Raw genomic sequence first — 70,970 nt, 5'->3', positions numbered from 1 at the left:
CCAAGCCATGTGGAGAGATCCTCACAGAGGGCTGTGTGCTTTGTGCCAGTTCAAGCAGCAATTTGCTAACTGACCATGGGGATGAGCCACCTTGGAGATGAGTCCTCCTGGCCAATCCAGCTTTGGATGCCTGTAATCCTGGCTGACATCTGACCTCGAGAAGTCTATAAATTGGTCAGTGAAGCTGCCCCAATCCCTGATCCATGCAGAACCGTGCAAGATAAAAGCACGTTATTATTGTTTTAATCAGAGTTTGGGGGTCCTTTGTCCCGTAGTATCAGATAACTGAAGAGAATGATGCAAGTAAATTCTTCAAGTCCTATTTGCACACCTGCCAAGCCGTCTGTGCCCCACCCTGGGATCAGGCTGGATAGTTAGAGCATTGATCCTAAAACCTTTGTTCCAGATGCTTTTCTGGTGTTACCACAGGGGGCAGGTGCTGAGGAAACTGTGCTAATAGATTACGAGACTGAGCCGGAGGTCACGCTGCTGGTGACTGGTGTCTCTGACGCTGCCCTGAGATGATCCACAGCACAGGAAGTGGGCAGGTGTTTCCCATGGCTTCACGCACTCTCCTCCCTTGCTGTCCAGCTGGCCTCAGGCTCTAGGTGAAGGACAGCCCTGCCACTGAGAAGGAGAGGGGATCTAGGAGCGTCTCTGGGGGAGTTACACTGACTTTCCAACCTCCCTGCTTCCTCCGTCTGCTGACTGACTGACCCTCAGGTCCGCCTGCAGGGACTGAGCCCCGCTTTGGTGTCTGTGTCTGGCTGACGGCTCAGCGGGCTCTGGGCAGCAGGGTCAGTCCTGCCGGAGGAGGCTGTGTTGTGGTGGGAATCCCCTCCCCCGAGTCTGTCAGAGAGCTTTGGGAGGGGAGCAGCTCGCATCTCGGCAGCCAAGAAGCAGAGAGAGAGGGAGGAGACCGGAAGGAGATCCACTCTGCCATGTCACACCCCCCAGTGACACCTCTGCTGGCCAGATCTCACTCCTAACAACAAGTCAGCCACAGTGCCCATGACTCAACCATCTCCCACACCCGAGGGCTTGGGGGCCTTTTTAGATCCAAACCCTGACAAGGCCTCTACCGAGGACCCTCCCCGAACACACGCAGGAACCCCAGTTTCCTCCCAGCACGGGTGCGCAGGGCCCCCGCCTTTCCTCCCTAGACTCAGGAGCTGGCACATGCCCTTCAAGCCGACCAGACTCAGCTCCTGGAGGTCCTTCTGGAAGTTTCTGGGCTGTGGATTCAACCTTTTCTTCCTGAGCAATCACCCACTTACAGCACTATTCTCACGTTTATTCATTTCCATGAAGATTGGGGGAGAGAACCCTTGACTTACAGGCTGGCCTTTCTCCTTTGCCCATTGAGCTGCCCCAGGATGGCAGAGGTCGAGTGGCCTGGCACTGAGAACGGAGTGGGGCAGCCTTGGGCCAGGCTGCAGACCTCACTGCACCTGTGCTCAGGGCAGGGGAACAGGGCGCAGTCTGCTTGGAGCAGACGGGCGGCCAGGCAAAGGGCTTGGTGTGGGTTCACAGCTGGAGACTCCCGGTGGCGCTGTGCTCTCACCGCAGTTAGAAAAGGCCCATTAATGAGTCAGGCCAAGTAAATGTTCTGAAGATGCAATCCACACACAGCAAAGGACTCTCAGCCAACAGCAGTGGCCGCCAACCAAGGACGAGATGGCCAGCCTGTGGGAATGTGAGTCACTTGGCCCCGGAGAGGGCTGCAGTCCCCATGGCTCCACTTGAGATCCTTCAGCCCGTTTTCCCCCCGTCTGAGTCTGCTGGGATCTGTGTGTCCCTAAGCCTAACCCACCCCCGATCCAGTGTTTATGGGGCAGCAAGGTGGTGTCCAGGTTTCCTGCTGAAACTGGATGACATTAGGAGAGCCACAGTGCAAATTCCCAGGCTGAGGTGGCCAGCCTCAGTCCATGCTTCCTGATCCCGATTGAGGCTGTGCCCCGACCCTGACGGCCATGCCCTACTGGCCTCATCTACTGCTTCTCCACCCGTGGTCTTCCAACCACACAAGTGGGAGCCGCTTACAAATCAGAGCTCTCCAAGCCCAGTGTCCATAAGGACAGGGCCACCACCAGAAGTGAGTGAAGTGGCCCTGAATGGGGGTCCTGGGTCTCTGGAGGGGCAGCAGAAACCAGCTGCTGCTGTCTCCACCACCAGGGAGGACGGGGCTGGGACCCCCAGAGGCTCAGTTTCCCAAGGGAAGTGGGGAACCTGGACCTGTGTATGAAATCTCCCACTTTCTAGGTGTTAATTCACTAATATGTTAAAACACCGTGAGGCCCAAATAAAACACATCTGCAGGCTGAACTTCTCCCACGGCCAAAACAAACGGTAACGTAACGTTGAGAATGAAATGTACCGAGGACTCATTGTTGGCCGAACATTATACTACCTGCCTTATGTGGCTAGCTCTTGTCAGTTTCATTATGATACTGAGTCCTAGGCAGACTACAGTCATCCTTGCAGATGTCAACCCTCCACAGTCTTGGGAGCCGATGACCTCAACACGACTGAAGAGTCTGCCCAAGGTCACACACCTAGATAGTGCCAGGGCTGGCCTGTGGCATGGGCAGCCCCATGCCCACTGCCCACTGCCCACTGCCCTGCCTTCACAAGTCCAGGAAGGGCTGGGAAGCGATGTCACTTAGAAAGTTAAAGTGTGTTCTCCAAAAGCTTTGACATAAAACACACAAAAATGCAAGCCAGCCACTGTAAACTGAGAGGATTGTAGTCAACGTCTTTCTTTGGTTTACACGTGTTCCTTTATGTTTTGAAAATAGATTTCCTAGGGCTGTGAGTAGAAGTCTATGTGAGCCCCAGTCTCTTTCTGTCCCCCCAAGATGAAGAGCAGCCCTCTCCTGGAGCAGATCCCCCAGGCCCTGGTGGTGCAGCCCAGTGGAGGATGAATTAGCCATGTGGTCCTTAGTCCCAGTGGCTGCGTGTGCATGTGTGTGTATGCGTGTGTGCTGTGCTTTGAGTACAGCCCTTCCCTTCCCTTCCAGATACCACGTTAGAATCTGACTGCCGTGTGGTGTTAAAGGCGGCCTTGGGAGCTGCCCGGGTGTAGAGAGGGATTAGCACCTTTCTGGTGGCAGTTGGTTCTCTCTGAGAAACGGGGCTGACGGCCTGGAGAGGAGACGTGAGGAGGCGAGGCACCCACGTGTTCACCACTTTGCCGTGTACCCACGTCGCCTTCTGTCCCGCTGGGAGCTGAAGCAGAGGCCCCGCCCACATGCAGCTGCCTGAACTTGCACTTTAGAACCGCGAGCCAAAACACAACCCTTTCCTTCCTAGTCACGCAGCCTTGGGTACGCTGCTGCAGTGGCAGAGGGTGGGCTGAGGCCGTGCGGGTCCCGTGGGCCCCTTAGTGGTTGGAGTGAGGGTGGGACGTGTCCATTCGCATCTTGGAGAGGTTTTTCAGGTAACTTTAGCTGCACCTCACCCTGGTTGAGAATCATTATTTAAATTTTTTTTTTCATTAAACCTAATCTTTCATGCCACGTAGGCCAAGACTACCAGCTGGGGCCATTCACTTATTCTTGCCAGATGTGGAAAACCTCATTTTCTGCACTGTTGTCAATGCAGTTTGGACTCCTTCGGGAAGATTTATAAGATTCAAAACATAGAATGAAAAGAACAATACACAAAGTACCATAACATAATTATTAGTCATGCTCTGATACATTCTTTGTCTTTCAAATATTCATAAATAAGAGTGTGTGTCTTATCCAAATGTACAACTAACTTACTACTCTACCTTCCTTTTCAAACTTTATATTGCACCATGAATATTTTCCATATTACCAGTGTCATTTATTGCAAAACTGTTTACTGGTTTTATAATGTTCTGCCAGTGCATTTGCCATAATTTTTTTCTACTTTTCCTATGATTGAGTATCTCAGGGTTTTTCTCCTCAATTTTATGATATAAAAATTAGCTGGGCATAGTGGGACACACCTGTAATCCCAAGACTCTGGGAAACTGAGGCAGGAGATTGCAAGTTTGAGCCCAGCCTGGACAACACAATGAGGCCCTGTCGCAAAAATTAAAAAGGGCTGGGATGTAGCTCAGTGAGAATACCCGGGGTTCAGTCCCCAGTACTGCAGAATAACAACAACAACAACAAAAATGAAATAATGAAAAATAAAAGTGTTGAAATAAATTTCTGCCTGTTTTTTTTTCATCCTTCCCATTCTGACTCGGTCCTCAGAATTCATTCCCCAAAAAGGAAAATAATGAAGAAAAGATTATGAACACTTTTAATCTTCATAAAATGTGTTGCAAAATTTATTTCAAAAATTTGAAATAATTTATTTTTCCTCCAATCGTATATAACATTGTCCATTGTCACACATCCTCTCTAGCTTTGGAGAATCTCACTTAAGCACAGGAAGAAAGAAAAAAGTGGAAAACCCATACTATTTGAAAACAACTTTACCCACACCAGCATGTTCACTGTGGTGGGAACATCCATTGTACATTTCAACAGGAAATCTCTTTCCCAGGCCAGAGTTTCATTCCCAGGTTGCATGTTCCTGATTGGAAAAGATCGGGCCCAGAAGTGTTTCTGATCTGGGAATGTTTTGGATTTGGGATTATTTGTATATGCATAGTGTGGTACCTCAGGGATGTTGCCAGCCTCACTGTGGACTTCAGTGGTGTTTCACACCCTCATGCACATGGCAGGGAGTAGTGCTGTTGGTGCAGCTGTGTTGTGATTGTGATGTTGTGATTGTCACACGAAGTCAGGAGTGCAATTGGCCCCTTGTGCACAAAGTCTGTGCTCATTTTCAGGTCTTAGAGCATTCTGAATTTTGGATTTTAGGATTAAAGATGTTTAGCTAGACTCTTCTTGATCAGTTAAACTGAATGAAATTTGAGAAAGAATAGAAAAAGCTACCCCTGAGCTAGTCCTTGTACCCTAAACTGATCGACAAGGTCAGCTTTCCCATGGCAGAACGAACCCCTACCTTCCTACGCAGTGTCTGAGAGATGTGTCCAGGGCAGGTGGCTGTCTTGGGACTCTTGGTCCCTGGTCACCTGCAGTACCAGCCCGACTCTAGCAGCAACTAGGGCTGAAGCCACTCAGACCCTTAGGAACTATGTCAGATTTGCTCACTACATCTCTCACCCTTGCCATGGAGCGACCTATGACACACAAAGGGGACAAGGAGGGATGGGAGGTGAGTGGAAACATTGAACTGGAACTTCCGGTGGGTGGAGGTAAAACAGCGCTCAGATGGAGGGGCTGGAGAAGGTGAGGAGAACCCAAAATGGAATGCAGCTGTGACAAATGAGAGGGCTGAGGCAGTGTCTGCCTGTAGCGAGGGACACACCTGGTCCCCAGATCTGGGATTTTAAGTAACAGTCTCCAATTAAGGGAACCAGGGCTCCTCAGGGAGCCACTGACTCAGGGCTGAGTCAGGGAACATCGAAGACCAGCCAGGAACATTTTATGGTGCCAGAAAGTCAGAAATGGATCCAAAAAGCGTGGGGCCATGCCAAAACAGGAGCCAGCTTGAGATCTCCTGATGCCTAAGTTAGGGCTGAGTTGAGCAACAAACTATATAATGATAGGAATGGATTGTAACTCCTGAAAATAACAAATACCCAGGAGTCCCAGCTAATACAAACTAAGTAGCAGAGAAAGGACAGCTTTTCCTACAGCGGAATTCTAGCTAAGACATATATAAAGAATGACAGAAAAAGAAAATTATTATTTAGCAAACACCATAGTAATAATTGTAGGCAAAACTCATTCAATAGATGCTAAAATGAAGGCATGAAAGAATGAATAAAAACAGAGCATTTATGTTATTCCTAAGCATCTCCCCACTAGATGCCTACCAGAAGGGAAAAAATAACTTTACAAGAGAGAAATCTGGTGCACGGAACAATCAAGTAAATTAAACCAAATAATCAGAATTACCACTGCTGGTAGTAAGACCTGTCAGCCTCCTGATACCAGGAGCAGTGGGCCCAGCACTGCTTCACGGTGTCCCCAGCAAGAAAAAAAATGCCTAAGCTTGATCTCATCATGAGAAAATACCAAATACAAACTGGATACAGAATAATGGCCAGAAATCTACATGGGTGTCAAGGCCATGAAAGAGACAGAGGAAGGTCCCAGATTGGAGGAGACCAGGGAGCAAGACCGCTAAATGTAGGGTTCGAGACTGGATCCCGGACCAGAAAAGATGTGGGCGGGACATCCGGTGCAAGGTGAGTCAGATCTGTGGGTAAGTCCATGATATCACAGGCACAGCACCTCCAGGGGTGGATGATTGTGTTACTGGTTGTGTCAGATGCTGACACTGGAAACACGAGCACAAGGGTAGACCTGAATTTCTGTTCTATTTTTGCAATTGTATTGTGATTCTGAAATTATTTCAGAATAAAAAACAGAAGGGAGAGGGAGAGGGGAGTAAAAGAAGGAGAGGAAGGAGAAGGAAAGGAGGGAGGGAGGGACAAAGGGAGGGGAGGACAGAGAGAGAAGGGGAGGGAGGGGGGAGGGAGGGAGATTTTTTGTGGCACTGGGATTTTTGAATCCAGGGCCTTCACACTTTGACATAGTTCAGTATTTGACAATACAGATAATCCGTCATTATTATTTATAAAATATCTCAGAGACTTTCATTAGGTCATGTGGAATGTTCTCTTCATTAAAAACTAACAACATAGAGATTGTTCAAAAGACTTGAGAATAGGGCCAGGGATTTAGCTCAGTGGCACTGCACCTGCCTGGCAAGCAGTTTGATCCCTGGTACAAATAAATACATAAATAAATAAAAAACTGACTTGATAATAAAGTTAGCTAGGAAAAGAACTATATTGCAGTAGTGAACAGTATTGCTAATAGTCATCCAAAATAAACAGTGTTGGCTGGAAAGAGGCCAGTTTCAACTAACTTCAGAAATCTTTGACATGCTCTTGTGATTTTAAAAGAAGTCAAGCTAGCATCTGTAGGAATGCTTTCCAAAGATTGGTCCAGAATCTCACAAATGTATGTATGCAATCCAGGCATTTTCAGAAATGTGTCTGAGTTCTTACAGCTGAACTAAAAATCAAGTCACTGGCTCTTCTTGTTGAGGGCTAGTTTCAATTTGACTGATAATTAAGCCAGGGCTGTTGAGTCACTGGAATTAAATGTACATCACTGACAATTTGAGAATGAGCTAATAAAGAGATCCTTCAACTGGCTGTGGCTTTTATCATAAAAACAACAGTGAAAAGTCTGGATATCAAGTTGTATTTCACTCACATAAACTCTGAATTTACACTTTGGCATGAACTGAAACTATGGTGATTTCCATCACAGAGCTTCCACTAAGGCTTCTCCTTCAAGATGTCACCCTAACCTTTTGTCATTTTTATATCTGTTCCTCCACAAATCCCCACTAAAATGACTTAACAGAATAATAAGAAAAATTCTCCATGATCACAGAGAACTGGAAAAAGGAAGCCTCCACATTCCTAAATCCTTGATGATTTGCTGGAAATCATGGTGCCAGAAAACAAATTGGATCCTGAGAGTAAGTGAAGCATCCCACTATCCTCATCTGCCAGGGCACCGCCAATTAAACTGGTTCTGTTAGTGAAGAATGCATTTCAGTGCTGCTGTCACTACAGCTGGGCCAACCCCAGCCTACCAGAGCTGTCCAGAGAGAGGTGGGCAAGGGGTTCTGGTAGAGTAAAATCTGTTGTGTGGCTCCTGCTGATGTTGTTACTCCCAAGTCAGTGGGCAGCAGGTGATGGGGCCCAGTGCCCCAGCAAATGGCAAAAGGGAGGCCGGTCCAGCGTGACACTTCCCAAGCTCATGCAGACTCAAGCTGTCTCTACTTCCCATCTTGCCCAGTAAATCTTCCCAGAGAGAGGGGTCAAGGATTGTTTTAATTTGAGATGGAACCTCTGTGAGGTTAAAAACAAGGGACTGAAAATTCATCAGTTTCTGAAGACTTAAAATGGCCCGTTTAGGAAAATGGAACCTGTATGAAGTAGAGGTATTTCAAGAAACAGAAGAAAACTGAAAAATTTTTAAAAAGATATCAAAGTTAAAAATTTGAAATACATATTCCAAATGAGATTTGGGGAGATATTATTCTTTTCTCATGACAGTTTCACTGATGCTATCTGGAAAAAAGAGAATTCTTAACCTATTAGATACCCAGCTAAACTAACAACAAAGGATGAAGGCAAACAAAGCCCTGCTAACACCGAGGAAAACAGAATTCTGTGTCCTATCATTTGTGGGAACAGAAAGACTGCTGAAAAATAAAAGTGAAATCTAAGGAAAAGGAGACATGAAATTCATCAATCAATGTGAATAAACCAAAAATGCCAGGAAAAGACTCTCTAGAATACTAGCATCAAGCTGAGTATCTCTAGAACACATGAAGTTCCTCTAAAAGTCAATAACAACAAAATAGTAAAACCAATCCGACAGTAAAATAGGCAGAAGATTTTACAAAAGAGAATATTCAATGGCCAATAAACATATGAAAAGATGCTCAATACCGCTAGTCATTGGAGCAGTGAAACTGAAATCACTCTGAATCATGGCACATGGTAGATCAGACTGACTAATGTCACAAAACAATTCAGACAATACCGAGTGTCATCAAGAATGGATAGCTTGGTAGTTCCGCTGCCTGTCTCACAAGCGCAAAGTCCTGAGTTCGATTCCCAGTACCAAAAAGAAAGACTGTGGACCAAGCATAACTTCCATACACAGTTAGTGCGAGTGTAAATTATTTCCACCATGTATTAGTTAGGGTTCTCTAGAGTAACAGAATTCATATAATTTTATATATCTAATTATATAAGGAGATTTACTAGGTAGGGTTACAGGATCAGAGGTGAAAGAGTCTGCAATGGCACTTTGGTGTGCTGGAGAACCAGAGGGTCCAGATGCTGCTCAGCCCAAGAAGAAGGAAGCCATAGAACAACAGCAGTTAAGAATGCAGCACCAGTAGAAGGTTGAAGGCCTAAAAGCTCGCTGTGGAGTTTCTGGTGTGAGTCTGCATTGAAAGCTGAAGAAACTGGAGACCTATATCTAAAGGTGTTAGTGAAGACTGGGACTCTTCCAGGGTGGGCACATTTCTTTCTTCTTTCCATCGAGGCTACCAGCCTGTTGGTTAGTGTCGCCCAGGTGATGGGTGGGTGGATCTTCCCCACTCTATTTGCTGACCGACTTGTCAGTCATCCACAGACACATCCAGAACTGTAGTTTCTAATCTGCTAGTAGCTCTTACTCAAGTTGACATCACAATAAATGGTCACCTTGGGAAACTGCCATAAGTAGATCAGCAAGCAATCCTTGAAGATTAAAGATTCAGAATCCTAGATCTGAGACCCTCCTGATTACCAGAAAGTCTTCCTGTGGCTCTGCATTGGGAACTGCTGTCTGTGAAAGGATTTGGCTCAGTGACTATTCAGGTCCCATCAGAACACACCTGTCACATGCAGACAACCCAGTGTCTCCAGACATTGTTGGAGATCGCTTGGCAGACAAAATGTCTCCTGTTGGGGAATGTTGACTTCAGGCGTCATCCTCAGCACCAGAGAGATCAAAAGATTTTGGACAAGGGCCGGGGATTTAGCTCAGTGGTTCCGGCGCCTGCCTCGCAAGCACAAGGTCCCGAGTTCGATCCCTGGTACCAAAAAAAAAAAAACCCCATATATATATATATATATATATATATATATATATATATATATATTTCGCACACTTTAAACCCTTCAAGGTCCTGAGTTCAATCCCCGGGACCAAAAAAACCAAAAAACAAAAAAACTATAGGACGTTAAAAGATTTTGGAGAAGCGTGCTTAATCTCTGCTTTGGCAACACTGTATCGGATTAGCTGTATGCTAAGGGCTGCTCCCAGGCCGTGAGGCAGTGCAGGCAGGCATGGCGAGTGCTGTGGGCCACAGTTTACACAATTGTGGGTTCCTCGTCCAAGGCCATGAAGAACCTGCAGGCCCCACCTCAGCAACAAAGACGGTTTCCTGCGCATTTATGAAAAAGACAGAGTTGCATTTTCTTAATCCCTTTAGCAATCTTTGAGACCTCTTGGTGTCAAGGAAAAAGTGTGCCCCAGAATCAGACAGCTGGGTTTGCAATCCTGGTTGTGAGGTCATGTTCCTGGCCGGTGGGGGACGACAGAGGCACCTCCCAGGTGTAAAGCCCACCTCCATGTGGGCCAGGTCAGTAATGCTGACGGCTAAGGCCCTTCCCCGGGGTTGGGGAAGCAGCTTTCCACTACCTTGCTCCTCGCTGTGCCGTGTCCCACCCTGCCATGGTGGAAATGTCAGTGGGATTTCCATGTGGCTACCTGTGCTCTTCTCTGTCCTCACGCACTGGGCAGAGTGGAGAGCTTCACCCAGCTGAAAACAGAACTGGAAACTTTCATAGATGTCTCCTGAAGTAACAGGAACAGCCCCAAGTAAACAGCTGGGCGTGGCTAGCATAAGGAGGCTTTGTGCTTCTTGGGCCCGTGTGGGCCGCTTGGTGGAGGAGGAGGATGAGGGTGGGCAGGTTGAGCTGGGCACTCAGCAGAAATGACGGGCCAGGTGCCCACAGGAGGAGCCCTGCTGCAGAGCCTCTCCCTGGGGAAAGGAGGGAATTGCAGGGAGTGTGTGTGCGCGTGCACACACCAGCACACGGCTCTCATGCACGTGCACGTGTACCTACACACAGACTCCCACACATCCGTTCACATTCACACACGTGCCAGGCCTCTCTCTCACACTCATGAGTAGGGATTCTCACACACATGTGTTCATGAACACACACTCGCACACATACTCTTCCTCAGTTTCCCCTCCCTGCAAAGCACCTGATCTTCTGCTTCTGTGATTCAGGCCCCAAGGGAGGGCAGCATCCCAGGTCTGGCTCGGGCTCTGCTGTCTTCTGCCACCTCCTCCTCCAGTGACTCACAGGCCCCCTTGTTTGTTTGCCCCTTTCTGAAGGCTACTCTGCCCCAGGTGCTGTCCTGGGCAGCACAGGATGTGGAGGGGAAGAGATGGAAGTGGGGGATCCTGGACGGGAAGCGTGGGGACAGGAGTGGGGCACCCCAGGGTAGTGGATGCTCTCCCGGACGTCCTGTGGACCCCAGGCAGCAGAGGTGGCTTGGTCAGAGTCCCCAGAGCCCAAAGTGGGGGCCTCATGTGTCCCAGAACTGGAGAAGAGGCCCAGCTGTCAACCCTGGAGTGTAGTGCTGCTGACACCTTCCTCTGGGATGAGTGTCCCCAAAGAAGGTGACACCCCAGGGACAGCCCAAGCAGGAGAGTGGGCAGTGTCACAGCAGCCTTGAGATGTGCCACACTTTGGCTGACAAGGCCTCACAACACCCTGGTGAAGGCTGTGGGACAGCTCTCCATTCCTGCACCCCCGGCGGCCTGAGGATGGTGTCTGATGCCTGCCGTGGACCCGGTTCTGGGCTGTCCCTGAGGAAGCTGGCCCGACCCCCTCACTTCCTCCTGGGCACAGGGAGGACGGCGGAGTCCTTCAGAACAGAGTGCTGCCCCACTCTGGCCTGTGTTGGGTGGGGGCAGCTGTCAGCAAGAGCCTGGAGACAAGAAGGTTCCTGTCACTGGAGGGAACAGTGCGCTGGGAGGCCCGGGACATGCGGCTCTGGAAGCCACTGCGTGTCCCTTGTCCTCGTGCAGAGGGTGTGACCAGGGGTCCCCGATATCTGTGCTTTGTCCAAATTCACATTACTTGTTTTCAGATCAAAGGAAGTGGAGAGAGAGAGGGAAAAACATCAGCGGGCCAGGGAGACTGAAAACAGAGCTGCAGGGAGAAGGGGAGGGGATCAGCGTGTGCGTGCATGTGTGTGTGCGTGCGTGGCTGTGTGTGACGAGTGGACAGATGTGTACAGGAAGAGTAGACTGTGTGTGTGTTGGAAGCCTGTGGAGAGCAGGGGAAGGACACAGTGTGGCCCTAGCCCTGGGCTCCTGTTTCAGGCCACCAAGGGCCTGCAGGTCAGGTTCAGGTGTGCTGGGGAAGAGGACAGTAGGAGATCCCAGGTCCTGGAGCACCTTGGTCTTTGTAAAGGCAAAGGAGGGGCACAGCCCAGGCTGAGGGTCACTTCTCCTGCCCAGCATGGAGCCAGGTGCCCCACACCTGTGTCCCCTCATTACTGAGCGCACTCCCACCCGGCCCCATGATGCTCAGGCCCTCTCAGCCCCTGCAGCCCACGAGTGCACCTGACTCAGAGCCCGGTCCACACGGGAGCCACCGTCAGCCGGAGAGCCAGGCTGAGGCTGGGCACTGACTGGGCTGCAGAGGGAGCAGAGGCCGAACGCCAGGACTCCGGGGTCCCCACACTGCACCCCAGCCTGCAGAGGGGCGTCCACCCTGAGAGGAGCAAGGAGACCCGCGTGGAGAGGACAAGTGAGAGAAATGGGTCTGGGTCCGTTAGTTCTGCTGTCTTCAGCAGGCCTTGTGCTCAAGTGTGGACGCGTGGACATAGGGCCCGACTCACTGATTCCCAGTGTGGACACGCTTCGAAGCTGGCGACATCAGAACGGCTGAAACTTTTTTCCAGCTTGAAATAAGAAACCTAGATTTTGTGGTAGAAAATTTAGCTGACCACGCAGAACATCAGTGCTGTCTTTTTCTTTTTCTTCTTTGGTGCTGGGGATGGAACTCAGGTCCTTGTGCTTTCGAGGCAGGCATGGTGCCACCGAGATACCTTTCTGGGCCAGTTCTGCCTTTTCCTTATAGTCTGGAGGAAACCCATTTCTAGACTTGGGCTTGTTTCTTGTTTGGTTATAGAGACCAGTGGGTCTCATCTTGGCAGATCCGCACATAGTGTCCCTGTGGCCACTCTCTCCCCATCGCTCCCTTCGCCCTGTCCTCCCGGTTCACAGGGGTGGGCAGCGGCAGTGCTCCTGTTTAATCCCCAGTTTTCCAGGTGTGTACACTCCTTCTCCGGTGCTGGAATTCGTGTGTGTGAGATTCTTCAGTCCTCTTGCCGTGTTAGGGAGCAGACAAAGCAGTGAGGGGCCCACCCCGTGCTTGTCTAGACCAGACCAGACCAGACACAAACAATGACAATAAAATAATCCTGAGTCCAAACCAAGGCTTCTGAACAACAGAAAAATCTCCTGTGGTGGGTGTTTTTAATTACAGAATGAGTTGTAAATACCAATGACCCTAAACATAGTTTGAAGTTAGTTCAGTGGTAATCTCTCTAATAAACCATTTGCTCCTCTGGCAGAGAGGAGGCACAGGGTGGGTGAGGGCTGTCGCCTTAGGGGTGACAAACACAGGGTTCCCCATTCTCCTGACCACCCAGAGCCCAATCCCGGATATGTGTGCGGCTGCCCGGCTGCAGAGGGAAACAGAGAGGCTGGCCTGGTTGGTTTTATTAATAGTATTTTAAATTCTAAAATATAGGTGGATTTTAGAATAAAAAAATTGGCTTCAATCTCTTTAAATTGGTAATGCACTAGCATCCCCTTCAGTTGTTTTTTTTTTTTTTTGGTACCGGGGATTGAACTCCAGTCCTTGCGCTTGTACAGCAGGCGGCGAAACCACTGAGCTTAATCCCCGGCCCCCCTTCAGTTTTATTCTTGTCCGGTATCTCTCTCTTCCTTCTGTTAATTTTCAAAGGCTTCCTCTAATTAATGTGACGTGTCTTGTGGAAGGTACATGTGGCTGAAAGTGTTCTATCACCCACAAGGGGAGTCAGTATTTTGGTTTGTTTATATCTATCATGAGTGCTCACAATGTTGGCCACTTCCTGCCTTACTTTGTTTTCCCTTTCCCGTTTCTCCTTCCCGCCCTTGCCCCTGTCCCCTTGAGGCTTCCAGGGCTGTGCACCCTCTGGCGCCCCGAGAGCGACTGTCCCCACACCTGGTGCCCCTTGTGCTGCAGGAGGGTGGACCTCCCGGCCTGTCGGGGTGATGAGACCCTGGGAGCAGGGGGTCCCCCTACAGAGGCATCACGCACTGGCACTGGCTCCCGTCTTCTCTCTGCTGAGCCCCTCAGGGAGGCCACTTGGTCACGGGCCCCGAGCGGAGCTGGCCTCTGTGGACGCACAGTGTCAGCGCGGCAGGCACATTTGCTGTGGTCATGAAACTCCAAGGGCCCTTGCCGGGGTGGCGATGGCAGAAGCTGTGGCACTTGACCACAGGCTCTAAGAAAGGCCCTGCGTGGTGTGCACAGGTCAGGTGCACTTGTACACCACAGGTGGGCTGTGATGTCTGCAGGCACTGTCCTCTCAGGGGACCGCCTTGCATGCGCGCCGCCTGTCTTGACAGAAACCTCTCCACAGGGCTCATGACTGTGGCCTCCACACGCAAGCAAGATAAGCCGAAGTCTTTATTCCAAGCTGTCTCAGATCGATAGTCCAGCAGCGTGGAGAGTCAGAGGCTGACGATGATCTTCCTTCCCTCAGTGCGAGCAGGCGCACTCCAGGCTCCGCCCGTCACCAAATCATGGTTTCCTGCTCCTTGTGACCGTGGGAGGAAAGTGTTTTGAAAGCTACTGAGTTTCCCATCCTTTATACTCTTCTCATCTTCTGGGTAATGCAGTAACGAATATTCTCTTCCCCAAATCTCTATCCACATCTCAGATTACTTCTTTAGAAAGAAACGACTCAGAAAAAAGACTGGGTCTCCTGGATGAGAGAATTTTCTTTAAAGACATTGTTTTATTCTGAACATTTGATGTGATGGATTTCAGTGCCTGCATTTTCTTTCTGAATCTTCCCGTCAAATGAGTCATCATTTTCCGTGCCCTCAGAGGAGAACTGGCAAGCTCTGCCTCTTCCCTCTGATCAGATAGGTGGCCTCCACCACGCAGCTGCTTGAGCTCGGGGGTGTGAAGGCCTCACCTCCATGCGCCATGGAACGGAGACCCAAAGCCACAGTCGTGGGTGCAGGAAATCACGTGCGTGGATAATGGCACCGCATGCTGCGCTTTATTTGAGAGCTAAGAACATGGGCAAAAGTCAACACCTGTTTTCAGGGCTGCAGTCCCCCCCTCTGATGAGAGACACGATGGCAGGTGTCCTGTGGCACACACCCCCCAGGATCACAGGGCACATTCACACCCAGTGGCGGGCATCACGGTGGACATGAAGCCCAAGTGCTGGGGGAGGACTTGGTGAGCGCCTCTTTGGACACTTGTCACAAATGTGTCTTTCATCCCTTGTGCACACAGTGCCATCGAAGAAGAAGACGGGATTGACTAATGGATTGATGAATGTATTTCTCTTCTTGTTCTGGAAGAAATGTGGAGTGCACTTACAGAAATACATTCAGGGTAAAGAGAATTAAGTAAAATGCAGATTGTGTGGGGATGAAGAGAAAGAAGAGGTAGCATGTTGAAGAACTCAAGGCTGCAAGCTTGGGAGCAGCTGCAGACTCTGGGTTTGGCTTTGAGCTCACGGCAGCATGGCAGAGAGAGATCCAGCCAGTTACAGGATGCCCGTATCCGGGAGTCACTGCCCAGGTACGGACAGGAAGTTCTCAGGGTGTGTGTGGGGGGGCATATTTCTCCTGTAAAAACATTTCCTGGTGGTATAGGACATGGCCTTTTCCATACGTGAATGGGAAATACAATCCTGGTTTCCTGAGACTCCTACTTTCTCCGCTGGGTCTCAGACACTGAAACAAGCCCACAGCATGGATCTTGAGGGCAGAGACTGCAAATCTTCTGACCCACCAACCCAGGCATCTGGGAACTTGAGAACCATCTGCAGGGAATTAAATAGAGATTTTGATTTCAAAGGTCTGGACAGGGGTCCCAGGTGATGCTGAACTGGGGGTCCAGGGAGCCCACCCTGAGAATCAGGACTACGGGGAACCTGCCGTGAAAATCATTTTTCCCAACTGAGCCTTTGGGCTTTGGTAAAATCTGGAGAGCAGAAGTGCTTGGAGTAAAGTTTCTGACCAGAGCTGGGTGCTCTCCTGTCCTGTGTTGCAATCGAAGGTGACCTCACACAGGATGTGCAGGGCCGAGGTGACCGTCCCTGCAGACGTCTGTGGCTGGACCAAGGCTGGAGCTGCAGCTGAGGCCACTGCACTGCGTCCTCCCTTGGTCCCCAGCTGGAGTCCCTTATGCAATGACAAATGTCCAGGATAATGAATTACAAGTGTATGGCAACCCTCCCTACCCTTACCCAAAGCCCAAGTCGGCTGGGTCTTTTAAATCCTTCTTCTCATTTATTAGGCACGCAGCTCCAGATTCACCATAGACTTCTTATCTTGACAAACTCTCATAAGCTCATCCATTCCACTCTGATGACTGAGGTCTCAAGGGCCGACCAAAAAATTAAAAACCAACAAAACAAAGCCTTTGTTCAAAAAGATCAACTCCATAGGATTTCTTCAGCTTCAGACTTATCTGCCCACAGGGCAGGGACAGTGCCTTAGCCAGATGGTGATCTGATATTCAAAGAATGGAGTGACCGGAATGACCCCTACCCCAAGTGAATCAGGCACATGTCACATACAAAAGCCAGGTGACAGTGAGGGGTAAGAATCAAACAGAGGTCCGGATCTGCTCGGCTGCCTGCTGTAGATGCTTCAACCGGGGAGCGTTTGCAAATACGGTGTCACCCTGTGGGCTGGTTTTCCTCGTCACAGCCCTTCTGTGACCGAGAGGTAGGGATGGTGGAAATGCAGAGAAGATGCCCAGTGCAGAACCCTGCATGGAGACCAGCAGCTCTGCTCACAGGAAAGGGGCCAGGCCCAGCAGTCAAGCATGCTGCCAGGACACTGTTGACAATGGACGACGCTGCTGCAAACTAAGGCCTCCATATTTCAGACGTTGGTCCCTGTTAAATTGCTTGGACAGCAGGAGTGTAGCAGAGGACACGCTTCCATGTATCTACTCACATCCTTTGTGAAACAGGGTGAAAATCCTGTGTGTGAGTCTGATGCGAATCAGGATCATAAGGGGAGGCATCCAGCAGGGTCAGGGCTGCCAGATGGACTGGGAATTTCTTGGACCACTCTTCTTCAACACCACTTAACACTCAGGCTCACAAACAACCCAGCCTGGTTTTTAAATCAAGTTGTGTAGCTGACAGGCGATACCCATGAATAGGTTCTCAGAACCCCGGCACTCTCAGAGATCAGGCACGGCCCCTCTGTCCTGAATTGCTCCCAGACTAGGCTCAGGCACATGACTGGAACATTATTAAATCAAGACTCTGTTTGGCAATTCTTCCCGTCATGTGACTCATGAGTGGAAAGTGGCCTGGTTCCTCTTTTATTCAGAATGAAGCCTTTTCTGAGAGCTCCACCCGGGAGAGAAATAGGACTCAAATTCAGGATGCGGATACTCGGTCAGGTGGATGCAGCATTGCCATTAAGATTTTCCTGTGTCTTAAAGAGATCCCCAGACTGCTGATTTCCCACTATCTCGACATCCAGGAGAACACAGTCAACCATTCACACTACGGGGATTTCCACTGCAGCTTCAGCTCATCTCTATATATTTAAATACAATTCTACGATTTTTCCCACTACGTTTTGAAAGCTTCCTTTACTTCGAGATGCTACAAATTCAGAGCAAATTATTCCTTTTCTCAATGACAAAATGTGATCAGGTTCCCCAGGGTTATCAAGCCCACTGAAAAGGCAAGTCCTTTGGTTCTCCACCCCCACATAGCAGTGTTACCCCCACAGTTCTCATGTGAGAGGAGATGGAGAAACCACATCTGCTAGCAAGGGGCTACTTACCCTAATTCGTGAGCAGCTCCAGCCAACAACCAATGGATTTATGTCTGCCTGCTTTCGATCCAGAGTTAATTGAAGCTCATTGTAAAAATCCTCAGAGGCACTGAAAGCTAGAGGACGCCTGTAAAATTGTTACTCTTTCCCAGCAGGTATGGTTTGGGGGGACTGGGGCTTGCTTTTAGGTGGAGGTCTGCTTTTCTTGCTTTTGCTACAGAAAGTAGAGATGAAGTTAGGGGAGAAGAGGGCAGGAAACTGGGTGACATAATCAGTCATGAGCTTTCTTCCAACATCTTGATCAGTGCTTCTTTAACTTGTCTTCAATGACTGATGGACAGGGTTCTCACTATATCCGAGTCAGTCTCAACTACTGGTGCTAATATGGCCTGTGAACACGGAGCTACTGAGCACTTGGAACGTGGCCAGTCCAAACGGCGCTGAGCAGCAAGTTTATAACACACAAGGGACTTCAAAGACTTCGTAGGAAGAAAAGAATGTAAGATATGTCAATATTTCTGTTATTGATGACATGTTGAACTGATTTGATTTTGGTCTGGGCTAAATAACCATATGTTGTTTAAAATTAATTTCATTTTTTTCTTTTTCATTCTATTATTGTGGCTCCCAGAAAACTTAAAATTGTACATGAGGCTGGCCTTCAATTTCACTGGATAGCACTGGTCGAGACATTTAAAAATCCCTTCTTGGAGTTGAGTCGAAACTGGCCCTTGGGAACTTTCTTGATTTTGCCCTCTGCAGAATAAACAAAATTCCTCCACATGACAGTCAGCCCAGAATTTGGAAACAATGCTCATCCCCACCCTGTCTTTCTGGTCATGCTAAATGGCCTCTGCTTCTCACATACATTGTTTATAACACGTGTTATTTATCCCAAACTTGGAGAATGTCAGAACGGGTGCTGCTATCTCACTGGGTGATTTACCTAATAAGCCCAGGCTTTCCCCGGGGTTTCAGGAGGGGGGGTGCGTCTGGCTTTACAGGGCTGTAAATCATCTGGGCCCGGTTGGTTGCAGGGAGTTACTTGGAGTCCGACTTGCAGACACCAGGAAACAAAGGACGTTGTTGTAATGTGAGCTGAAAGGTGACGACTCCACACACAGATCTTGGGGGTGACAGAGGCTCCTTGGGCTTGCTTGTCAGGCCCCACTCTGGCTGCTGGGGACACAGCTCTGGTTAGCCGTGGTCTCCTCCAGTGGATGGTCCTCCTCTTGGAGGGAAGCACCCCAGCCCACAGAGCTGCTGTCTCCACACCAGTGTCTTCTTCACAGGCCTGAATGAGCCACTCCACCATCCTGTTAGTCCAGCTCCTTCTGGTCAGTAGGGCTCAGAATCAGTGGACCCCATGGTCGTGCTCCCACTGCCCTTTGTTCATCAAATGGATAGCTTGAGCAGAAGTGATGTGCTGCCGGATTTGTTGACAATAAACCAGACATTTTATGTGGGGCTGCAGAAGGTACCGAGTGCAAGGGAGGCAGCCACAGGCCTGATGCTGCTGTTATTTCCAGCAAGGACACAGCTGTCCTGCCAGGGAGCCCGTGTGCTGCCGCATGCTCACCCTCGGTGCATGCAGTGTGCGGTCCACACCACTATCTGCAGAGGAAGCAGCAGGCCCAGCCTTGGCAAGGGGACCCCAGGTGGCTGGCGATCTGTGGGAGGAAAGCTAACCTGAAAACTGAGCGGTGGCCTTGCCTACTTCAGGTGGGCGCTCTGAGGTGGGCATCAGTGTGACACCGAGTCTCCTTGCTCGGCTCCCCTCCTAAGTCCCCATGCACCTCTTTCCCAGATGCAGGTGCCTCATTTTCTGACCATACCCCTTCCAGAGCCCTGGCCCACTAGCCTGGGCATCTGGGCCTGTCTGAAAGCCCAGGCCGCCTCTTTCTCTGCTCAAGGAAATTGTCCAGTGCTCCAGAACCTGCCCTCTGGAATATTTCCCCTTGTCACTACCCTTCACAGCCACCAAACAGGTCTGACATAGGGCAGCTGTGCAGTTTGGGGCTTGTGTTGATGAGACCCACCTGTGAGCCAGCCTGGCTTCTTGCTTCTTCCCTTAGCTAATCTGCAGGACCTCCTAAAAAACTAAGCATGGGAGCCGAGGGAGGGCTATTGCAGCAACAGAAGTAGGAGCTGTGAAATTCTGGGTCAAGCTGGGCAAGTATGGCACACCTGTAATCCCAGCACTCTGGGAAGCTGAGGCAGGAGGATCTCAAGTTTGAGGCCACCTCGGGCAACTTAGTGATTGTCAGACCCTGTCTCAAAATAAGTAAACAGACAAGCAAATAAATGAACGAATGAATAGGGCTTGGGGATGTAGGTCAGATGGTCCTGGCCTCAATGCCCATTACCACCAAAAAACCCCTGGGGTCATGTTTTTGCGTCATTTAACTGTACCCCTGGGCTCTGCTTGCTGGTTCATCAATTTCGCTGAGCAATGACCCGAAGCTACACCCACAGACCTTTAAATCTGACCATAGCCTACCCACTAAAAATTTACCGTTTACTATGGTTTCCTTTGAAGAAATGCTAGTTCCTAGCTAATTTTGCAGAGAAAAGGTCTATTTGGCTCACAGCTGGGGACTCAAGGTCCAGGACCGGCTGGCCTCTTGCTTTGGCCTCCGGTGAGGTGTTAGGTGATGGGACACCATGGCTGGAGGGCAGGAGGGAGCCGACTCTCACCTGGAGCAGCAGCAGGAGCCAGGGTGAGGCAGGGCTTGGACCTGTGACCAACCTTCTCAGAACTCCAGAGGCCTCTCCCAGGCTCCCTTCTGAGGCCACGCCCCTACTGAGGGCAGATCAGACCCTCAGCCACCTTTTGTGGGGAATGATGAGGAATAAAAGGAGACAGAGACAATTTTCAAGATATAAAGGGGAGACCAGGAGGAGACCTGGCTGTAGTGGACAGGGTCAAAAAAACTCCGTGGTTGGTCTGCTTTCATGAGCCAGTGAGAGGCACAGGGGAGAGGCAGCACGCGTTTCATGGACCAGCAGCTGTAGAGAACAGGTGGATAAGGATTAAGTTAATGAGCAACCAGATTTTCTCTACACCCAAATGCCTGAATATCGACAGCTGTCCTCACAGAAGCTGTCTTGCCTCAGGAGTGCGGGGTTATCCACACTCGGCACATAGCCGGGGGCATGCGGCCTTCCAAGCATTTCCCTGTTCCCGACACAAGGAAACTCAGACTCTGCGTTGTGCAGCCTGGTCTCCAGCATGCCCCAGTGACCTCTCAGCTTCGCAGGAGGCCCCACCTCCCAAGGGTTCCACCACCTCCCAACAGCACCACCCTGGGACCATGGGACACCCCACATCCAACTGCAGTACTTTCCAGATTCTGATACTCGAAGTCCATCATTCATTCGACATCCATTATTTGGAACTGTCTTTGTTCCCATTTTTTCCTTCACTTGTATCAGTATGGAGTCATGGATGCTTACTTAATGTCATAGGTTATAATTCTCGACTGTCATCATTTATTTGGATGGCCACACCGGCTCTGGTGTCCTTTGGCATGTGTCCTGTTCGTTGGTTTCCTCCTTAGTTTCTGGTACAAGATGCTCTAAGATGTTCTCTACTTCTAGAACTGGAATCAGCCATTTCTCCAAGGAGATCTGGTTTCTTTTTTAAAATTTTTTTTAATTTTTTATTTTTTGAGATCTGGTTTCTTTAATAGAAATAGCTTTTGGGACACTGCACCCGCCTTGTGAGTGCAAGGTCCTGAGTTCGATTCCTGTTACCAAAAAAAAAAGCTTTTGGTTTCACTAATTTTTAAATTATTTTAAATTATGTTTTCAGTTTCTATTTCATTCATTTCTATCTTTATTATTTTCTTTTTTCTATTTATCTGGGGCTTAATTTGATTTTCTTTTTCTAAGTTCTTAAGGTAGAAGCTTAAAGGCCTGATTTTAGATTCTTTGTAAATATTTAAAAATATAATTTCCTTCTGAAGAGTGCTTTAATTTCATAAATTTATTCCTGTTTTGCTTATCATTTACTTCTAAATATTTCCTGATTTATCTTCTAATTTTTTCTTTGAACCACATGTTATTTAGAAGAACTACATTTTAAAATTGCTGAATTCTGGGGTACTTTCCATATATCTTTGGTTATTGGTTTCTAAGATTCTAAAATTCCTATAATAGTCACAGAACATCATAATGTATGATTTCAAACCTTTTAAATATATTATATATTGAGACTTGCTCTGTGGCCCTCAGTGTGACTGTCTTCCTGAATATATATTTTGTTTTTGGTACCAGGGATCGAACTCAGGACCTTGCACTTGGGAGGCAGGCAGTGGCATCACTGAGCTAAATCCCGGCTATATTTTGTTTTGGGGGGGTGGTGGAGAATATTCTATGGAATGTCAACTAGATCCACAAGATGATATTGTTCAAGTCCTCTGTGTCTTTATGTATGAGATGTGATCGAAAAATAAGTGAATGTTTAAATTTTATTTTATTTTTGGTGCCAGGGATTGAACTCGGGAACTTGTGCTTGCAAGGCAGGCGGTGGAACCCCTGAGCTAAATCCCCAGCCCTGTATTTTTTTTCTTACAGAAGAGATACTTTACCATGAATGCCCCTCAAAGCATAGTACTCCTCCTCATTTCGAACATACTCATCCCATCATTCTTGCCACTTTCTGAAGCAGCTCTGGAAGTCTTCTTTTCTGAGTGTCTTTAGTTGTGCAATATGTCCTTAACTGATTGAAAACATTTACCTTTTGTGGTCATTTTGACTTTGGTGAAGATCCAGAAGTTGCATGGTGCCAGATGCAGTGAACAGGGTGGATAAGGACATATTGTCAAGTTTTTGACAGAAATACCATAAATGTTTTGAATGGGCTATTTTGAAATATACCTCCAAAGCTTTTGCGCTTTTCCTGGTAGCCAGTTTTATAACTTGTGACTTTTGCTGTTTTGAAGCTCTTTTATTTATTATTTATTTATTTATTTATTTGGTACCGGGGATCAAACTTAGGACCTTGGACTTGCGAGGCAGGGGGTGGCACCACAGAGCTAAATCCTCAACCCCATGAAGCTCTTTTAAATTCTTCTATCAAGGATCTATAACTGCCTGTATTTTAGGCTAATTTGGTTCACTACTGGGGCGTGACCTTCCTGGAGCCCCTAGTGGTTGCCTCATTTATTCACTGAGGTCTTTCCACTCTGGGTGGAAAGATCTTAGATGATTCCTAGCTCTTTATTAAACTGTTCTTTGTAGTTTTCCAGTAATTGTTCTTTCCTTGGATGTTATTCTTGCCTGCTTCGTGGGATATCATTCTACAAATCACTGGATTAGTCAGCTAGACTCAGCAGATGTCTCTGCAAAAATCTGAAATTCCTTCTACAGAGAGCACTTGATTTGTTTTTCTTGCCTTAATGCACTGACTAGGAGGATCTGCAGGACAACTCTGAATGCAGGCGCTGACAGCAGGCCTTCTGGTCTAGACCTCAGTCTCCTATCTGAGGGACACTCAATAATCCACCATTATGTGGATGTTGCTGTCAGTTTCTCCTAGCTATTCTTATTAGAAAAACTTGGCATTCTCTTTTATTAAGTGAGTTTTTATCATGAGTGTTGAATTTTTTCAAGCATTTTTCTTGCATTGTATGATTGTTCTCCATTGTTCTGTAAATGTGGCAAATGATTCTTACGGATTTTCTAATGTAATTCTTACTTTGTAATGCAATGAATTTTACTGCTTTTTCAACTTTAGAATAAATTTTACCAGGTCATAATATAGTCATTTGAAATTTTGCTGGATTTGAATTAATATTTTACTGTGAATTTTCATATCTGTGTTGAGTGTATTGGTTTATAATTTTCTTATAATATTCTGGCCTTATTAAATCAACTGGCAATTGCCCTATTCTCTTATTTGGAAAAATTAGTACAAAATTATTGCTGTTTCTCTCGTAAATGCATAGACAAACTTTCCAGAAAACCCTCTACGTGGTTGGTGTTGTCTTTGCAGGGAAGAGTTTAGTAACCAAGCCACTCTCCTTAACAGGTGAGAGTGTTAAGATTCATTTTTAGTTTTGCTAAGCTGCATCTTCAAAGAATTTGTCCATTTATTTAAAAATTTCACATTTGCATAAAATTGTTCACAATATCCTAATAATTTTTACTTTTTAATTATTGGTATGTATAATTTGTGCTTTCTCATTTTTTCATTAGTCTTGATAGGGATTTATCAATTTTGTTAACTTTTCAAAGCCCCAACTTTCAGTTTTGTTGGTTTATTTGTAAGTTGATGGTAGTAGCCAGGCAAGACCGATTTTGGATTTCTGACTGCAGAATTGTCAGATGCTACATCCATGTTTTAAATCATTAATTTTGTGCTAACGTTACAGCAGCAATAGGAAACCAGTACAAGGAGTGCAAACCTTTTCATTAAACATACTTTTCTGTGGAGGATGTGAGACGTTCTCGGGCCCTTGGATGGCCTTGGGGAGACAGACTGTCCTGCTGTCTGTGGCAGGCCCAGGTAGAGAAGTTAAAGATAACTTCAGAAGGCTGTTTGTTACTCCCAGTGTTCGTTCTGCTGCGGTCCCTTGAGACTGTCAAACATTTGCTTGGCATAAGAGTAGATAAAGGGTAGTTAATCCTTTAGAAGCTTTAAGTAACCAAGATGATTTAGATAAGATGCATAAGATTAAAGAAGATTAAAGGAACACAGATGGTTCTTTAGATGTTTCTGTACTCAGATATAACTGGTGGTTAGTTGACTAGCACTGTAAATTGTTAACAATTGACGTATCCTGCTGGAAAATGTATAAAAGAAGAATATTAACAATAAACCTGGCCTTAATTCCTCATGGAGCTCTGGTTCCCCGTGCTCTTTTTATAAGTTTTGTCGGATACTGTCTTCAGGTTCCAGTCTTCCACCAAGGAGACCCCAACACTTTTCCATGTCTAAAATTGTCACGCCTTGAAGTCTACTTTGTTTAATATTACCAAAGCTGCAGTAGCATTTTTCTCCAACTTTCTTTCTTTTTTTTTTTGTGTTTGTGAGGCAGGCAGCAGAACCAGAGCTACATCTCCATCCCCTCCAACTTTTAAACATAACAACCCAGGAAAATCAGAAGCGAACCTCTGGAGGTGGGAGGTAGAATTTTTGTTCTTTCAACACTACAGATGCCATTTCATTGGCTTTATTCCTGATGGACAAGAATGTCCCACAGCCTGCCCTGTGCTTTTAATGAATTCTGTCGTGGGTTTTCAGTAGTTTTTCTATGAATACAGGTGTGATTTTCTTTGCATTTACATTCTCAGGGTGTTCACCAGTTTTGGAAAATTCTGGTTCAGTATTTCCTAGTACTTCTTTTCTTATTTTCTCTTGCCCCCTTGGATTCCAACGAAGAGACGACAGATCAGTGCTGTATATCACGTCTCTAACATTCTCTCCCATTAAGTTCCACTCTGCTGTTTCAGTGAGAATATTTTATACTCAACTGCTTTCCAGTTGCAGTTTTACTATGTTCTACCTCTGGTTCACACTTAGAGGCATCCACAACCTCCAGCTTTTTGTGTTTAAAGGAGCCCTAGGCACAACAAAATGGGAGGAAAACCAGGATGTTTCTCAAAGTCTATGGAGTTCTAGCCTCCTACCCCAAGCAGCTTGAGGTCCCCAGGTGTCTTGCAGGACAAACCGCAGGCAGTTTAGCCCTGTCAGGTTCCTGTTTGTCACCCTGACCCCTAAAGGTGCCCAAACCCCACGGGCTGCTAGATTTGCAGCATGGAATGATGTCCGGCCTAAGCCTTGCTCTTGCTACACAGAACTAGCACGTGCCCCTGACAGGACTGCTGCCGGTGATTTCTCTGTAGTTCCATCCTCTCAATCTCAGCTTCTCTACCCCTTGATGCTCTAAAGGCTAACGCCTTTTAAGGGATTATTGTAAGAATTCATCTTTTTTTTTTTTGGTACTGGGGATCGAACTCGGGTCCCTGCGCTTGCGCAGCAGGCAGGGAAACCACTGAGCTAAATCCCCAGCCCAAGAACTCATCTTCTGTAGCTCTTGGCACAACTGTGAGCCTCAAAGTACTTCAACCTAGGAGCAGAAGCTTCAGGCACGTTCCACCACCGCCATCTCTCCTCTGAGGCAGGAGCATCCCCGCTCCCCGGCCCAGGTTTCTACAGCTGGCCGGGACCTGGGCTAGTGGGGAGGGCACTGCCATGACCCGCATCTGGGTGCCTGGCTGACAACTGCCCCAGGTGCAGCCAAGTGTCTCCACACAATGCAACGGACCTGCAGCAGGGTGCAGGCTGTCTACACTGGCAGGCAGCTGCTTGCTTCAGAAACAGCCAGGGCACAAGAGGGGCTGATGGTTATGTTGGACACATTTTATATTCAATTCCATTTTGTCTCCATGGTCTTGGAGCTTGTTTCCTAGGTGCGTTTCAAAGTGCTATTTTCCATCTTATTAGATGAAATTCTTCCATAAAGAGTTTTCCATCATATGTGATCATCTTCTAGGGTTCTTTTGTTGCTTTGGAGATTGCTGGTGTATCAACCTGTTGCTCCAAAGCCCAACAAGTATGTAAGAAGTGAAATGAAGCACTCATCCTCCGCTTCTGGTACAATCATGAGGCTATTTCGGTGTAGTTAAAAAGATAAAAATCATTTAATTTTTCATGCCCAAACTGTCTCATTTTTGGCCAGTGAGAGCCCTTCCAAGTTGGCTTCTCTACCACCTTTTGACAGAAGCCTGGGTCTTTGAAAGCTTCCTTGATCTGGGATGAACTACATCACCTTGTAGCCCTGGACCAAGTATTTGCAATTGTGCAAATAATTTCTTATTCCTTTTAGGTAAAAATGGAATTTAGGCACCACAATTAGTACTAGTGGTGCTTGTTACTTCTGAATTAGAATTAGGCATTTTCAGTTGGATAGGTTAAGAAATATTTAGTGTTTACAAAAAAAAAGTAAATCATAAGTCTCAAGGTCAAATTTAAGATTACTCACTTCTAAAAATGCTACATAATTACTAATTTTAGTCTAGAACGTACTTTTAATGTAACGCAAGATTATTTTGTAAAATTAACCACAAAACCATATTCAGTAGTCAAGACTTCCTTCTTCTCTATGTAGTGCACTGTCTTCTTTCTCTCTACAGAACCATTTTTGTCTTTGGTTTATCCTTCAGCTGTTGCTGCTGAAATAGAAACAGACGTGTCTGCATCCACAACTGCGATCACTCTCCCTCTGTTCCCCGCAGTCACTACATGAGCGACTTGTGATTTGTTTTCACTCAGGAGGTCTCTCCATGTGAGCTTCTGGTGATCTTCACTCCTTTGACAGTCAGAGTACCTGACACAAAAACTGTCTTGTTCAAACACTCCCTTCACTGAACATTTGGGCTGACCCTAATCTGCCAGGCAGGCATTCAATTTGTTCTTAATACACGGAAGTTACAAACTCCCATCGCCACTCTTGCTACTGACCTCCTGGCTTCTTAAATTTCCATTTCTTCATTTATAAAATAAGTTTAAACAATATTACTTATCAGATTTAAATAAAGTGGACACTGAAAAGATATTTCCATATATGTTAAAAAAAACGGACAACAGCCAATAAAGTGAACAAAAACAAACTCTGTATCACTACCCAAACTCATAATACAGGTCATTTTTATTTGATTAAGAAATTCTTATTCTGAGAGGTGGAGACAAACGAGAATGTGTCCATAGAAACACCAAGACAGCGAAATTTCTAGAAACCACCTCAGATGATAGTTCAAAAATTCAATTAAATATTTATTGAACAAATGCAGAATAAATGATCTAAGGGGTATTTTAATCTGAAAATACAGTCACTTCAAACATTCAGAGGGCTGTCACACAAAGAATGAAGACTTGTTCAGCACTTCTTCAAAGGGTAGAACTTGAAACGAAGGAAAATAGAGGCAATCAACAGGTGGCAGGGGAGCTGTACAGAGTATATCACTTTTCTCAAAAGCGTCTTTCCCCACATAATGCATTCCACACCTAACTTGTCCTTTCCTCAGAGACAGGATAGTAGAACTTCACACCTCTCATCAAAACCCTAAGCTGCACTTGCACAGCAAGCCCTCCTCTGCTAGCAATGGATATACTCATACTACTGGAAAACTGTAATGGTGACAAACTGGTTTACTCAGGAAGTGTTTATTTGCTCCTCAGCTACATTTTAGTACTCTACCTCAGTGATTCTCAGGAGCCAGGGATAAGAGCCTATTCTCCCAAGGGCTGATCACACTCCCAGCAATTAGGGTGCTGCCCTGGGGACAGTCCTCCTCCAGACCCAGAGGCAGCACTACCGCCAGCCACTCCGGTGTAGATGGGAGTGCGGTGTGCACTGGGGCAGGAGACTTATTCCTAAGTCACCTGGGAATACAAACTAGCTGCGTAGTACTGACAGCACCAGCCAAATCGTTATATATTACAAAATGAGAACTGCCTCACTATTCAGCATAATGCTTAAGGATAAAATATATATAATATACTTTATATTATATATGTATTTTATCACATATTCCGTAAGGAATGCCGAGGTGTTTAATCCATCCAGTAAATTGAAAATAAAAATTTTACATTTCTCTATTTGTCAGTGTACAGGATTCTGAAGGTGGATCTTGAACTCAACGATAAGTCAGTTCTCAAGGAAAGCCACGTAATCGGTGAGCCTAGCTAACTGCTGCTCATTGGGGATCGGTGGAACTGGGGCGGGCTCTGCAGGTGAAACAGAGAGTTCAAGTTAAGACACCACCACTACAAGGCTTTGTCCTGTCACCCACCTCCTCAATGCCTTTGATTTTAACAAGGTAATTTCTTAGAATTACCTGATTTCAGACAAACTTCGTATCTCCTGGGCATCTTTGAAACACACAAATAGTCTGCACTTTTAGGAGCATGGTTTTCTCTAAGTGCACGCAAAGCACGCCTGACACTGTCAGTGGAGTACTCTCTATTACAGTTCAAAACACATTTAATGGGAAAAGGCTCCTTTAGGAGATAATGGCTCTTCTTGGGAAGGTCCTGACCTTGGGACATTTAATCCAAGGAGTAAGCCCCGAGTGCCTCCGTGTGGAGAATGCTACACCTACACCACCAGTGGAAAAACCAACATGAGAACGCATCCTCGGAGGTCACATGCTGGCGTTGTTACCAACGTTGTGCCAGCCTCAGGATGCCTGCCGTTAAACAGGGGCACAGGTTCTGGCAGGGCCCTGCACGATGGCACACAGGTGCTGGAGAGCTGCCGTCAGGTGGCCTATGGGTCAGCCCACGGCTTCTAGCTTGTAACTGGACCTATGACTCTAAACTTACGATACACACAGGAGAAACAATGTCACATTTTAAAAGTGAAAATATATACCTGATAAGGGAATAATTCTGTTAAAGGAAACGTCCAGAGCCCCTGCAACTAAAACAAAAGAGCACAAATTACGTAAGTCTTCGGCAAGACCGTTCAGCATGTTCTCTTGTGATGCACGTTCACAGCCATCTAACTCTATTGCCTGTGGGATGAGTGGCCCTCCCTCGGCGTCCACAGTGGCCTGGGCCATGTCCTGCTGCTCTCTGCATCCTCACAGGGCTGAGCACGGCGGCATCACACAGAGGAGGATTGTCTCGCAGAGGCTATGGGTGTGGGCGCTGTGGGCAAAAGAGGGACTCATGGCAAGCAGGAGGCAGAAAAACCAGCAAGCAGGAAGGGGCATGGCTCACTCTGGTGAACAAGTTGGGGGCTAAGCCACATGCTTGTAATCCCAGCACTCAGGAGGCTGAAGCAGGAGGATTCTGAGCTCTAGGGTGGTCTGACACACACAGTGAGACATCTCAAACCACCACAATAACAACTCCCCCAAAACCGAAAAGATAGAGGGGCTAGGAATTTTAATTGAAACCTCAGGAACAAGTCACAGGGCATAGGGCCTTGAAGGAAGGCAAGAGCAGTCAGTCCTGTGCAAGTGAGTCACAGGAAAGTGCCCGCAGGACTCGGCACAAGGGTAGAGAAGAGCTGAAGACTTAATCTTTAAAGGCCAGTAGTTTAGATCTTAAGGATAAGAAATGGCTCCATGAATAAAATGATGGTAGATTAACACACAGCAAAAATTAAGTAGTAATAAGGACCACAAAACACCAACATACCAAGGTCTTTTATAGAAGAAATACACCTTTAGAGACTAAAGTAAAACTACGTGACTTCTGAGAGCATTTTGCCCTGAGGGTCCACATTCTATATATTTAAAATGTGAGTTACTTCCACTGTTTAGTAACAAATTATTCAAACGCAAGGCTTGAAAACCTGAAGCAGTAGGTGCTACAGCAATGGATAAAGAGCGCCCCCTACCTGGCTTTCGGGGTAGAACCATTCTTGTGGTGGAGTCCGCTTGCCATCCTTGTTCTAAGATACCTAGAAATGTGGATTTCACGGAACGGTGAATAACAAACACAAAAGCTCCACAATCTCCACAACATAACTTACACGGGAGATGTGACAGGCTTAGTTCAACCTGTCAGGGAGATCTGTACTAGAAAGGTACAAGGATAGCATGCGAATATGACAGAGAACATGTAAACTTACTTTTGAAATATTTCTGAACATGGTAAAGCTTTGCTGTACTCTATCAGGTTGCTATAATCACTAACAGAGGGTGAGTTTTCCAGAAAGTATTCAATAAATCAGTTTCAGTAAACCAGACATAAGGAAAATTTATACGATGCCTTTTATAACTACATCAGTACTAACAAAGATGATGGGTATTTTTATAGTGATCCTTTTATATAACCACTGTAACTATGAAATGGGACATACAACTTTCATGTAATTGTTGTGGAAAAAAGAAGTTTGGGAAATCCAGTGATGTTTCCTAGGTCACACAGCTAGCATGGAGGATTAGTTGTGACCAGGATTCACACCCACTCTGCTGAGAATATGGGCTCTGGGTATATATAAGAAATAAAGGGAGGGTCAATTTTAAGAGAAGAGCCAAAACAAACGTAGGAGTAAGGAACAGTACAACTTCTTATCAGTTTCAGGGCTGGGACCGTAGCTCAGTGGTAGAGAAAATCCTTAGATGCACCAGGCCTTGGATTCATCCCCAACCTCCCAAAAGGAAACTTCAATCACCCCGTTCTCCCATGTGTCTAAAATTGTGTGCGGGCCTAGAAATTTAAGGACAAGATGTGGTGCAGGACAGCGCCCACATTTTAGAGAACCAAAATGTCAATCACCCTAACACAATACAACCAGGTAAGCAATATTCTAGAGCCGGTGAGAGGGGCGGGCTCCTGAGGTGCGAGCAAGGAGTGGGGAGAAAGAACGGGCAAAGCAGGGCTGTGGGATGAGACTTCCCTCACTGGCCAAGGTGGGTAAGGCCTGCGAGTGGGAGCAGCGGGGTGGAGGAAGGCTTATTTCAGACAACACGCATCTGCCTGCTGCAGAACCACTCGTGTGCTTGACCAGGAGGTGCCTGCTGTCCAAAAGCCCTGGGGATGGTACGTAGTGCATGCTGCAGCCACCTTCCCTGAAGGCAAACACAACCCGAATCCCTAAAACATCTGCTCGAGAGAGCTCCCGAGAAGGCTCTGTGAGCCTGCAATCTGCACCTCTCCTTTGACTCCTTGTGGGTAAAGAGGAAACCAGAAGTACCTTTCACAGCCTCTTCTACAGGAAGTCCAACAAAGGCCGCAAAGTCATCGGCGATGATGGAGGTGTACGCTTGAGAGACCAGGGCAAAGGCGCGTCGCCTCGTCGCATCTTTTGTGGAGGTGGAGGGTTGGCACAGGGAGAGGTGGGGACACAACACAGCAGGCACGTTAAGAACAGTTACTTACACTGTTTTATAAGATTGGATCAGCTCAGCTCAGCTCAGCTCAGCTCAGTGATGTCTGTGCTTATGGACACATGGATGTGCCCAACATGTAAGAGGCTCAAATACTGCTAACAAAAAAGAAATACACTTCTTACATTTCCTCTGAGATCAGACAGCAATCAAAGTTACAAAGTTAAAAAGCAGTTTAATATACGTAAGACTCCAACTCTAAGAAATACTAGCACCTAAATACAGTGCTAGTTAATCCTGACTGTCAACTTGGTTAGCTTGAGAGATGCCTGGGAGGTCAGTACAGCATACCTCTCTCTGGGTGAGGCTGGGTGGCCACAGGGGTGTGACCATGGGGACTCCCTTATACGTGGTCCACGGCCCTTACTCTATGACTCTTCCATGTTCTATTTCCTGGCAGACATGAGCTCTGCCCCACCAGGCCCTTCTACCATGTTTCTGCTATGGAGCTAGCTACCCATGGACTAAAACCTCTGAAACCGTGAGCCAAAATAAACATTTCCTCCTTTAAACTGTACACATCAGGTTTTTGTCCCAGCAACAGAAAGGTGAACGATACAAACATATTTATGCATTGGGATATAGTTTTTCTTTTAGTTTTGTCTTTCACTTACAAACACTGGGAAGAATGGATTAGTAAATCTATCTCTCCTCAGGAAGGTCTCTACTATGGGATCACAGCTGGGAGCTACAGAACGTAAAACTAGAGCATGCCCCCTCATTTCCCAAGTCTGCATCAAACTCTTACCTTCATTTAGGCTCAAAATCCTAAATTCCAACCCTGAATGGCCGATTCCAATTAAGAGGCTGCCAGCCACCAGCCACAGACACTTCCCTCCAAACAGCATTTGGGAGCTTGCATAGCTACATGAAGTGACTTCTGGCATGAGACAGCTCCATTGGGCCCTGCCAGCCCACCTTCCAGTCAGGTGCACTTTTGGAAACACAAGGGCTTCTCTACTGGTGTGCCAACATGCTGTGGAAATATCCTGGACTGTACTTTCCATACCAGACACGCAAGAGTACATAGGGTTTCACCCCTTCACACCGGGGGCTTTTGGTTTTCCCTGCTCTATGGCTTGACACCCTTCCTCTGTGCTATTATTCCTTGGTCTGTTTATGAACTCCCTACAGCACTGAAATCCACGACAAGCTCTGCCTGCTCTACATTAATGGCATCACTGTTTGTAATTCCAATGTGACAAGCATCTTCTAATGCCTGTGGCATACATGTCCAGTGAGGTGTGTGCCAAGCACAGGATCGCTGACGATGTGGCAGGACCAAAGTGGTGCATGACCCGTCTTCAGCTTTGTTTCCACATACTCCTGAAAAACCATGGGCACTTACACTCCCTTCACTTCCTGCTGAGCCTGACAGCCTCCAGGTCTCAGTGAGCCATGATTATCTGCTCTTCCTTCCACATCCCAGCAGACAACCTAGCTAAACAGACCCTAAAACATCCCACACATATGGAAGGCTAGAGACAGTCCACGGAGAGAAGCTGAAGCAACGAAGAAGGACGTAAGAGTGCACATTATAAGCTACACTCAGCTGGCAAGCCTGCAATATTAAGCACATTTACTTTAGTTCAAATATCCTGGTCAGATTTCTAGAGTGGGAAATAGAAAGGTGGAGAGAACCAGAAGGGGCAAAGAGAAGCAGAAAGCGTTACGACCAGAAAACAGGAGAACATACAGGGAGGCAGAAGCAGGCTGGCAAAGGAAGGAAAAAAGAAGCCCCGCATTCCCAGCACCAGCAAAGGCTGCTGCAGTCGGGCTGCTTTTAACCACGGGGTAGGAGCGACTGATCATCACTTCGGGACCCGCAGGCTGTGTGGTCAGTTACCTCAGGGAGAAACCCATAACAATACCATGCTGGAAGGCAGGCTCAACGGAGCCTGCCACCTAATGTCTGTGTACCCTGGAACAATTCTCCTCGAAAACAGAGTCCCTGACAGAATGCTAACTCTGCCACCCAACAAATACTTCTGTGCCTTATCACCTGCCGGGAACCGCTCACTGGCAGTGCTGGGGACAGAGGAAGAGCTGGCTGGCATCTCACTGTGCTCAACCCTCTCTGCCAGCCAAGCTGTGATGCACGGGGGCGGGGGGTGGTGGTGCCAAGAGAGCAGCACTGTGGGCGGCTTCCTTGGCTGGTGGGTGGGCTGCACCGGGAGGTCAGTGGCCAGGAGCCCAGGTCAGGACACTTGTTCTCTCCGCCCTCCCTGCCTCACTCCCGCTGGCCTGGACCCCCAGCTCCTGCGGGCAGCCGGCCCCTGCCGCTCCAGTCACACCCGGCCCTCATCTGGGCTGCGGGCCTGGGGTGAGAATGGCCACAGCCCCAGCCATGCTGGTGTCAGCACAGGAAACAGTTCTTTCACCAGCCTCTCTTCATTTCTGCCATTTCAATTTTCTAATAGGACCATCGGGTAGCAAGGGACAGTCATGCCTGGACCTCCAGTGGTTCATGCTGGCAGGAATGTGTTAAAACTCACATAGAATTATTCAACGTTTCAGCATGTAGGGAACAGGTGTGGCCCAATGTAACTCTTGACCACACAGAAATATTACCTCTGAGTGCTTCCATGATTGGCTGCACTGTCTCAGACCACTGGTGGGCGTTGATGGTCGTATAGATCCCAGGGAAATCTCTCTGCCAGATTCTCTGTCCGACTGACCAAATTCCTCCAAGTTCAGAATTTGCCTGCAATAAATGTTACTGCCTTTGAAGGTATCCATTCTGCAATTACCAATGACTCTATGTGGATAGAATAAAACTTGTCAGCTGTATCATTAAGGACATGACTCAACATTTCTAAGAGAGGCAGTTATTTCATCTACTACCAAAAGTTTTTACATGCTGCAGATAGTAATGTAAAGTATCTATACATCTGACACACGTTTTTATTACAAAAACAAAGCACGAGGAAGTAGTCTAAAAATATTTCAGAATTGTGCCGGGGACTGCTTAACTTAAACAGTTGTTTCTAAGGATGTTACATTTATTTTTCTCATTTATATCTAATACGTACATCCAGGACAAAAAAGCAAACTGGTTAACACCAACAGTCAATCTAAGATGGCATATACCACAGCCTAAGTAGACAGTTTGTTTTGTTTTGGATACCAAGGATCCAACTTGGATCCTTATGCTTGCGAGGCAGGCAGCGGAACCACTGAACTAAATCCCCAGCCCTGTTCTGTTTTTGTTGTTGCTTCTCTGGCAATACTGGGGATTGTACCCATGGGCGCTCTACCACTGAGCTACATTCCCAGCCCTTTAATTTTTTACTTTGAGAGAGGGTCTAAGTTGCCCAGGCTGGCCTCAAAGTTGTGATCCTTCTGCCTCAGCCTCCCAAGTGGCTGGGACTATAGCTGTGTGCCACTGTGCTTGGCTATCACTATTTATCAAGCTGAGGAATATTCTAACCTTACCAAACCCAGTATCAGGGAATGGAATAGATCATCACTTGAAATTAAACATGTACTTTATTCCACTGTGCAAGAAACTTTTCTAGTTATTGCATCTAATCTTCCATCCAAAACAGAAATCTAAAATTCTAATTAGCAAAGCTATCTTAATGCTGTGAATATTCACTTCAAGAATACTCCTATAATATTTAAAAATAAGTACCATTACAGTTTTAAAATAAGTACCATTACAGGAGACTGATCAGTTGAGAATTACCACAACTCTGCCACTGCCGCCCCTCCTACACTTCAACTAGGATCTGGTGAAGCCCAAGCTTCTAAGACAGGTCTCAGGCAATGTGATCAGTAAGAGGTGGGCAGACATTTCTGTACCATCTCACAGAGATTTAAACTTCTAGCTAGGAAAATCTAAAGATGTAAATGCTGGTCATGATGAGTTCTATCACACAGAAAACAGAAATGTTTGAGAGGCTGCCCTGTTGGCGACTGTTACTATATTATTAAAGCCAAAAATGTACTGAAAGACAACTTACAGATTTTATAGCAGGCGGTATCCTTTTCCAAAGATATCTTGCATTATTCCTAATTTATATAAAGAACAGTCAATTAGAAAAGAAATGAATAGTTAAAATTACTGGGTCCCAATGCAAACATGTAGAAGTATACTATCAAATACAATTTATGATACAGTGTAAAACTTAATTTTATCTGAGTTTATTCTGGGAAAATTCAAGTGGTTTTCCGGGTAAAAAAACATGGAATATATATATTTATCAAAGTCATTCTGCCATTTTTACTGAATTCTTAAAATTAATGATTCAGATTCCAAATCAAGGCAACGGTACATTAAACACACAGATTTATACCAAACTGCCCACACAATTCGCTCAGATACATAAAACAAATGTATGTGCTTAGAAAACACTAGCACTTCCTGACAATGAGGTCTGACCAAAAAATACAGTGAATGATTAGATTAAAAATATTATAGTAAAAGACCCACTGCCATGAACTCCCCTGTCGAAATCCTCGCCCTCGCTTCAAACACACTTATCCCATCACTCTTGCCACTTTTTGAAGCAGCTCTGGAGTCCTCTTCCGTGAGTGCCTGAAGCTGTGCTCTCACGGCTGCTTTGATGCCTTGAACCGATTCAAAATGTTTCTTTTTCACGGTCATTTTGATGTTGGAGGAGAGCCAGAAGTTGCACGGTGCCAGATCCCGATGAATCAGGTGGATGAGGACATGCCACAATGCTTTTACAAGCTGCCTTTCCCTTGGATGGCAACAGGCAGCAGGTGTCACCATATTTTTAGCAAAACATTGTAGAGATAGTCGTGAAAAAGACTTTCCAGAACTACCTCAGAAAGGGATAAGAATGAAGGGGATAAATAGCAATGTGTCTTTTACTGTAATAAATTCGTAAATGTAAACATTCACTGTGTATTTTGAACATCCCTTTGAAGGACCTTTCTTCCCTGTAAGTACAGACCCCTTAAAACTTCCAACATGAGAGTTTGTAAGAGACTGGAACAAACATGATAATGAGATTACAAAAAAAGAAACAATCTTTGATACATGTGTAATATAAATATCAGTGCAGATATTAAAAAGATATCAAAAAGGATTTGTAAGAATTTAAAACAAAATTTTATCAGGAGTCATTCATAGGTCCTAGACCTATAGGAGATTCTTTTAACAGTTATGTTTCCTGGATTTCCCTTAGGGAACATGGATAGAAATTTAAAAAAAAATTCTAAGAAATCTCACACATGTTGGTAATGAATTCCTCTTGGCTTTCTCGGTCTTCCCTTTCAGCTTCTTTTCATTTATTGATCATAAGTAAACTGAGGTGACAAAAAAGATTCACAGATACCAATACTGTAGTCTCTCAGTCAAACTAAAATTCTTAAAAGAAGTGTATGTAAAACAAATATATTTTAAAGTAACAGTGTAATCACAATTCATTTTGATTCAACAGAAAATAGATATAATAGGTACCACAATAAAAAAACAGCTCATTGAGCCTATGCTTTGTGCTCTACTTCAAATTACAATGATTTCTGTACAACTCTGAGAAGCTGCTGCTTGGAGCATCAGACAAAAGGTACTTACATGTCATTGTGGAGCAAATACAATGCCAGTAGCTGACCGTACACTGGGGGTGTGGCAACTCCTCCAGGAGCCTAGGAGGCCCAAAATAAGAGAAAAATCTATTTACTCTTTTCGTTCATACAAATATTTTCTTAATGATAGTTTAAAAAGCCCATCTTATATACTATTTTAGATATAGCCAACAGCTTAGAGAAACACCAAACACTAAAACCTAGAATACTAAATTTAGATCTGTCATCGGCTGTTATTTTATCTCCCTTCTCTCAATTTCATTATATATACAAGAATACTTAAATGAAGTCCCTTTCCTAGTTCTCAAATTTGTACTTACATAATCTCACTATTTTAGGAAACAAACTCTCAACAGATTCCTAAAACATTATGATTCTGCCTATTTATCAAGCATGCTAAGTCTCTACATAAATAATGGGAAAATACCATGGCTGAATTACAAAGACATCTCTGTCCTCGTGCAATTTTAATTCATTTAGAAATAATCTGAAGTGTCTGTTAGCGAGCTGCTGCTTCTAGCACTGTCTCCCCTAACTATACTAACGTAATCAATGCTTAAGTGTCTAAGAAACTTTAACAGCTGCCTAATATACTTTTCCCGGTATCTTATTACAGACCAAACGTCAAGCTCGCTTGATTACAACATTAAGAGACTAACAAGGACTTTCTGAGCTAGAAAGGGTTCTTTCTTGTCCTCTACGGGGCAGGGGTGTCTGGCTGCACACAAGCCTTTTAATACAATCCACATTTCTGCCTTCTCCGGCCCGGACACAGGCCAGGTAAATGTCAAGCCTAGTAAATAGAGGACACTGGTAGGTGGTAAAGATGCACAAGAACTTCGGGCTCACAAACTAAAACCGACAAAAACCTGCAGGCGAGCTCGGGCAGGCCGGCCTGGACCCTTCCTTCCCGGTCTGAGCAGGCCTCGGGGTCCAGGCTCCCCACCTCCAGGTCCAGCAGGGCGCGCGCTCCACGCCCCAGGCTCCCCGGCTCCTGTTACCCTAGAAACTGGCACCGCCCCGTGCCTGGGAGCACTGCGAAGTTTCTCCCAGCGCGACGCGAAAGGCTACCTCGAGCTCCTGGTTCTCGCACTGATCCAGCAACTTTCTAAAACTGAAGGCACTTTCCGCCATCACCGCCACTGGCATCTTCCCGGCCGATCTCGCCGCGCACCTTCCAGACAGCCGGCCTCCAGACTGTCCCTCCGGGCGTCGCGCCCGCGATGACGTAGGAAACCACCCTTGCCAGTGAGCGCCGCCGCGCAGGCGCACCATTAGTTCCGGCGCGTCCTGAGACGTCACTGTGGCCCGGAAAGGGGCGTTGGCGCTCTGGACTGCGCTCTCGGTGCTCTGGAGGACTCGCGGGCTTCCGGCGTGGCGTTGGGCCTGTCCGGAAGGATCGCGTTTTGCAGTTTGGGAGCTGGTACGAGGCTGCCCGTGACCCTGGATAATGTGAGACCGATACGTTTTCAATAATAACAGTGGCAGCGGAGGCACAGTGAGGTGTTTCTTTGAGTCTTGATGTGTTTTCTAAAACAGCGAGCACCGCCTCCGGCCCCAGCAAGAGGCTGAGGCAGGAGGAATACACCATTCTAGTGCGGTCTATTTAGTGACTTGATGAGACCCAGTCTCCAATTAAACATAAAGGGGGGCTGGGGATGTAGCTCAGTGGGAAGGCCCTGAGTTCAGTACCCAGGAACACAAGAAAAGCCTTTTCCTTCTGTTTTTCTCCTAACTTTCCATAATGTAAAAAGAGGTTATTTAATATTATTCTAAGGAAAGAAAAATTAAAAATTTAAATTATCATGGATGAATTTTACCTTTCATCTTTATATTGTACAAGGCCAGTTTTAAATATATCCATAAGGCATTGAGCTCATCGGAGGCACAGGAAGTCCATAACCCCTATTCATACCTTGCACATGCATGCATTTTGTTTTTATTAGAACTATGGAAATGCACAAAATGAACTCAGCTGTCTTTATGACACTAGTTGTATGCACATGTTCTACCAATACTCTGCATCTTAGACTTGACTAATAAAGACAGGCTGAAAGGAAAATGGAGCAGTGTGGGTAAGAAAGGATGTGACAAGTTTCCTTGATGTTTCCCGAAACTCCACTACCTTCTTGCATTTAAAGCAAGTTCAGGGTGTAGGGGCAAGTTATGGAAGTGACAAGCTGACCTTCTGCTTACTCCGGGTCTTGCTGGTCCCCCCTCCTTGGGCCCACAGGGAGCTCTGTGCGCACGGCAAGTTGTGAGCCCTAGGAATGGCAGTGGACATGTATGTGGCCCATATTTCCCCAGCTCAGGCTCATGCTCCCTTATTCTGAGGGACCTCCCTTACAAAACACAAGTTCCAGATAAAATTAATAAGCATTTCAAGATGGCAGTACCTGTCACTGATTATTCCTGCGTAATCAACAACATGTCCATTTGGAAATGATTGTTTATCAATGCTCTGGACAGAATGTAAATAAAAACACTAGAAAAACTCCTCAAGAAATTCCCAACATGCTAGAGTTTGGATCATATACGTCCCCTAACGGCCTGTGTGTTAAAACCTTCTCCCCAGCTTTGTGATATTGGGGGATAACAGAAACTTTCAAGGGCTGAGGAGTGGGAGGCCTGCTGGTCACAGGGGCTGCCCTTGAAGGAAATCTGGGAGCCTCGCCCCTTTCTTACCCTTCTCTTTTGTTTTCTGACAGAAGATTTAAGGCCAGCCGCTCCCCCCTCCCATCCAGGCTTCCAATGGTACAGCACGTGATATATCATGCTCTCATGGTTACTGAAAGCAATGGGTCCAACTGACCACAGACTGAGTTTTCCCAAACTATGAGCCAAAGTAAACCCTTTCTCTTTAGAAGTTGGTTATCTCTGGTATTTGTTGACTGAATCATGTGGAACATTACATTGGAAAGGGGTTATCTACCATAACTGGAGATAGTTTGGATGAATTAAGGAGTAAAAATTTCATCAAGAGGGAGAAACACTTGATAGAAACATGATTGTAAGATCACTGGATATAAATTTGAAGAGCAGGATTTTAAAGTTGGAGTACAGAGTAACAATGCTGAACTGTTTTAGGCAGTGGACTATTATTCAGTGGAAACCCTGGCCAGCACTTTGATCATTCAAAGGCACAAATCTATTTCAAAGCTTTTCAGGTGTTTTGGGGCGCTGAGAGTTGGAGACCTAAGTGAGTAGCTCTTTTCTGTTTTTTTTTTTTTTTTTTTTGTACGGGGGATTGAACTCAGTTCCTTGCGCTTGCGCAGCAGGCGGCGAAACCACTGAGCTAAATCCTCGGCCCTAGCAGCTCTTTTCTGAGTAGAAAGTCTCAGTGAGGCTTTGGACACAATCACAGGTTAGAAGCAGAGGTTGGGGTGTCAGAAGGTCAGGTTTTGCTCTGACCGGGAAAGTTAGCACCAGAATTCTCATGCTAATGATGTTTGGAGGTGGAGCCTCTGGGAGGTCAGGAAGACTGAATGAGGCCAAGAGGGTGGGGTAGTGACTTCCCAAGAAGGACAACAACTGGGCTGCCATGTTTTCTCCTCCTCCCCGCGGCCATGTGATGTCCTCTGCCATGTTGTGATACAGCAGACAGCCCTCACCAGACGCTGGGCAGTGGCTGGGACCATGGTCTTGCTCTCGCACATCCCAGGCAGTAGAACTGGGAGCCACATGAACTTCTACTCTTTATTACCCAGTGCTGGGTATTTTGTTATAGTACAGCAACAGAGGCAGACCAAGGCATCTTTAAAAGACAGGGACAGGAATCAGGAAATTGGAGGCTGGGAGGAGAGACCCAGGGACACAGAGAAAGAAGGCTCAGGGGCAGGGGTGGCCGTGGAGCAGTTGGTGCCCAAGGTGAACCCTGACATAGACAGGAGCTCCAGTGGCAGTGAGGAATGGATGGGTGTCCTGGGCTGTGATGGCAGGTGTCCGGCTTTCAGTTGTCACTGTGCTGGGCTGAAGCCACTTTTTACCCCCAAACTTTTAATAACAGGAGAAACACTGAAGGGATATGGTGAAGGACAGTCATCTCAGGAGGCAGGGCTCAGAAGAGATGAAGTCTGGCCGGAAACGAGAGCATCAAAGGGAGGCAGCCATGGGGCCCTGGGCTCCCTGGAGACGCAGGTCTAGGGTGAGCAGCTCAGTGCTTCTCTCGCTGCCCTTGGGCTGAGGACTGGGCTCGGCGTCCAGCAGGGAAATGTGGGCTCGCAGGTGGAGGCTGTGGTCTCACACCCATGACCCAGGGTCCCCTCCTGTGGGGCTGCCTCTCCTTCCTTCCACAGCTCTTCTCAGAGAAACACAGTCACCGATGAAGCTGGAAATTGTACCAGGGAAGCTAGTTCAGAATTTTGAAACTGCACCTGGTTTTGGCTGTCTTTGCCACCTTTAAAAAACTCTGTGAACTTCAGAGTGATTTATAAGGAATGAGGCGCTCGAGGGAGTGAAGCTGCAAGGGTCCGGGATCCCTCCCACCCATTCCACAGGAGCTGCCTTTTGCTGTAGGACCATGGCTGCTGAGGCTGGGTCTGATGCTGTTCAGGGGTGGGACCCACATGCAGAAGGCAGCCTGTTCGGGGCGAAAAGGAGCACTTGGACACTGCTGATGGGAATGTAAATCGGTACAGCCAGTATGGAGCCCCTTGTGGAGGTTGCTCACTGAAAACTGGGCTACCACATGATCCAGCTGTAACACTCCGGTAGGGTTCAGAAAGACTTAGGGTCAGCCTTCCATGGCCATACCTGCATCCCATGTTTATTGCAACACAATACACCTCAGCCAGGGCATGGAGGCAGCCCACATGCCCACCAGCAGATGAACGGATGAAGGACATATAGTATTTACACACACAATGGAATATTATTCAGCTGCAAAACAGTACAAAATCTTGCCATTTCCAGAAAAAATGGATGGACCCAAAGACCGTCAAGCTGAATGAAATAAGTCAGACTCCAAGTCAAATACTGTATGTTCTCCCTAATTCGTGGAATAAAAAAATATGGCAGAAAAGTGGCCGGGAGGCTATTATTAGACCAGAGGAGGGGAAGGAGGGAAGGGACAAGGGGTGAAGTGGGGGTAACGTAACGGGGCCATGAACATGATCAAACTACCTTACATGCGTTAGCACTCCCCCGGAACACACGATGCCGGGGGAGGGGCAAGGGGGCCGTGAGGGAGGATTAAGTTAAAGCTGGCCAGGATGAACCCACTGATCTGCAGAACCAAGGCGCACTAATGAAGGGTGGGCAAAAGAAGAAATCGCGAGGAGCGTTCAGGGTGGAGCTTCCTTGCTGCCGGGGCTGCTGGCCAGAGTGGGGAGGCTCTGCTGCCCTCTGAACTCCCGTGGGGTGAGTGGACTGTGGTAGGAGACGTGAGGGCAGCAGATGCAGAAATCTGAGGACAGCTCGGTAAATAAACTGGAGCGGAGGTGGCAACACGGTGGAGCGCTGCAGAGGGCGGCACCCCAGGACCGACTGACCGCCGAGAGTGAGCTCATCACGACCTAAGGGTTTGAAAAGCACAGGAAGGGTTGGCTCTCCTGGGACGCAGGCGTGGGAAGCTCTGCGGACCCACTTCGCAGCGTGTAGGGAACAGGGAAAGGGGACGTTACTAGAACCTCTGCAGTAAGTCCTAGTCTCCTGCGAGCCACAGCAGCACAAGGCGAATTACAGGAAAGGTAGAAAAATGAGACTAAGAAGCTGAGCTTTGGATCTGATCAGTGCTGCTCTGGGCAGCAAAGACGAAAGCCCCCTGTTTACCGCACCCTTTATTCAGTACTCAGTACATCGGGAGAAACAAAGGTAACGAATGACTTGCAGAGAGTTCGGTACATCCTGCCTAAATAAGATGTAACAATCCAAGATCAAGGAGGAACTGAGTAATGTTTGTTCCTCCCAGGATGTTCTCAGCTCCCAGGATGTTTCTTGTCCTGGAGAATCACAGACAGCATCACCGGATCATCGAGGTCTCAGTTGTGACCGTAGGCCAAAATGCAATTATGTCTCGGAATTCCATAGCTGGACTGTAGGCAGGAGAGCTAGGCTAACCAAATGATTTTTCCCTAAAATTATGTAGCGTTGTTCCCGACAGCAGTGGAATGGAGCGGGCAAAAACTGCGCTTATGAGACAGCACCTGTTCAAGGGGTCATAGTCACTTTCCCTTCCCTGGACGCCAAACCCAACACCCCCAGATTCAAGGGGAGAGGCTAGTTCTGCTCACCGTTTAGAAGGGGCAGCCCTGGCACAGTGGGCAGTGCGGGGGCAGGCCCTGGCGAAGGAAATCTACTCGCATCACGGCGCCGCCGGAAGTGGCGAGGAAGGGCCACGCCCCCAGCGATGCCGCTTCTGGCCAGGCCCCGCCTCCCAACAGCCAGCCTGCTGTAGCAGCCGCGTAATTCAATGGCCTTCCGAAGCCCTGCCTTGAACACGAAGCTCCTGAGGGGCGTCCAGGTATGAAGCGTAACACAAAGAGACTGTTAAAACTTGATAGGAACCGTGAGGGTCTGGTGTCTGAGCTACAGCCTCCTCCCTGCCGCTCACCACCTTGCTCAGCTCCCCAGCAGCTCCACTCTGGGGTAGAGGGGAGTGCGTCTCCCAGGCAAGGCTTGGGGTCGCTGTGGGCATTTCTCACCCTCGCCAGCTCCCGAGTAGGGGCCAGAATACCGGCCCAGGCCTTTTGCTCCAGGAGCAGGGTCCAGAGTTGCTGAGATTCAGACCTAGAAGGTCTGCCTTCAACCAGCCAGCCAGCTTAGGCCACTGGAGAAGAAGAGCAAGAAGAGGGATAGAAATAATAAGGGTTGGGGCTGAAGCTGATGAAAAGAAGAACTGAAAATGATAGAGAAGATCAAAGAAAATTAATAGTGTTTCTTGGAAAAGATTAACAAAATTGGAAAACCCTTGGGTAGACCGAACGGTAAAAGCAAGCGGTGTCACCGGGCGTACCAAAATAACAAGGATTTAAGTAACAGAATGCGATGGCAGCTGTCTGTTAGTAAATTGGGTAATCTAGATGAAATGAACACATTTCTAGAAAGACATAAAGGCCAGAACTGATTCACAAAAGAAGAAAAATTCGAACAGATCTGTAACAAAAGATTGAATTAGCAATTTAAGTAACTCACAAAGAAAAGACCAGACCAGCTACAATTACTGGTGGATTCTACCAAATATTTAGAAAAGAATTCCTATCAGTTCTTTTTATATCTATGGTGTGGTATTGGGGAATTAACCCAGGGTCTTTGCATTGAGCGACACCCCCAGCCTTTTTTGTTTTTTATTTTGAGATAGGGTCTCAATAAGTCATTAAGTTAGCCGGGCTGGACTTGAATTTTCGAACCTCCTGCCTCAGCCTCCCAGAGTGCTGGGATTACAGATGTGGACCACCATGTGCAGTTCATGTCAATTCTTTAAAGCTTTTCTGAAATAGAAGAGAAAGGAACCCTTCCTAACTCATCCTATGGGGTAATACCCTACCAAAAGAGATCACAAGAAAAGAAGACTACAGATAAATATTATTTGTGAATATAGATGCAAGAATGTAAATATCCTCAAAAATATTACCAATATGGATTCATTGGGCTGTAAATCGTAGCCAGATGAGGTACATCCCATGAGTACAGAGTAAGTTGAACATCCAGAAACAACGCAGCCTGGTGTGAGGGTGCACACCCGTAATCCAGCACTCAGAATGCTGGGGCAAGGGAGTCATGACTTCGAGCCCAGCTTGGGTACTTAGCGACTTCGCAAGCCCCTCATCTCAAAAATAAACTAAAATAGTCTGGAGAGGTATCTCAGGGCAAAGGTGCTGGGTTCTATCCCCAGTGTGAGCCCCCTGATAAAAGAACCAAAACAAAAAACAACCCCCCAAAACCAAACAAGCCTCAACTAATGTAGTATACCATATGGACAGAATAAAAACCAAATCAGATATTTACCCCAAAAGACATAGAGTATATATAAAACAAAATCCAGTCTCATTTCGTAGTAAAGAAAATACTCAATGAACTAAAATAGAAGGGCACTTCCTCAAACTAATAAAGGGCGTATTTGTAAAATCTGCAGCTAGCACCGCTGACTGACGGCTTTCCCTATGTTCAGAAATGAAGCAAGAATGTCCACTTTTGCTATTTTTATTTTACATTGTACTAAAGGTTCTAGGTAAGGCAATTAGGCAAAATAAATACATAAATTAAACAAAAGCCATCTAGTTTGAAAAGAAGCAAATCTTTATCTATTTGAAGACAATATGATCTTTTATATATAAGTTTCTAAGAAATCCACTAAAATGAGTAGAATTAATGAGTTTGGCAAGGTTGCAGAATACAAGGTCAACATGTAAATATCAATTTTATTTCTATACAATAGCCAACAATCCAAAAACAAAATGTAAACTATAATTCCACTTATAGCATCAAAAAGAATAAAACGCTTAGAGATAAATATAAGAAAAGTAGTGCAAAATTTACACTTTGAAAACCACACAGCATTGGTGAAAGCAGTTGAAGAAGACATAATCAGATGAAAGATGACTCTCACCCATGGATTAGAAGACTGTACATTAGCTGAAACACTGCCCAAATTATCCAGCAGATTTAGTGAAATCCCCATCAAAACCATAGCTGGTTTCTTTGCAGACACTGGCAAGCCGATCCTAATTTTTTCATAAATTCAGGGAATGCAGAATACCCCAAATGATTTCTTGAAAACAAAGAAAAATAAGGACACATGTTTTTTGATAGCAAAACCTACTAAAAAGCTATAGTAATCAATATTTTGACCTATAGCTAAATGTATAAGAATCTACAGATAGATCACTGGAGTAGAATGCAGAGCACGGAAATCAGCCCTTGCATTTATGGTCAATGGATTTTCCACCTGGATATCATGACCTCTCAGCGAGGGAAATAATAGTCTTTTCCACAATTGTTGATGGGATAACTGCATAGCTACATGCAAGAGAATGAATTCGGACTCTGTCTCTTTCTCACCACACACACGTGCACACAAGCACACACACACACGCACAAATAGCTCAGGATAGGTCTAAGACCTAAGTGCAAAAGCTAAAGCTATCATAATTTTAGAATAAAACATAGGGTAAATTTTCATGATCATGGATTAGGCACTGTTTTCTTAGATACGACAAAAGCACAAGGAACAAAAGAAGAAACTGATAAATTGGGCATAAGCAAACCTAAAAACTTTTTTTCTTCAAAGGACACCATCGGGCTTTAGCTCAGTGGTGCCGCGTTGGCCTTGCAAGGGCAAGGTTCTGAGTTCGATGCCCAGTACCAAAAAAAAAAAAAGGACACCAGCAAGGAAGTGAAAAGACAATCACAGAAACTTTCTGCGAGCCAGATGCAAGGTGAGAGACTTGTTGTTGGTTATATTAATAACTTTTTCTCCTTCCTTTATCATTTCTCATTGCCAGCCTTATCTTGAAGCTGGAGGCCCCACAGAACTTGCCATATTGTGAGCATTTTTGCCCCTTGCAGGGAGTCATTGCTCTAGACTCAGCCTCAGGACAGAGGGTTCTTGTATAGAGACAGCTCTCTTGGAACCGGGGGAAGGCAAATTAATGGTGTGGATCTTGTCACCACCCCAATGCTGACCACAGCAGGCATTACTAATCAATCTCACTTCCTTTTCCATGGAGCACAGGCATGGCCTCAGAACCTTCCTTCACAGTGAACTGCGGCCTGTCCTACCCAAGGATCAGGGTGGTATGGGGGTGGAACCTGTAGGTATCCTTGTGCCAACAGGAAAGCTGTGGCCAAACTGCTACGGATTTCTCGGAAGTGCCAAGTCCCTGGTACCCAGTCAGGGGTCCCAGTCTTTCTGAAGCATTTCCAGAGGCACGAACAAGATTGTTTGTGCCCTGAGACATTTTGCTTCCTGTCCTACTATCTCTCCTGCCTCTGCATGCTTGGTTTGGCTCCCCAAGCTCCAGGTCATCGTGCCTAAGTCCACCTGGGTCACGATGACGCTCAGAGCTGATCCTCGCCTAACTCCAGCTGCACACACTGGGCAATGAACTGTGGGTTCCATCTGATTTCTTGGCCCCGAGTAGCTCAGTGTGGCCTTACGTTAGCATCACCTCAGGTGACTGTGAGTCTCCTGCTGGACGACTTTCCTCACAATGCCCAGTCTGCTACCTTGAAAACAGTATTTGATTGATAAACCTGATCCAAGGCATGATTTATACTTTCCTAGAAATGAACTGGGGGTTGGAGGTGCTCAATAGAAAGTTGACATTCAGTAAGAAAAGAAATATAAGAATTTGGGGAACCAAGGTATAATTTATTATGTATTTGGGGGGAACCAAAGCAGAAACTGTCTTGTTTCCCATGCAGTTCATAGCAGAGCCCCTGAGAGTTCGGGAGTGGGATCGACACTGACCCTTGACCTTGGGCAAGCCCCCAGGCCCTCTCTGTCCCACTTCTGCACCTGTAGAGCTCAGGTGAGGACCACCCTGCCCAGTAAGGCTGTTGTGAGCAGTGAATTAGATTAGTCACGTCCAGGGCCTGCACAAACGACTATCAATGACCCGATAGCCGCTGGACGGGGTCCAGGTGGGATGGCCCATCCATCACCTTCTTGACACTGGGTTTTAAGAAAAGTCTTCTTAACCTTTGACAGCGGGCAGCAAGCCTTACACTTAACTTTCCAGGAGGTAACACAGTCCTGGGGAAGGCATTTTCAGTTTGTGTCCTGCAAAGCAGAGGGAAACAGCGAGCCAGATGAGGGGGCAACTGGAGACCTTGGTGCAATCCCAGGCCAGCCCACCAGGGGGCGCTGCATCACCATGTAGGAGCTCTACTCTCCCTTCAGGCTGCAGGACTGGACAGGCCTTGGTGGAACATAATTTTTCATTCTCTTTTGATTTTTCAGCTCAGAGCAGTTAATTCCCCCTCCCAAAAATTACTTTTCAAGTGGAAACCCAGGACACTGTTTTCGAGGTGTCCTTTCCTATGGGCCATGTCCTTCTGTGAGTTTTCCCCAAAGGTTCCTCTGGGCCCATCCTAGCTGTGCTGGTCCAAGCCCAGGCCCACTGTGTGGGAGGCTAGGTCAGCCTGGGGCGTCCTCGTGCGCACTGGGCAGGGTTTCTGGGTGAGAAGGGGGAGGGCTTAGGAAGCCGCTCTGGGCGTGACCCTCGGTCTCCATGGCGCAGCACCAGTCCCTAACCCCAGAAACCAGCTTCCTGAGACGGAGGTTCTTATCCATTGTAACTTTCCAAGGCTTTCATGAGCTCTTAAAGTGTGTGAGCCCTTGAGCGCTGAGCCCCTGGCCAAGGGAAGCTGACTGGCCCTAGGAGAGGCCAGGATGGTACAGCTGGAGCCTGTGGAAGGTCAGCACTCCAGGCCCTGAAGGTGTTTGTCTAATAGCGTAGAGCAAGACTTTCAGTCTGGATTCAGCTGTACTGCATCAGCATTTATTAAACTCCCCCACCACCATCATCTGGCCACCCTCACAATCATGGCGTGAAGAACCATGGTTTAGAGAGGTTAGATGACAACTGCAGTCACACAAGTAGTGCATGTCAGTCCTTTGCACTCACAGCTGTCTGACCCCCAGGCCCACATGAGCAGCAGCATTGTACAGAGCCGGGGCTGGGGGCTCCAACACCAGCGAGTGTTCGCTCCAGATAGGTCCTCTGACAGGAGAGGCAGCCTGGGAATGCTTTAGGGCCAGGTCACAGCCGGGTTTCTGAGGTGAGGCTACACTGCCGCTCAAGCCCATACCTCAGCCTGCAATACTCAAGCACTGTGTTCAATTCTCTTTCCTGGAGGGGCCGAACATTCCTTGGCATCTGAATTCTTGGAAGAGTTCAGTCGCTGGTAGTGCAGTGCTGATGGGGTAGGCAGCTGAACATTGCCCATTTATCACATGTCAGAGGAAGAGCACTAGGTTCAGATCTTCACAGACAGAAAACTTTCTTCTAGAACACCTTGTTTTGCTTTAGTCCCCAGAAGGACTCTGGTCAGTGGTTTTCCTGACATCCATGAGTGAACCCATTGTGTGCCCGCTTAGATGATTGTGGACACAATATTTCTGCTTCCCTAATGGACCAGACAAACCAGGGTGAAGTTTCTGATTCCAGGATGATCGATAACGCAGCTTCAATGACATAGATGAGCTTTGATAGGATGTAATGCTGATATTAGTTATGGGATTGGAAAAAACCAGAATTATTCCCAGAAAGTGGGGAGGCTAATGTGGCATTCTGTGTCCAACCATAGGATTAAAATGATGTTGCCATTTAGATATATTTTATTGCCACACTTATTTTTTGGTACAAGGACTTGATCTGTCACATATGCCAGGAATCCCAACTCAGCTGCCTTCACCAAAGGGAGTGAATCGGATGGTGAAGGAATGGAGGGGGCCACAGTCAGGTGTCCTCTCAGGAAGGCTGCTAGAGGGAGTGGAGTCCCATGAGGTCACCAGGCCTGACTCTCCCTGTCCAGTCTTGCCCTGTTTCCTCTGGGTCTGGGGGATCTCTGCCATGCACTCTGCCTGGGGCAGCCATGCCAGCTTCCCAGTCTCACAACACCTCCCTCAGAGAGAGTAAGTCTCTTTCCCAGAAAGCCCTGCTGTGATGGGGTCATGTGCTCAGAGTAAGCCAATCACATGGTGATGCCAGGGAGAGGCTCTGATTGGCTAAGAGCCTGGTCACATGACCAACCTTCCCAAGAGCCACTGGGAATGTAGACAGTTGAGGGTGGTTTCCCAGATAAGATCTGGACAGTGTTACCAGAAGTAGAGGAAGGACACTGGTGTCAAAAACACCAATGGTCAACATTTGTTGAGTGGCCACTCCCTAAAATGGGGCTAATGATGTCGAACCTCAGAAGTGCTGAGTCAATGAATTAATACACACTGTGTTTAGTACAGTTTCTATCACACAGTAACTCCCAATAAATGCCAGTGGCTTGCCAAGTACCAGTCTGAGCTCCCGCAGCCCCATCACATAGAAGTTAGTGTCCATTTTATACAGGAGGGGACCAGAGCTCAGAGAGGTCATGTAACTTGCCTGAGATCACATAGCTCATGAGAGATGGAGTCAGGATTTGAACCAGGAATGTCAAACTCCAGAGTCTGAGTGCTCACATGCTCAACAGTGCTATTTCAAGAAGGATGCCTGTTTCATCTGTGTGGGCCAAGAGCCAGCACCAGTGGGCATCCCATAATACTCTGAGTCAGATTCTGCCATAGCCAATTCTCACCCTGGTTTTAATTTGGAAACCTGTAAAGGTGCATTGGTGCTTCTGAAACATAAGGACTGCGACACCTCACTGTCATTCCAGCAGCCGCGCAGAGCTAGCCTAGCCTCCAAGGCTTTGTAACTCAATGAGGGCAGAACTCACACACTGAGAAAGTGCAATTCGATGACTAATGGGAATCTGGATTAATCCCCAAATAAAGTTGTTATCATAAGAATTTATGAACAGGAATAAAAGACGCTTAGCAGAATCTCCAGAGGCGCATATTAGATGTGAAATTCAAACTTTGCAGTGCTTTAAATGTTATTTATCATGTCTATTTCTCTTGTGGCCCGGGGCCTGGAGCCTCAGGCTTGTGACTGTATTGTTTTAAAGGGACTGATTGCAAGCAGCTACTCTCAGGAGGAGGAGGTCAGCAGGGCAGGTGGGATGAGTGGGGTGCAGATGAGGCAGAAAGGTGCTCCCCACCTGCAAACACAGCCCAGAGGCCAGCAGCCTCTCCAGAGTGAGGCCAGCACTGAAAACCTCTTCTGGATGCTTCCCGCCAGAGTTTCCCTCTAAGAATCCCATCCTCGGTCTGGAGGATGTTGGGCAGTGGAGTAGGGTGTTCCTCTCTGCTGTTCTCTGTGGCTCTTCCAGGATGGTGGGGCCCAACCACGTGGGAGGCAGGGACCAGGAGCAGCCCTGCCGTCTCCTCCTGTGGTCTTGCCCAACTTCCAAGAGGAGCCTTCAGCAAGAAGAGGGGAAACTGCTCCCCACCTGCCTTTGTCTGTTTTGGGCGGTTAAGAAAATGCCCGAGGCTGGGAATTTTATAAAGAAAAGAGGTTTATTTTGGCTGGCCGTTTTTGATGTTGAGAAGTTCCAGTTCATGTGGACACATCTGGCCAGGGCCTCAGCTGCCTCATAACAGAGCATGGGGATCACATGGCAGCTTTCGTGAGAGAGTGGTGCAGGTAGAAGCTGTTGCATGGGAAGAGAGGAAGTGAGAGCAGGGAGGAAGCTGAACTCGCTGTAGAGCTACCCACTCGCGTGGTAAGGGGTTGGGTCCCTGGAGACCTAACCCAGTCCCCTGCTAGGGCGTCAGTCCCTTCCTAGAGTGGTGCCTCATCAATGGCTTGATCATCTCTGGAAGGACCCCAATTCTCAGCACTGTTACGCTGGGGACCAAGCCTTTGGGGAACAACCATACCCACAACATAGTGCCCTCGAAATAGAAGCCAAAGCAGCTGGCCTGGCCGCAGTGGGCTCTGGGAGGGTCCTGGTGGGTCTTGCCATCTTTGCCTGGTGTTTCAGAGAGGCCCAAGTGGCTGCCTGGCAATTCATCCCAGCGGGTTGTAATCCTGAGGCTTCCTGCAAAATGAGACCACTGGGAAAGGGCAGCAGACCCTCTCCCTTCTCCCGTCTCCAGAGCCAGGTGGCCAGACACAGGCAGGGGGCGCCCACCTTGGCACTGTCTACAGCGGTGCCACAGTGACAGTGACGAATTCAGGCGCGTGGGTTTGGCTCAGTAGCTCTGTGTGATGCGTTTCAGTGGGATTCCTGACTTTCTGGCGAATCTGCCTCACACCTGGGCGGCCAATGAGAACCTCATCCCAGGGACAGAGCCTCCCGCTCTGAGCACCAGGGTCACCCCAGAGTCTTAGGGGGCCAAACGTGTTTCTCAGAGGACATGGCCACAGCCATGCCGTCCTCTGCCTGCCAGCCCCGGGGACAGAGAGGGCTCCCTCCCTGTCTCCTACTCCCGCAGACAGCAGTCCTCCTGCTTCCTGCTCCCTCCGCACTTCCCACTCTCACTCCCCCACTTTGTGCTTCCCCTTGGATGCCTGACCTGCCCCCTCCATCACTGCCTTGGCTCCTGTCCACCCTGAGCCCTCCCTGGTTCCCAGCGGGACCAACCACCTTGGGCAGGGACACCCCCTCTGGCAGCCCCCTTCCCGTAAAGCCCAGCAGTCCCACAGTGGCAGAGCAGCCCTCCGGAGTGAGCAAGAGCTACCTTTGCCTGGAGGTAAAGAGCAGTGTGGCAGGGCTGGGGGGAGTTAACAAGAGAGACCCAGATGGAGACAGACAGAATAAAAGACCAACATTGAAGACGGGCTCTTTGTGGGAGGGAAGACATCCAGTGTCACAGGACCCACAGTTAACCCTGGCCTGGTGCTCCTGGGCTTACTGTGGGGAGTGGCTGCAGGGCTGGGCTCACCTGGAGGCAGGTGTGCATAGGTGAGAGCCGAGCACGCAGGGGAAAAGGCCAGGGTGTGCAGGGCAGCACTGGGGCCCCCAGCATCAGTTATGGCCTAATCATGGAACATGTGGTCCTGGCACCTTATAAGCAAATGGAATTGAGGTTCCAGATTGAATTAAGTTTTTCAACCAGCTGACTTTGAAATAGAGAGGTAATCCTGGATTTTCCAGGTGGCTCTTACAGGTAGACTAGGAGGAAAAAAGGTGTTCAGAGATGCCGCAAGAGCAGGACTCCAGCTGCCTGCCTCAGAGGTGAAGGGTGGGGCTAGGTGAGGTGAGGGGCCAGCTCTGGAAACGGCACTGCCCTCAGGTGACAGCCAGCAAGCCTTGGACCACGGTCCTGCAACCACAAGGAACTGAATCCTGTCATCCACCTGAATGAACAGAAAATGATTCTTCCATGGAGCCTCTGGAAAGGAAAGTGGTTCGTGACACTGTGACCCTAGTCCCCAGGGCTCTGCCCAAACCCCCGACCCAGAGTCACAGACACAGATCCACGCTGCTCTGGACACTCTGTGTGCAGTTACCGACCTCACAGCTGCAGAGTGCAGGCACGGGGGCAAAAAGCTGTGTCTGGGCCTCCAACTGGCCATGGTCTGAGCCCAGGGCAGGGTGTGGACAGAGCACCATGGGGCAGGTTCCGGATGTGACGTGATCACCAGGCACGAAGCCTGGTGGGGACAGGATGTTCTGCTCTGTGGGTGAGATGCAGGGGTGAGAGGAGCCCGGCGCACTGTGCCCTGAGTGTGAGTCCTGAGTGGTCTCCATGCACCTCAAGCAGAGGCAGAGGGGAAGATGCCCTCCACGGCCCTGTGAGCATGGGTGGCAGCCAGGAGGACTCAGGTGGGGGCCCCAGAGGGGTGCAGATGCAACAGAGGGTTAGTGGTTGTCTTAGTCACCTTGCGGTTGGCCCCAATATCAGATACCAGCAATTTAAAGGAGGAGAGGTTGGTTTGGCTCACGGTTTCAGGGGATTCAGTCCATGGTCAGCTGGCTTCAAGGCTGGGAGGTTATGGCAGAAGGGTATGTGTAGCAAAGCTGCTTAGTTCATGGTGGCTAGGAGAACAGTGCCAGAAAGGAAGGTGCCATGGACCAGATATAGACCCCAAGGCCACACCGCCATGACCCCCAGACACACCCAGCAGTGAGTTCCACTCATCCCTTGTGTGACACCCAAGCCAATCAAGTTGACAGTGAAGCTTGACCACCACAGTGGGATGCTGGGGCAGCTTGCCCCTGAGGGCAGCTGTGAGCCGATAGAATCTGAGCATCTCTGACCGGGGAATTCATGACGCAGCTGATGAGGTCCAGGGAATGCAAGATTAACGTGCACATTCTTAACCTCCCTGGGCTCAAGATGAGATGTCCTCATCTGCAAAATGGGGAAAATAATTGCTACCCTGAAATTCCTTCTTGGGATTAATTAGATAAGTGAACCGAGTGCCCTCCTGGACCTGGTGGAGGCAGCCACCTGGACGCTGTCTCCTCCCTCGGGCTCCTCCCCTGCAGGCTGCCCTCTGTGCTGTATCCCCGATGTCCCCCTGGCTGCCCCCGGTAGCCTGAGTCCAGGGAGCTGCAGTTTCTAGCGGGGGTTGGGGGCGCATCTTTGTTCTAAGGTGTAATTGGCTGTGGTTGGCGTCAAAGGGGTGGCACGCTGCTGGGAAGGTGTGTTTTGGGGACAGGCCAGATGCGACGTATCCTGAAGGGAAACCCAGCAAGTTTCCAGAAAGGCATGTAGGGGTGGAGGGAGGGCTTTGAGGCAAACTGTGCAGTTGGGGCAGCCGGTGAGTGGGCACGGAGCCCCCCAGCGGTCTCAGGTGTGGAGGCTTGGGGAGTCCAGGTGGGTGGTGGAGCAGTTGTGAGGAGACACCTGGGCCTTGGGCTCTGACCTGCAGTTAATATTCCTCCTAAGTCCAGAAAGAGGGCGAGCCTACTGGGGTAGGTCCAAGACAGCTGGAAGTTCTCGGGCCGGAAGGTACGGAAGTGGGCGCTGCAGCCAGGGTGGCTTTCTGTTCTGGGAAATACAAAGGACACCACAAGGTGGCGCTCACCACAAACGAATTCCAGGGCCAACGCCTCCCTAACCGCAAAGCCGTCTCCTTAGCCCGTTAACTGGGCAGCAGCGCAGGCAGACATTTGAGACTGCCCTGCACATTCGGCCCTTTCCCTTTTCGTATTTCCAGCGTTCTGTGTTTCTCTGCATCCTGCTCCAGAAATGCCCCACGAACGCGGCTGTCTTGACCGCACTGCCCCATGCAGCTTCAGTGCGTCCTGAGCTCTCTAAAGCAGCTCCCTTCACCCCTGGGGACCTGCGTAGGGCTCGCAGGACCCCGTGCACGGCCACCACCCCGGGCAGAGGGATCTAGACCTGACTTGGAAGCCAGCGCCCTTGCACCTTGTGGAGGTCCACATGCACAGCCAGGCTGCAGTCGATTCCCTCCTGTTCCTCCCTCGCTGGGCTGTGTGTGCGCATGCGTAAGGTAAGTGCCAGTTCCAAGTGCAGCCTGACATAGCCTCGCCGTGTCCCTCTGCCCCTCCCAGCCAGGCTGACCCGGGCCCTACGGGGCGTCACTCCTGGGCACCAGGTGCCTCTGGAGGCCACGAGGGTTACCTCTTTCTGTGGATTTACTTCCGGAACGGTCCGCGTGCACCTGTCCTCACAGAGTGTGTGTCTGGTCCCAGGGTTCTAGATTCCCCAGGGCTTTGTAAGAACACCCGCGGACAGGTTCCGAGGAGCAGGACCGTGGGACGGGAAGGATACACGGATTGTTGGTCCCAGTGTGCACAGGAAACACCCGTTGGCCTCGGGGTGGCCCGAGAGCTCCCTCCCAGCCCCTTGCTCCTGGCACAGGCAGGGCAGGGCTGCTCCTGCCTCTGTATGTCCCTCTCTGACCCACCCTGCCCGCTCCCGGCCTGCTGCAGTGGGGTCGGCAGCGGCTTCCTTTCAAGCGTGGCTCACAGTGCAGGCTTCCAGCCTCCTGGCCGCGCCATCGCCAGCATATTGAGAGAACCTAGCGGCTCCTGTTCCTATCATTTCTGCCTTTCCGGCAGGAACATCGGTAAAAGGAAGCCCGAGAAGGCCTCAATAGGGTCTGCAGTGGAAAATGGGTCCTCACGGGTTTAGACGGCAAACAGAACGGGCTGGATGGGTGCCCCCCCAGAGCCCTTCCTGGCATAGCTGAGCCACCCTCCCTCTGCGTGGGGTCCTGAGTTCAGATTCAGCCCCCTGTAGGGGTCAGGATTGGGTTGTCACCTGCTGACACCGGGATGGCCTTGTGAGTCCTCTGGGTGGAGCCCCCATGCAGCTTCCCCCATTTGGTTTTTTTACAGTACTGGGGATTGAACCCAGGGCCTTTGTGCTAAGCTACACCCACACCCCCTTTAAAAATATTGAGACAAGGTCTCACTAAGTCACCCTAGGCTGGGCTGGAACCAGCAATTCTCCTGCCTCAGCTTCCAGAATGCCTCTCCCGCTTTTCACTCCACTCTCTTGAAGACACAGATGAAGGGGGAAGGTGGAGCAGAAGCTGAGTGAAGGCTGGGTCGGAGCAGTGGTGGGGCTGGAGATCGACGGGTGGCGAGCTTGGCCAGGAACACGGCCGTGGGAGAGGGGAGGGAGGACCTGCAGACCCAGAGCCTGCGAAGGGAAACAGCCAGGGACTGGGGGGAGACGAGCAGGTGCAGTGGTCTTCCCGGAACTGCCCACTAGGCCGGTGCGGCCCAGTGCCTCCCCATCTTGCCATGGCTGTTTTTCTTCTTGGCAGCTGGTGGCGGAACGGCCAGCCTTAACTGTCAGAAGAGCTTGGCATGGTGACCGCACTTCTCACCAGCCGGAGAGCACCAGCTCCCAGGCCCCACGGTGCCCGAGAGCCGCCCCCAATGGCTCGTGCGCGTGGCCCTGTCCCAAGAAGCCCCTGCCTCTCCTCTGCTCTCCCAACACACGGGCGCTGTCCTGGCCTAGTAGATGGCAATCTTCATTCTTGCACTGCTTCCTGATGAAACCTTTCTGATTGGAAATTGGTTTCCACTATCTGTTCCTTTGAGACCACGTCCACACCCTGGGAGTTGCAGTGTGTGGGTGCAGGGACAGCTGAGCGCCCTGAAACGGTGACAGCAGAGGCAGAGCAGGATGTTGCCCCAAGGAGCAGAGATCAGTGGAGGCGAAATCTGCCCACAGTAGGAAGTGGGTGGTTTTATCCTGGGTCTCCTAGGAAGGAGTGAAGGAGCAGGAGGAAGGCTTGGGTGGCAGTGTCACAGCCCAGCAGGTGCCCATGGACGGTCCTTCCCGTGAAGGATGCCTTAGACCGAGTCGGACTTGGTCCTTCCTGTCCCACGGTGAAGATTCTCTGCTCGGTCATTAGCTGGTAGTGTCTTGAAGGAAACGCAATTCAATGCAAATATCTAATAGACAATGAGCTGGAACTCAAGAGATACATGGTTTAAATCTAAAGATCTTAGATCCCCTAAGTCTCCTGTGTTCAGAGGTGAGGTTTTTGGAGGGACACTGGCTGAGGAGGCGCTACACTCCTCAGTGGATTCATCCATCAGTGACTTCAGAGCTGAATGTGCTGTTAGGTGGTGGGTCGGGCTGGAGGTGGGTGCCTAGGGGTCTGATCTGGAAGGCTGTCTTCATGTCCCTGCTTCCTGGCTGCCACGATGTCAACAGCTTTCCTCTGCCAGGCCCTCCTGTCATGCTGGATCTGCCTGGGAGCAGCAGACCATGGACTGAATCTTCTCCTCTTTCAGGTTGCAGGTACTGGGTAATTTGTCCCAGCTATATGATCACCTTCAAGGCCATGTGCAACAGTGAGAGGAAAAACAGGGAAAAAAATCTAAAAGCAATTCTTTTAGCAATAAAATTTGCTTATACTGAGATAAATATGTGTTTAATTTGAAGCCTGATTTAAACCCAAGCAATGGAGAGATGACTTTCCGCATATCTGAGAATGAGGTTTATGCAGCCATTTGATAGACAGTATTGAGAAACACTCACTGGTGTGCAATAACATTCAGTTGGTGGCTGCTTCTTCTCAGCGGACACCGGGAAGCATACTCCGGCAGTGGCTGCGTCTCCTCACTGAGGGCTCTGATGGAGGGAGAGGAGCCCATCCTTTGGGTGGGGGTGTTACTGCCCACCTCTCCACTGGGCACTGGCTCAGGCAGAGCTGCGATGGTGCCCGGGTGCGACATCTCCCGTGGACAGAGTGGGAGCATGGAGATCTCAGCGGGGCCTGCACACGGGAGCTCCCATCCCTCATGGCCACTGGGTGGGGCTGACCTGGCTGGCTTCCTACCCCACCCCCAGAGTTGGCACATCTCCAGATGCAGCTCAGGGAAGTCCCTTCTGCTGGCCAGATCTCCAAAGGCCACCTTCTGTGGCCCGCTAGATGCCCCCGAAAGTTCTCCAGGTTCTGCCCCACAGCCCAACACAGATGCATTTGACCTTCCACCAATAATGTCCATGGATCCATATTGCCTGGCATGTAACAGCCCCTTTGGGGTGTGATTCCGAGGAATGGATTCCTCTCTGATCCCCGGACACCCTGAGATTCTGTAAACAAAGACCCTTCCTTCTCTGTTAACTGCTCTTTTGGCTACTGTGATCTCTCTGCCTGTTACGTGGATTTTTAGAAAGTGTATTACTTCACTCCTCAGGTTGGGGCCTTCTTTGCCCACAGCTGGACTTGTCACCCTGTGTCACCATGGCCTTCGCTGTCCTCCAGGCTCCTGGAATAGGAGCCATTTCTCTCCTCTGTGATCTCGCTGCTTCTCGCGATGGATTCGGGACGGCTTCCTTAGAGGCCTCGCCTAGTTTTGACAGCCTTACATGAGCTTTACAGATCCCAGGCGCAGTCAGTTTCTGGAAGAGGGAAAGTAGACATTGGCGGGGGTCTCCACCAAGAGCCATGAGAACAAGCTGCATAAAGCAAGCCTGGAGAGCGCCTCATTGCATGGCCAAATTTGTTCTTAAACGTGACCTAATATTGCTGGGCAGCTGGCTTTTGGCTGAGGCTGGGGAAACTTCAATTAAATTCCTGTTTTAGGGCCCAAACTTACAGATTATTAATGAAAGCTCTCGGCTGGGCTTACTGCATCCGTTGTGAGAAAGACTAAATGAATGGACAGACACGCAAACTCACACATGCATGCACACTCAGGCACGGGGCTGGAGCAGGGAGCGGGACACTGGGACATGTTTCCCATCCAGCCACCGTGGAGTCCCAGGCTGTGCCTCCTTCCCTGCCCTCCTCCTCCTCTCTGGCCCCCGATTCCTTCCGGAGCTGTCCCTACCCAACTGCCCGGGCTCCCTCCTTCAGTGCCCCTCAGGGCAGGAGGAAGAGGTCTTCGGCCCTGAGAACCACCAGTGTTGAGGATCTGGACCTCAGGCGAATGCTGCAGCCCTTCTGAGTCTTTGTGGTGAACTTCAGAGAGCTCAATCCACGCTTTAGATGCTGCAGCTTATTTAACCCAAATATCCAAAATAGCATTTCGCCACTTAATCATGTACATGAAATCTTCTGAGAATGCCTGTATTTCCTTCTGTCTTAGACTTCTCGAGTATCTTTTATACTGTACTTGCAATAGATCCCCAAACAGATTACATTCCCATCGGAGCTGTGCCGTCTGTGTATGAATCTCGTGAACCTAACAGCTGAGGAGTGACACCCACACACCCAAGAGGTTCGAAAGATACCCGAGTTTTCCAATGGCTGGACATCAGCTTTAATTCAAGACGCATTAAAACGGAAAGTCCACTTTCTCAGCTGCCATAGTAACCACCTCTCAGGTGCCCTGCTGTCACGGGTGGCGTGGGCAGCTGTCCCGGCTGTGCAGCTGAGGAGCAGGCACGCATTTTGGGTGTGACGTTTGCGGGGTTACAGCCATAGCTACAGCAGCTCCTGTGTGTGGCTTGAGCAGACGGGGCCCTCGGGTGCTGGGGTCTGTTGACCCAGGCATCGCTTCTCAGGAGGGGTTGGCATTAGGGTGAACCTTAAATCTGGGAGGCCCTGTCCCAACTCCTGGCCCCAGAACTGTCACCGGAAGTTGCATAGAGCCCGGGCCCCTCTGCCAGGCACCTTCCTGCCCGTGGCCCCTTCAGCCCACAGCTCACTGTGCTGAAAACCTCACTCTTATGAGGAGCAGCTGCCACTCAGCTTTTGGTTCTGTGCAGGCAAATTGCATATGCCTGACATTGCTTCGTGGCCATTGAAGATTTTGCAACATCTTTTGAGTTTTCACACAAAAATCTTGGCAGGCAGGAAAGCTTTCTGCCAGGCCAGCTGCCTCTCTGGAATAGTTATTGTGCTTTTTCACTTCCAAGTTTGGAACCTGAAGCTGAATAGACAGACCGTTGGGGGCACCAGTCCTGAGGGCGCAGCTCCCTTGAGCATGGACGCTGTGGCTTTGTCATCCCAATTCAGGGCTAGATGTTGCCAGGATGTGTTTGAGGCTCCCATGGCACCCAATTCTGGTTATTTATGGAGGGGATGGGCCTGGAATTGGGGAGCCTCCATGCTCCTTAAAGGGGGAGGCTCACAGCTATGGTTTGGTCTGTAAATGTCCCCAAAGGCTCGGGTGTTAAAGGTTTGGCCCCCAGAATGGCACTGTTGGGAAGTGATGGAACTTTAAGCGGTGGCCCATCAGGACATCTTTAGGTCACTGAGGGTGTGGGGTGTGTTCTCGAGGACATTGTGGGATCCTTACTCCTCCTCGCTCCCTCTTGCAGTGTTTTGTTCTGCCACTTTCCCCAGCACAATGCACCACCATACGTCCAAGAGCAGAGGGGCTGGCCGACCATGGACTGGACCCTCCCAAACTGGGAGCCAGCATAAACCTTTTTGCTTTGCACGTGACTGTCTCAGTTATTTCATCATAGAGAGAGGAAGCTGATGACACACACACACAGTCTGTTCAGGTTGAATCGTGTCCAGGTTATCTTGACTGCTGTGTGTGTGTGTATGTGTGTGTGTGTGTGTGTGTAAGGAAGGGTCTGATATGCCCAAAGAAGGCCCAGTCTGCTACCAGACCCACTAATACCCCAAAGTTAGCAGCCATCTCCATAAAATTCTCCCAAGAATAGGTGCCAGCATTCACCGCTTTTCTGAGCTCCTCAGGCCCCCGGGTCCGGGAAGTGACTAGGTTCCTCTCCAGCTTCTTCCTGGTTCCTTCCCAGTTTCCATGCCTGTTCCCACCACAGCACGGCAAGGTCACGAGACATGCCAAGCAAAGCTTGTGCTTTCTCATTCTCCAAACTCAGGCCTCACTATTTTACTTCTGATTGAATTTGGAGGCCAAGCATATTTGCCTCTAATTGGTTTCAGACTTCAATCAGGGACGCAACTCAGTACTGGGAATTCTTGAGTACAAACCCATGGTCCCATCCCCATCCAGCTCCCCTGGCCCACCCTCTGCAGGACCCTCCACCCTCCATCTTTCCTACAAAGTATTTTGAAGACTGCTGTGTTAACTCCTTAGCTACCTCCTTTCTCTTATTTTTATGTTTTCATGCCATAAACCTGTAGTCTTTTGCAAAATTCCTTTCCTTCACGGGCTTGGTGCTTGGGACAGGAGAGAGCACTGGAGCCCGGATTAAAACTCATGACCTCGTGTGCCTGCTCTTTCCCACTTGTGCTCGGCAAGGGCTGCCAGGTTTCCTCATAAACACGCAGCTTGCCCAGTTGAGTTTGGATTCAGATAAACAACACGTGCATTCCCTATAACTGCACATCAAGTACTGCATGGGTCATAATAATGCAGAGAAAGGATCCGCTATGAGCCCAGTGTTCACATAACCGGGCACCTGCACCTGACCTGGACAGCTTACTCTCAGGGCGTGCTCTGCTCACCATCTGGTCCCCTGGGACTCCAGTCTAGGTCCCTAGCCCTGCAGACCCAGGTGAGCTTGGGCGGGATGGGTGTGCAGGACAGGAGGAGCCAGGCTCCATCTCCCAGAAACCCCCAGGGCCCCCTGGCCTGCTGTGCCTGGCTGGGATGCAGTTTCCACCAGGCATCTGGGACCCCTGGCTGCCACCAGGTCCCTCCTCATGGTGACCTCCCTGCTCTGGGGACAGCAGGGGCTGCTCACCATTTCTAGTCTTTCCAGTGCCTGCCATGGGCTGTTGAGACACAGCTCGCCTGGAGCTGTGTGAGCATTCCTGGTGCTGCATCACGCGTCACCTGAAATCTCCAGAGTGGCCTCTGCTTCCCGAGAAGACCTTGGCTGGGAAGCGCATTTGTAATTTGTCCTTTATTCCACACAGCCTCTGGCCATTCCAGTCCATCCTGAGACCATGTTGCTGTTCCTCCTCCTTCCCTCTCCACTCCGTGTCCTGTGAAGATATGTCTACTGTGGGCCATGGCACAAGTCATTGGCTACCAGTATCAAAGTCATTTCTCTAAAAAATGTGAGCAGATTCAGTACTATGTGAGAAACTGCGACACTGTCATTCACTGGCATTCTAACACTGTCATCAGAAAAAGATGTCCCAGTTTGTGACGAGAAGGAAGGAGGCCAGAATGCGGGCTGTGGTGCAAACTCTACACCATGGAGCGCGCATCTGCTTGCTTCGTGGCAGGGAAGACAAAGGTTGATGTATCCTCCTGTGGAGTGGCAAAGGGGACTGTCACGTCATAACTTTCAAACGTGGGTTCCTAGATCTGTCTGCAGAGCTGTACCCAGATATCAGGTCTTCACCAACCCATGGCTGTAAAATGAAACCACATTTGCAACAAATAACAAGAGGCTAAGGTCAGCGGAGGTCTGGGAAGTGGTTCTCCCCAATGATTTCCAAATTCCACTGATGAGCATCCCAAGGAACTGTGTTTCGTGCTCTCAGGTGACCTCTGACCATCCCCTGTGTGCTCCGTGAGGTGCCAAGCTGCTTCCTCTGCTGCAGAGTCCCCCTGGCCCACACCCACGACCCCAGCCACCCCCATGCAGCGGGAGCACAGCTTCCTGTGTGGGCCATCTTGACCCTGGGTAAGGCCCTTGCCCTTAATTCTCTGAGCCATAGTCGGGGCCAAGCTGGAACTTTTAATGTCAGGACTGAAGAAAGTGTGGGGGGATAATGGGAGGGAAAAATATCACAAGAAAGGCTTAGATCTGCTACGCTACCTACCTTACCTTCAGAGCCTGCAGCTGAACGGCTTCCTCTCCCTGCTTCTGGCTCAATTCTGCACGGCAGGAGCAAGCTGAATCCACCAGTGAGATTTAAAAGCATCTCTCTGTCTCTGAGTCCAAGCCACAGTAGCAGAAGCTCCCGCCAGGCAACCACGCAGCTCCTTCCTTTTGCCCCTCAGTGGGCCTTTTCTTGCTCCACTTGTCAGTGGCAATCTCAGCCCAGGAGCAGACTCGCTGGCAGGGGTGTGGTCCAGCCCTGCCTTGCCTCAGTGAGATAGTCGTGCAACCATCCCGATAGCAATACACGGATGTGGTATTCATTAACTAACAGGAAATGTCACACAGTGGATATTAAGTGAATCCAATTCCTTTTTATATAGTCCTGACAATGGACTATATAAATCCTGCAAATCCTCCTAAGTTTTTCTTTTTTGGTACTGAGGATCAAACTTGGGACCTTGTGCTTTCGAGGCAGGCGGCAGAACCACTGAGATAAATCCCGGGCCCCAAATCCTCCTGAGTTTTGAGATTCTATATTCCTATAGTCCTCAAGCAAGAAACAAGTACGGTACACACTGTAATTTACACCCACAGGTCAGTCTAAATAAATGAATACATATCAAAACACATTTCCTTTCATTTTGCAGTTGCAATTTTAGACCTCTGCCTATATTTTAAAAAAACTATCACCAATGGTCACCCAGAATAATTTCTCTCCTCGGAATTATTTTGTCGATATTTTCCTCCTAGAAGGGTGTCTTCTTTTACCTCAGGGAGCCCCTGCTCGAGCTGTTTCGTTATGCAAATGTGAGCAAAAGGTAAGGAGCAGGTTGTGAGCCCCAAGGCGAATTCAAAGGCCTCTTCCTCACAGCAGAAGCTGCTAGTAACCTAAATGATAGATAGTTTAAATTATGAAGTGATTTAAAGATGTAAAAATATACAGTTAGTATTCCTTTAGTGAACCATCAGCTCTCAGTAATGCCAATATGCTACTGTGTTCACCTGTTTGTTTCATGTCTTATTTTTATTTTAAATAAGGCATTACAGATAAAATTCAAGCCCCTATTTTATTATTCCATAACCCTAATTCCATTTTCTCTCTCTTCAGAAATCACCATCCTTCTGTTGGCTGAGATTTTTCTATCTATCTGTTGGTAATTTTATGTAGAGTCTGTTATATACAATAAATTTGTGTTTTTTCAAACTATGCAAGTGGATTTAGACAGAATATTTGTTTTCAAATTTAATTATTTTTCACCCAGTATGAAATTTCATGATCCAGGTCACTGTGTATAAACCTACTTATTAATCTAGTTCATTTATTAAAACTCCACTGTTCTATCCAGTCAAACTCATTTTTTTCAGGAAAAAGGAAGTAATGGGCTTCAGTTTACCTCCCTGCTTGGACTAAGGCCCAAACTGACAAAGTATGTGAAATTCTTGGATATGAAACAATGAGAAATGGTGATCCTGATGAAATAAGAAACCGTAATAAGCTTTCCCCTTGCCCAATCTTTGTCTTTGAAAGAATTTCCAGGGTACAGTGCAGAGCCTGCTGGACTTGTGAGTCAAGAAGACAGGGCTGGGACTGCAGGGTGAGCGTGTGCTGGAGTCCACAGGAAAGAACACCGGGAAGGGGGCCACACAGAGACACGCGGAGGATCACTCCTGAGGGCTTAGCTGGGAGCCGACTGTCTCAAGCATTTAAGCAAATCTTTGAATCTGAGGAAAGAATGACATCAAAGGGTGAGCAGTAGCAGTGCCTGAGCTCACCTAGGCCTGAGTGCACTGCCTGTTCCCACCAGACAGACCGGACAACTTCATGGCTCACAGCACATTTTGTGGATATACACAGATGCCTTAGGCACTGGAAAACCAGCAGTAGTCTAATTAGTCATGATTCCACCTAGAAAAGCAAGCCTCAAGAGGATCAATGTTTCCAGTGATTTACCTGCATCCCAGAACAGAACTCAAGAATATTGATCTGTAGGACCACAGAAACTTCTACCACCCACCCCAGGGATTAAGAGAAGCTGAAAAACTTGTAACCGAGGGGTAAACTGATCAGAATTGACCCAGAATCGATGCTGGTGTTAAGAACAGCACACAAGGACATGAAAATGCAACCATAATAATTGTATTCTGAGCATTCAACAAGATAAGTAATAGCATGGAGATATGAAAATTATACAAGACAAACTCCTAGAGATGAAAAATATATTGGATAGGGTTAACAGGGTTAGCAGCAGATTAGACATTGCAGAAGAGACTGGCAAATTGAAGATATAACAACAGAAACCATCCAAAATAAAACAAAGAGAAAAATACAGGAGAGAGAGAGAGAGAGAGAGAGGACAGTAAATTAATAGGATGTTTGATAATGCAAGTGGCCTAATATGTAATTGGAGCCACTAAAGGGGAAGGAACAGAAAAAAGTATTTAAAAGAATAATGACCCCAAATTTTCCAAATTTGATTAAAACTCAATCTACAGATCCAAGAACCTTAGGCATAAGAAACATGAGGAAAATTACACCCAGGCATACAATAATCAAATTGTTTAAAACTAATAATAAAGAGAACATCTTAAAAGCAGCCATACAAAAAAGATAAGAGGAGCAGATTGAAAAAATAAAGAGAAGAAAAGATACAGCTGACAACAGATTTCTCATAAGAAACAATGCCCATGGGAAGACACTAGAACAATATCCTTAAAGGACAGAAAGACAAACAAATAGCCAATCCCAAATTCTACATCCAGCATAAATATTCTCCAGACACGGCAATGCGTTCAGGGCTTCTCACCTCTGAACATGACGCCATCAAATGAATGGTCACAGTGTGCTTGTCCATTTCTCTATGGATGGGCACCTAGGTGGCTTCGTGGCCTTGCTTGCTGGACAGAACTGCAGTGCACATCCTGCACATGGTAACTTCTGCCCATAGGAGAGTTTTTCTAGGATGAGCATCCACGGGAGAGCTGCAAGGTCCTAAGGGAAGGCATCTTTCACCCCACCTCTGCTGCCAAGGTGCCACCAGAGTGCCTGGAGAAGCCACCTGTCAGTACTGGTTCTGTCAGCTTAAATTTTTTCTTTTCCTAATAGACCTGATCCTGGATGTTATATTCAGTTTCATTAATCTGTTTTTCCATCCTGGTCCTGATATCATGCTTTAAGTTACATAATACCTTTTAATATCTATTCACAGACCCTCTGGTTTAGCTTGTTAGGGCTGCCATAATAAACCCTATGAAGGTAGGGCTACCACATGATGGAAATGAAATGAAAATTTTAAACGGAAATGAAAATGATGGAAATTTTTAAACAGAAAATTGAGGGGTTTTTTTTTGAAGTATGAGGGATCAAACTCAGGACCTTGCACTTGCCAGGCAGGTGCGGTGCCACTGAGCCATATCCCCAGTAAACAGAAATTTATCATCACACAGTTCTATAGATTATAATTCTGAGATCTAGATGTCTGCAGGGGTGATTTCTTCTGGGGGCAGAGGGATGGATCTGTCCCAGGGCCCTGTCTTGGACCTGTAAATGGCATCTTCTTCCTGTGTCTTCATATCATCTTCCCTCTCCACATGACTGTTTCTAAATTTCTCTTCTAATATATCCATTCATGATGGATCAGAGCCCATGCTTATGACCACATTTTAAACTTAATCACCTCTACAAAGAGCCTGTCTCCTGAAGCAATTACATTCTGCAGTTCTGGGGTTAGAACTTGAACATATGAATTTCGAAGGAGACATAATTAAGCCCATAACACACTCTCTCTTAGTTCTTCATGAAAACTGAAGTTTAGAATCAGTTTCTCAAATTTCACAAAGCAAAGCTCACCCACTTTCAATTGAATTGAACTGGGGAGAAGTGAGATATTTATGGCATCACGACCATGCAGGTCTAGCCTTTACTTGGGATTTTCTGATGTCTTTCGGTAAACATTAAATTTTATTCTTGATAGCCATGCTTTAAAGAAATCCCTGGCCACCAAGATCCTTGAGACTTCTCAAGCATATGATGACACCCCATGCTTCCTCACCTTCTTTGCTGCTGGTCACCTATTTTTTTTTTTTTTTTTTTTTTTTGCTATTAAGAGATGCTCAGCACTAAAGACGCATTCCAGGCAAAACTTCTTCGGGAACCAACTTCACCTGGCCCAATCACCCACCAACCCACAGCCCAGCTTAGGTGCTGGAGTATTTCATGGGTCTCTATAATGTTAGCTGTCTGAGGCAGGCACTGCTTGTTATTCAAGTTTGGATACCATCCAACTGTTGTGTCAGGCATTTAGGAAGTTGTAATCAATATTGATGGGATAAGTGGATAGAATAAGCCAGAATGACAATTTATTAATTTTTCCTGGGTGATATTTCTTTTGTAGAGACTGCTGGTGAAGACATCATTGTCTCAGGACCAGTGGGCCTGGGAGTTAGAGGTGGTATGGAAATGGGGCGAAGAACATGGACTCAGGACAAGTCAACACAGGAACAACCAGATCTAAAACTCCACACTTAATAACACAGTTCATTGTTTTAGAAGCTAGAATGCTTGTGTGCACCTTCCTTACTGCCTCTCACTCCTGCGAGGTACTAGGTAACCTTGTCAGGGACCTTCATCTCCCCGTTGTCCTGGCCCTGTTGCCACCACAAAGCTTCTTGGAGATAAACTTCATCACTGTGCTCACACCCAATGGGGCCTCCCTGAGATCACAGAGGGCCTCGGCCTCCCTTAGAAGAGGACCCTGATTCACAGATGCCTTACTATGTGAGCCTTGGCACTTCCTGTCTGCCCAGACTCAGATGAGGCACTGTTGCTGCTTGCTCAGGGGCTGACTACACTTCACAAGGAAGGCTCAGTGTCTGTGCCTAGGCCCTTTCCTCTGAAATCACTCAGCCCACGGAGGGTTTCAAAACACCCCCAAGGCCACGTGGTAAAGGTGACTCTTCAAACATGCTTTAAGTCCCTAGCTTTTGATGGTTTTCATCTCCTTGACAGTAAGAGAGAGCTTTAAACGGTGCAGTGAGGGCCCATGCAGGATGCGGGAGGAGATGTCACTGCTGTGTCCTCCGTGCCCAGGTGGATGAGCTCCTACGAGATGCTCATGTGCTGACCAAATGCCATGGGTGTGCCCCTCAGGGGTCCACCTTGCAGGACCTGGGGCTTTTGGGACTTGTCTTCCTCCCTGCTGGGGAAAGGGGACATGGAGTTATCCTCCCTCGTTCTCCATCATCTATGGAACACAGATACCGTCCTTCTCAAAGGACCCAAGCATGGCTCTCCAGGACAGCCTTCCAGAGCAGGGCGGAATATTCTAGAAAATCACCTTGTGGTCAAATTCATGCTGAATATTTGTTCTTTGCTTACTTGTCTTCTTTTTGTAACAGTTGCCATATTTCCTGGTAGGGAACTACCTTTAGGTATTCCCTATTGTTTTTGAGGGATTCCTAAATCAATCCCCCACCTCACAAACAGCTCCTCTCAGGTCTTGTTTGAAATGCTGCTCTTGAAAGTTCCTTCTGGGGACTTTGAACAGCTACTCCAGCTGTTCCAAAGAACTTCTCACCACTCCTTTGCATAGTGAGTGACTTAGTCACATTTTGCAAATATTTCAGGGGTGGGCAGAACCCGCAGTCATTAACTTCTTGGGAAAAACTTTATCGATACCTCTGTTTTCTGACATCTTGGAGAATGTATTATTTCAAGTAAGAAAAATGACCAGATGACTGAATCTAGTTTTCTGAACAAAACTTCAAACAGAATCTCCCATGAAACTTTGAAAGATAACAGAGTAAAGAGAATACAGAGAAAACAAAGCCCAGTTTGATCCTGTTTTCAGGAGACACAAAAGACCTTATGCAAAGCAGTCCCTGTTCAGGGTCGTACTGTCATGCACCAGAGCACCCGGAGAGCCTCAGTGAATTCGAGTGTGTTTCTTTGTGCTTCTAAAGCCTCTATGTCTATCCGGCAGAAACTGCAATCTTATCATTGTGACTGTTTCCCTTCTCATAGGGTTCTGCTGGCTGCTAATGTTCAAGTGTGTCTGGGTCAACCTGAAGCCAGAGCTGGTGACAGTGGCATGAGGGGGCCAGAGAAGCTCTGGGAAGTTGAGGGGAAGGAAGGTGACCCACAAAGGCTCACATCTGTCTGGACCAACCCTTCTTCTTTGATGAAAGTTTGATGGTTGGATGAGTGAATTGGGGAGGACAAGGCAACGGTTTTCAGGGAGGAGTGAGTGGCTCCCCCTGGAGTTCTCAGGTCTCATCACAGGAGTTTCCTACACACCATGCATACAAATTATGGGAGCGTCCTTTGGGGAGCTTCTTAACAACATCATTCAGATACTGAGCACTGAAAAAAATGCTGAGAAAACTATCCAAGCGAAAATGTTTTAAGTCAAAAATCATACTTTGATTATTTCTTTTCTAGGATATTGGGTTTGCCAGCGTTGGGATTTTAGATTTTTTTTTCCTGGAAGACTTGGTTTGTGTTCATCTTTTTGTAAGGGGACTAAACACACTCCAGGAGAGAGAAGGCGTGCAGCTGTAGGATGTCTGCAATCCGGGGTGTGAACCTGACGTTGTTACGAGTAAACACGGAGCTCGGATACGCAGGGCGACGCCAGGCCTCCTTCCCCGTCTCATGTCTCGGGCCGCATCAGTCTGTCCTTCCTACGGAAGGGACACCCACTCCCTCCCTGCCATCCGTGTGGCTTTGCCCTGACATCAAACATTTCTCTGTGACTTCCTTTCTTGGCTCTGTTCTGACAGTGAAGAACGAGGACTCCCCACAGTGAAATCTGAAGCCGGTAAATATGACACGTCCCCCTTTGGATGTCCACAGTGACTTTCTTTTTGGCGAGTACTACGTTTCCTTTGTAAAAGAAAGGGAAATCAAAAAACAAATGACAAATGTCAAAGTAATTGGGTCATCCAATCATAATCCAGATGTTTATATCTTCATGATTACAGGAGCAAAATGGAAGCACCCAGGCAATGTTCTGAAGTGCAGTTGAATAAATGATACATCACCATATGATAAATAGTTTAAATCACTCTCATGTTATCAGCTTAATCACCTCACAACCTTGGGGGGGATACACGGAGATGCAAGGGAGCCAAGCGCGGTCACTGCAGTGTCCCAGCAGCCTCCACAGTGTCCTCCCTGGGTTCCTCAGAACAGACTGCTGTCACTGCATGACTGCCCTTTAGGGGCAGGCCTTACCGAGCTGAGTGTGGTCACTGAATCTTCCACAGCGTCTACCTCGCCCAGGAATTCTTATGTAGACAATATCACAAAGTGGCTGTATTGCTGGAAACGTAGAAATAAAGACAATAATTAAAAGAAACTCAAGTATGCTACAGGTGATCTTGTATGTGGAGTGATGCGATGGACGGTCAACTGGCTTCTAGAGCCACAGCAGCTCCTACATGTGATGAGCTGGGTGGGGTCTGGTTTCAGACAATAGAAGTGTCTCCAGCCAACCAGATAAGGGCTGGATAGTTGGGTTCCACCAGCAGCGCCAGTGTGGATGGTGGGCGATTTCAAAGAGACTTACTTTATACAAGGGTGATCAAAAACTATGGTGAATGGGGGCCGGGGATTTAGCTCAGTGGTTTCGCTGCCTGCTGCGCAAAAAAACCCAAAAACTATGGTGAATGCTGAAAAACATTTTTAAAAGTGCAGTAAAAGACACATTGGCAACAATGATAAATGTGTTCAAGACAAGGGGCAGTATTTGGAGTAGGAGTAATGACAATGTGCCTTATACTGAAGTAATTTTTTAAAACCTTTACCATGGGTTGATCATCCCTTATTGACCAACCATTAATGGCAATTTCTGTCAAATACAAATGTGGCTCTGTGTCCTCATCCACTGTCTTCACTGGGTCTGACACTGTATGGCTGCTGGCCCTTCACCAAAGTCAAAATGACCATGAAAGATAAATGCTTTAAACTGACTGAGGACATCGAGATAGCTATGACAACTAAATTAAAGACGTCCACTCAGCAGGTTTCCAAAACTGCTTCAGAAAGTGGTGGGAATAATGGGATGAATGTGTTCAAAGCCAGGGAGGTATTTTGAGGGGGATGAATAGCAATGTGTCATTACTGCAATGAATTTTAAAACTTTAGGGGCCGTGAATTTAGCTCAGTGGTTTCGCCGCCTGCCTTGCAAGCGCAAGGACCTGAGTTTGATCCCTGGTACCAAAAAAAAAAAAAAAAAAAAATTAAAACTTTGAACATTCACCATAT

At 47.9% G+C, this 70,970-nt stretch overlaps 1 protein-coding gene and 2 long non-coding RNA genes across 4 annotated transcripts; 1 reads left to right on the top strand and 2 right to left on the bottom strand.

The window, feature by feature from the left end:
* Window positions 1–27,347: 27,347 nt before the first annotated feature.
* On the bottom strand, window positions 27,348–38,374 carry Cops8 (COP9 signalosome subunit 8). Of its 2 annotated transcripts, none has more exons than XR_015450606.1 (8): window positions 38,188–38,374; window positions 37,106–37,176; window positions 35,526–35,574; window positions 34,132–34,264; window positions 31,368–31,475; window positions 30,066–30,128; window positions 29,091–29,368; window positions 27,348–28,444 (listed from the first exon to the last, which is right to left on the bottom strand). XR_015450606.1 is itself a non-coding variant. In XM_004868383.4 (8 exons), exons 1-8 carry the CDS (start codon window positions 38,263–38,265, stop codon window positions 28,365–28,367), a joined length of 630 nt encoding a protein of 209 aa, XP_004868440.1. In that variant the 5' UTR covers window positions 38,266–38,374; the 3' UTR covers window positions 27,348–28,364. The 2 variants fall into 2 exon arrangements, 1 of the variants encoding a protein (XP_004868440.1); XM_004868383.4 differs by having other exon boundaries at window positions 29,091–29,138.
* A 2,424-nt stretch (window positions 38,375–40,798) lies between these two features.
* Window positions 40,799–43,427, bottom strand: LOC147828585 (uncharacterized). The gene is made up of 2 exons (XR_015450605.1): window positions 43,347–43,427; window positions 40,799–41,443 (listed from the first exon to the last, which is right to left on the bottom strand). It is a non-coding gene; the product is annotated as an uncharacterized LOC147828585 (long non-coding RNA).
* Window positions 41,438–59,196, top strand: LOC110346431 (uncharacterized). Its single transcript, XR_002390477.2, has 4 exons — window positions 41,438–43,576; window positions 46,343–46,490; window positions 54,771–55,067; window positions 58,243–59,196. It is a non-coding gene; the product is annotated as an uncharacterized LOC110346431 (long non-coding RNA).
* The last annotated feature ends 11,774 nt before the right edge of the window (window positions 59,197–70,970 follow it).

This window comes from Heterocephalus glaber, unplaced genomic scaffold (assembly GCF_053883595.1).
Source record: "Heterocephalus glaber isolate CG9 unplaced genomic scaffold, H.glaber_assembly_v1.0 deba00001004, whole genome shotgun sequence".
NCBI lineage: Eukaryota > Metazoa > Chordata > Mammalia > Rodentia > Bathyergidae > Heterocephalus > Heterocephalus glaber.
The sequence above is the reverse complement of the archived record's forward strand: the minus strand, read 5'-3'. Positions and strand labels throughout refer to the sequence as shown.

What these genes read in the sequence shown, in the direction of transcription:
- Cops8 (XM_004868383.4), bottom strand. Translation starts at nt 38,265, where the DNA reads ATGCCAGTGGCGGTGATGGCGGAAAGTGCCTTCAGTTTTAGAAAGTTG. An exon ending in TATTTGCTCCACAATGACAT is followed by an intron (nt 35,575 to 37,105) that starts GTAAGTACCTTT and finishes TATATAAATTAG; the next exon opens with GAATAATGCAAGATATCTTT. An exon ending in AATCATGGAAGCACTCAGAG is followed by an intron (nt 31,476 to 34,131) that starts GTAATATTTCTG and finishes CCTCCACAAAAG; the next exon opens with ATGCGACGAGGCGACGCGCC.